The sequence below is a fragment of the Emys orbicularis genome, chromosome 13 (genome assembly GCF_028017835.1).
Source record: "Emys orbicularis isolate rEmyOrb1 chromosome 13, rEmyOrb1.hap1, whole genome shotgun sequence".
NCBI lineage: Eukaryota > Metazoa > Chordata > Testudines > Emydidae > Emys > Emys orbicularis.
Window position 1 is genome coordinate 35,104,646 of NC_088695.1, and position 60,948 is coordinate 35,165,593.

At 49.1% G+C, this 60,948-nt stretch overlaps 1 protein-coding gene across 1 annotated transcript; it reads left to right on the top strand.

Moving 5' to 3' along the window:
• The first annotated feature begins 28,231 nt into the window (after positions 1–28,231).
• EVPL (envoplakin) lies at positions 28,232–58,263 on the top strand. Its single transcript, XM_065415856.1, has 21 exons — positions 28,232–28,309; positions 28,700–28,854; positions 30,623–30,746; positions 31,962–32,087; positions 33,247–33,285; positions 34,112–34,273; positions 34,670–34,777; positions 36,858–36,953; positions 39,410–39,535; positions 41,340–41,486; positions 42,181–42,335; positions 44,220–44,317; positions 45,327–45,508; positions 46,099–46,277; positions 47,138–47,276; positions 48,460–48,653; positions 50,602–50,752; positions 51,608–51,691; positions 51,779–51,889; positions 53,863–53,955; positions 54,811–58,263. The coding sequence occupies exons 1-21, from the start codon at positions 28,232–28,234 to the stop codon at positions 58,261–58,263; spliced, it is 6,000 nt and encodes a 1,999-aa protein (XP_065271928.1).
• Positions 58,264–60,948: the final 2,685 nt, after the last annotated feature.

The window sequence follows — 60,948 nt, forward strand, 5'->3', positions numbered from 1 at the left end:
TAAAAATCTTAATGGTGCATCTGCCTCTTGGAGGCATCTTCATCTCTACTAGATCCCTTTTGAGACAGGGTGATTAATAATGGAAAGCTCCAGAAGAGGCCAATGGAAATCATTATAGATCTGGAACAGCATCCATAAAAAGAGATTTAAAAGCTTTAGGGCTTCTTAGAGAAGAGAGGAATGAGGTGACGCAGGTATATGAATGGATAGCATAGAGACTCTCATTTAGGAGGCTTCATTTTACTTTTTCTCAACAGAATAACAAGGGGAATATTGCTGAATTTAAGGTAGATTTTAAAAACTGGTTTAAAAAAAATGAAGTTTTTTACACAATTATTAACCTGGGGAGCTCTTCATAATTCACGGAGAGAAAGCTCCTTACAATTAAAAAACTAGGCATGAATAATAGCTACTGTAACTGCTTGGGTTCCCCCCTGGACAGATTATGGTATTGTCTTGTTGCAGGAGTGTTGCACCTTTCACTGAAGACTCTTGTGATGGTCAGGCTTGGAGGTGAGATATGAGGCTAGGTGGGTCATTGTTCTGATATGGTATGGAAAATCCCTATCTGAATATTCTAGGGGCAAAGAACAGAGCCTCTTGAACAGGATATAATTTGGAAGGTGAGTGTTCCATGTATGAAAACCTTTATTGCTCTGATTCCTCTTCAGGTTCTCCTATTTGCTGGGGCCTGATCTGACATGGTCACTAGTTGTGATGAATAAGGTGTTGAGACTGTTTTGTCTTCTGTTGCCCAAGAGATGGGTGTAGAAGTTAGTTCAGCTTCGTTAACCCCCGAAGTTCATTTTTGCACCTAGAAGTCCAGGCCAAACCAATTCCTCAGTTTGTTTAAAAGGAAGGAAGTGGGTTTTTGTGTGGAGAACAGTTGCCAGCTGGTTCAACTTGTGTACTTCTCTCCAAGAATGCAGAGAACCCTGTCACATTTCACCTACAGCTGAAAAGAGCTCCGATGGTGCAACAGAGCTACTTGCCTATGATTCTGATCCCCAGCAGTTGATCCAACATGTGTATTGTTTATCCAGCTTACTGGACAAGCCTTTATTAGCTTTCATGCTTGTGTGCTGATGTCTAGAGGACACAGTACTCTTCACCAGCCTTACTGGACTGGCAAGGAGTCTAAACTGCCAGCTATGTTTTGAATTATGCTCCAAACTGAAATCTTGATTTTTATCTAATGATGTGGCAACTTCCAAGTTTTAGTCTTGAGATCTGATATTGACTCCATGTAGTCGTCCCTGTCTTATATCGGCTGTTTTTAAGAGTAGTAGCAACTGGCACTATGCTTTCACGTAAGAACCTGCTTTGGGGGAATGCATGCGACCCTAGCACAAGTTATTGTCGCAGCCTTAGAATAGCAGGTGGTTTTCTACACCCAGTGTCAGCCTGTGGAACGGTGTTGCAGTCCTCAGGGATGTTGCCTGTTCCACTCTCATCATCAGAAGCCTGAGGAAAATTAAAGGTGAGAAGACAATCTACTAATAAAGGGAAATCAGTGGAATCTACGCAGATGACCTCAAGGGCGAACCCAAATTCCTTACTCTGCTGAGACTGAACCTTTTCCCTTGGCTTATACCTTCGTCAAGGTCTGTTAGGAGAGTTAACCATGCTTGAATGGTGAGGGCCCTTCTGATTGGGGAGGCAAATGCTGCTGAGTTAAGGGAAAGTGGGTGGGTCAGCTTTTGTGGCCTGCATCATGCGGGAGGTCAGACTAGATGACCATATTGGTCCCTTCTGACCTTAAAGTCTATGAGTCTATAATAAAAGCCTGCGGGTTCCTGCGTAGCAATGATACTTGAAATCTACTGGAGGGAATGGAAGAACAATTGTTCCTCCAAAGGAATTCTAGACTGCTGCTTTGAGTGCTATGTTCTTCACTTCCTCTTTCCCTTGTGCTTTGTTTCAGCTGCATGGAACAGTCAGTGGTGGTTTGAAATGATTAGTCTCTTCCCCTCCCTCTCATTGTGTTCTATTGAGGAAATAGAGCTGGTACTAGTGAGCACTGCTGACTGCAGGAGCACAACTCCAGCCCACCTGATGAAAGGCTGGTTAGAAATTGACATGATGAGACAGCTACTGCTCATGAATGGACTACCTTAACTTGCTCCTGCTAACCATCTGTACCCCTCCCTCCCCATTTACAGTCAGATTTCCATGTGGAGCAGCTTATCTCCACCTAATATAATTCCTTCTGAGGCAATGGAGAACTCTGCTCTGGAAGGACACCACCGGCAGCAAAGGTCTGTACATTCTTGCAAAGAATCACCGTCCCTAATTAGAGCTGGCTCGGGATTTTTTTTTTTTTTACTAAATGCTTTTGTTGGAAAATGTTGATTTTAATTTTTTTTTTTTTTATAAAAAATTGAAACATTATTTTGACAATTTTCCATAGGAAGGTTTCTCAGGTCCAGGATGGAATTTCTGGAGTGGGAGACACAAACCCACACCCCAGAGTAGCCAATAGCCCAGGGATTAGGCCACCCACATGGGATGTGAAAGACCCAGGTTCAAGTCTTGAATCAGGCAGAGCCTATTGGCTATTGTCGGGTGTTTCACCAAAAAAAAAGTCTGGTGTTCAAACGTCAAAGCCTCAAAGCTTTTCATGAAAGAGAATTCTTGTTTTCCAGCCAGCCCTAGTTCAAAGTCTCCTCTGCAAAGTGTTTTTCTTTGCTGCCTCACCTAGAACCAAAACAGTAGAAAATATGCAGAGGGAGAGGTACTGTGGAACAGGTTTGTGATACAGCCTCTCCCGTGCACAAACCTCTCCTTTCATGTTTGTGTCATTGGACTAAGAACAGGTTCAGCAAAACATTGTGTGTGTTTTTTGTTTTGTTTTTTAAGTGTGCCTGCCTCCAACAGAGATTTTTGTGTTCCGCTTTCCTGTCCTGATGCAAAGCTATCCCAATTGTTGGCTGATTACTAGCTATTAATATTGCGGTACCATCTAGAAGCCATAGTCATGGACCAGGACCGCATTGGGCTAGGTGCTCTACACAGCCAGAAAAAAGACCCATAGTGCTTGTAGTCAAAATAGCGGTGTCTTGGTTCTTCACCAGTGTAGAATCAATGCTCCAATCTGCCTACCCTCTTTGTGGCGTTTCAGATACCAATGATATTAAAGCACAAGTGCAGTATCAGTTTGACTGTTATGGGGCTGGTAGTCTTGCCTGTCCTTCTCTACCGTGCTCCTAAATGTTTCTCCAAACTTGTGTAAATTGATCCTTTGCTGGTCACGTAAACCAGGGTGAAGGTTTTCTAAGTCCCTGCTTTCTCTCGCGGGATTGACATAATTCACTATAATCCAGAAATGGATCTTAAGAACAGAAGGGCAGGTTCCAAATTCAATATTTGTTGCAAAATGTGCAAGTGTCTTTGGGTATAACACTAATTCTTCTGATGGGAGTTGTATCCAATTTGCTCCAATTCCACTGATTTAAGGTTGCATCATACTATAAAAGGTATATTTCTGTTTTCAAAGAAGAATGTCCTGTGGTCTCTAGACAATAGAATTCACGGTCACAATCCACATTTAGACACCCATGTTGAGAATAGTCACTGAGAGGATGACTCACTTTGCAGATAAGCATGCTCATAGTTCTCCTTGCAGGGCAGGTAGAGGTATCCTTGTACAGATGGTGAAACTGAGACAGACTGTCACTTGCCCAGGGCCAAACAGTGAGAATTAGAACTCAGGGGTTCCTGGCTCCCAACCCCATGGTCAATCTGGGAAGCAGACACCCGTTGGTGGTGGTGACTATTTAAAGCCTAGGAGATGATCTACTAAGGGTAGATGTGTATGTCTTGAATGTTTGCATTCTGCTCTGAGAAGAGGGTGATCGGGGGGCTTAATTTTCCCAGGCAAAGCCATGAATTAACCAGAAACAAGTGAAGTCTGGGGTGAGGGTGACTGAACACCAGTTCTGGGAGGCAGGGGATGAATTACTGTCTATTTCTCTGCCATTGAGATATGATGCAATCATTAGCACTTCAGCAGCAGCCATTTAAAAATCAAGCCCTGAACCTCATTGTCCCTCCATTTCCCCATTTGGAAAATGGGAAGGCTACGGAGTTCCTCCTAAGGTTCCACTGTTTGGAAAGCACTTGGAGGGTCTCGGATGAAAGGCACTGGAAGTGCACATGTACAGGACATGCATCCCTGTGTGACTCATGTTATTAACTCTAGGCATCCTGAGTTTAAGTGTTAAAAATGTCACATTAGTCATCCTTCTCTGACCTGTGCCCAGCAGTGCAGGAAATGGAGAAGGAGCCCTGAGGGAGACACCCAGGGGAGTATTTTTTCCTCTGTATTATCTGTGCCCACAGGAACTCAGCTGTTAAAAGTTAACAAATCTCAGTAAATACTCACTAACTTCCCCTCCCATTAAACCACTTTTGGACTCCAGCCCCTGAGCCCAGTGTGCACATGGATGTAATTAACCCTCCCTCTGCTGCCTCTGAGGGCCAGTGAGAGTCACCTGCTCTCACACGTTTGTCCATTGGCAGTTCTCCCAGGCAGTGAGGAGGGAGGGGAGCAGGTGGAGGGCCTCAGAGGCAAGGAATTAACTGATACTGGACTGCATTCAATGATGGGCTTGTTACCATAGTTACCATTGATTGTCACGAAGGAACATGCGGTGCCATTGTCTCTGCACTTTGATCTGTCATGTTTGTTATATACATTTTACACTCTAACTTCAAAACCATCCTTAACAGGGGCCTGTTTAGCCATGATAGCACCATGCCCTCCCTTCCTTAAACTGCTGCCCTTTATATTAGGCTGTAAACTATTCAAGTCAGGCCCACATTTCTTCTCTTGGGAAAGGCTGATCCCCACTGGGTTACTCCATGGAGCCACATTTCCAGAACTTCCTAGTCATTGTGCGTGCCTTTGTGTGTGTCTCATGATTGGGCAAAGCAACAGGGCTACCCAGTAGCTCCTGTATTTTTGTTGTCTTTGCAGCAAAATCTACCTCGGGGTGAGAATACATCTTGCTTTCTGATGGCCATATGTCAGTACCTGATTAATCTACTGTCCGTCTTTCCACAGCGAGGAACTGGCTGCAGGCTGGTTTTATTCCTTCTTGGCCTACTGCAGGCTTGACATAACATCCTCAAAGAATGCTTAGGCCAGCCTCCTCTATGGAGAAGGCAGTGTGTCCTAGTGGACAGCACAACAGACTGGGATTTGAGACCTGGCTTCTATTCATATCTCTGCCACTGACCTGCTTGGTGACCTTGGGCAAGTCACGTCCCCCCCCATGCCTCTGTTTCCCCATTTTTAAAATGGAGCTAATGCTACTGACCTTTGTAAAGTGCTTTGAGATCTCCTGATGAAAAGCGCTAGATAAATAGTAATACCTAGCTCTTGTCTGTTATCAGAAAGCATTGGGTCTACAAAAGGATATTGATTTCATAGACTGTCTCAGAATAATCCTAATGCCAACTTCCTCCTTTGAAGTGCACTTTTCATTTTTGTTTTACTTCATTTGCCTTCCATTGCACAGGAATGTTGCACTAACCGGCTTGAGGCATGCATGGACACCTGGCCTAAAGGTTTAATTCTCTCTCCCGTTGTATGGTTAATTGGCTTAGGTCACACCTTGATTGGAGCAGATCTCTTTACCAAGTTCATGGGACAGTTCACATAAGCAAGCTGGTTAACTAATGCCAAGCCAAGAGGCACCATCTAACACTATTTAAATAGGGGCAAGTTTTCCAAAGTGTTTTGAGATCCTTTGCTGCAAGCTACTGTAGATGTACAACATATTACTGGATTCATTCAGCACTACTGCAGCCTCCTAACTGAGGGCAAAAAGTGTGGCTTCTTGCAATCTGATGGGGGAATAATAATCAGGCTATGGCACAAGGAGCTATGGAGAATTCAGGTGGATGTCCTGGCTACAGGCTCAACGGCTTAGGATGGGAGGAGAGTGAGGGAAGCTGTAATGAGTAAACGGCGGGGGGTGCATGAAATGTGCTGGAAAAAGAATGTGGAAGGGCTCTGATGCCTATAGGCATTAGAGGTAGGCTGCCTAAAAGGCTGGATTGTGCCACTGATAGATGGGGTGTTGGAAAGAATTTTGTTGTGTGAAGAAGCAAGATTTGGTAGTTCCACTGAACAGGTTTTGGAGTAAAAGAGCTATAGCCAGTCTGTATCTAGTGTCACACACTCTGCATCCACAGACGGCTTTGTTGATTTTGTTTTTATACCTTGTCTTTTCAAGTGCAAGTTTAGAAAGGGAGGATCTGAGGCTGGCTGAATCCTGTTCTCTTGTCATAACCTGCAGTGCTGGCCAGTCTGTCAGACTCAAATCATTTTTTGAAAGGGGGAGGGATGCAAGGGCACACCCAACAGAAGACCCATCTGCAGCCAATACCGACAAGCGAAGCGCCCAGCAGATGAGCCACAGGGCCTTAAAAGAACACCGCTTGAATGGATTCTGCTTCTTTTGGAGTCTGGAAAAGACTCTTCAGGGTCCAAGAGTTTGATCCAGCTTGCAATAAAGCTTGACTTCATTGCTGTGTAGGGTCAAGCTCCATTGAAGTCAATAGAAGCCTTTCTTGGGGGTTAGATTGAGCCTGCCAAAGTGCAGCTAGACGTGGCGGGAAGTTCAGTCTTCCAAGTCTGCCTTTATCTTCAATTAATTGTACTGAGACATTGAACTTCACCAGAGGAACTACTGTCTTTGAAGAAGGCTAGTTCAATTTCCAGGCTGAATCCATCCCTGGAGGTCTGTCTTGCAACCATGTAAAACTCTGCTGTGTCCTCAGTCCAGCATTTGATCAGCTTGAGAGAAATCAAAGCACTGCGCTCAGTCACTTTCATGCTGCTCAGAGCACCGAATAAATCAATCCTGCAATCTCCTAGTCTTTATGTCCCGTAGGGCTGCTGCTTCTCGACTTTCCAATCGTTAAAGGGGGGGAAAGAAATGACTTGAGCATTTGGAGACTTTAAATTGCATAATGATGGCAGGACGGAGAAAAAGAATAGGTGTCCTGTTTTCTTACTGGTGCAGCAATTTTAATAGATTGGCCGTTTTTAGAGCTAGTTTGTAAGGGTTCCTGTTGGGTTGAATGAAAACAGCACCGCGGGGACAAAAAGGGAGGAGAAATGACAGGCACTGCAGGCAGATGCTGTGCTCCAGGGTTGGCATCTGTTTAACTTTGCAAAGCTGGCAGAAATGGGGACACCAGCACCTGGGTGATTTGGGAGCTTTTGAGAGTTTTAGCCCAAGTGCCATAGAAATTCAGCAGGATTCTAGCGCCTCAGTAACTCCAGTGCTTTTGAAAAGTGTCCCCGTTGTAAACAGGTGTCCTGTAGATTAGACAACGGGTCTGATTGCATCGGCCTCTGCCGGGGTAACTCCATTGCCCTCGCTGGTGTTGCTTCTGATTTGCAATGTGGGGAGGAGGACCATGCCCTGGTGCTATAGTGGCTGGTCAGGTTCACTACTCCAATCACCTCATTTTTCCCCAACAACCGTTGGCCGGTTCTGCTTTGTCAGCTCTTTTTCCCAGCACCTGTGCTACTGTCCCTGGGATGCACTGAACTCCTGAACCACCCCCTGCCCCTTTGGGGTGAAAGGACTAGAAACGGTTACCTTACTCCTGGTGAGTAGCCCTTAATTCTATGAAGAGTCCTACTGAAGTCATTGAGACTGCTCATGGAGTAAGATGCTACTCAATGCGAGTCAAATTATCTGGTCACCAAAATGTCTGAGATTTCAACTTTTGGTTTAAAATCTAGGATGGAGAAGAAAGTCAGTCTTGAACGCTCATGGGGACAGGAATAAGATTTCCTGGCTAGCTCTGCTGTGTGTACGCAGAACACTAGGGGTATGTCTACACTATGAAATTAGGTCAAATTTATAGAAGCCAGTTTTATAGAAATCGGTTTTATACAGTCTATTGTGTGTGTCCCCACATAAAATGCTCTAAGTGCATGAAGTCGGCGGACCGCATCCACAGTACTGAGGCTAGTGTCGACTTCCGGAGCGTTGCACTGTGGGTAGCTATCCCTCAGTTCCCGCAGTCTCCGCCGCCCATTGGAATTCTGGGTTGAGATCCCAATGCCTGATGATGCAAAAACAGTGTACTTCTGGATACATGTCGTCAGGCCCCTCTCCCTCCGTCAGAGCAACGGCAGACAATCGATTCGCGCCTTTTTACCTGGGTTACCTGTGCAGACAACATACCACGGCAAGCATGGAGCCCGCTCAGCTCACCGTCACCATATGCCATCTGGGTGCCGGCAGACGTGGTACTGCATTGCTACACAGCAGCAGCTCCTTGCCTTTTGGCAGTAGATGGTGTATTACGACTGGTATCCATCGTCGTCGTATTCCTCAGTGAGTTCGATCAGAGGCACCTGGGCAGACATGTTTTGTCTCCTGGAGACTCAGTCCTGCCGGCAGTCCTATTGAACTGTCTTGACGATGATGGCTAGCAGTCGTAGTACAGCCTCTTCTGCCAAGCACCCAGAAGATGCCGATGACTATCAGTCATGCTGCACCGTCTGCTGCCAGCTTAAGATGTAAAAAATAGATGGACCAGATTTGTTCTGTATTCATTTGCTTCCCCCTCCCTCCGTGAAATCAACGGCCTGCTAAACCCAGGGTTTTGAGTTCAATCTTTGGGGGGGGACCATTCTGTGTGACAGTTGTTTGTGTTTCTCCCTGATGAACAGCCACCTTTGTTGATTTTAATTCCCTGTACCTGTAAGCCATGTCGTCACTCGCCCCTCCCTCCCTCCATCAGACAATAGTTTCGCGCCTTTTTTTCAGCCCAGATGCCATAGCACTGGGATCATGGAGCCCGCTCAGATCACTGTGGCAATTATGAGCACTATGAACACCACGCGCATTGTCCTGGAGTATATGCAGAGCCAGGACATGCCAAAGCAAAACCAGGCGAGGAGGCGATTGCAGCGTGGCGACGAGAGTGATGAGGAAATTGACATGGACATAGACCTCTCACAAAGTACAGGCCCCAGCAATGTGCAAATCTTGGTGTTACTGGGGCAGGTTCATGCCGATTCTGGGCTCGGGAAAGAAGCACAGACTGGTGGGACCGCATCGTGTTGCAGGTGTGGGACGATTCCCAGTGGCTGCGAAACTTTCGCATGCGTAAGGGCACTTTCATGGAACTTTGACTTGCTTTCCCCTGCCCTGAAGCGCCAGAATACCAGGATGAGAGCAGCCCTCACAGTTGAGAAGCGAGTGGCGATAGCCCTGTGGAAGCTTGCAACGCCAGACAGCTACCGGTCAGTCGGGAATCAATTTGGAGTGGGCAAATCTACTGTGGGGGCTGCTGTGATCCAAGTAGCCAATGCAATCAAAGATCTGCTGATATCAAGGGTAGTGACTCTGGGAAACGTGCAGGTCATAGTGGATGGCTTTGCTGCAATGGGATTTCAAAACTATGGTGGGGCGATAGACGGAACCCATATCCCTGTCTTGTCACCGGAGCACCAAGCCACCGAGTACATAAACCGCAAGGGGTACTTTTCAATGCTGCTACAAGCCCTGGCGGATCACAAGGGACATTTCACTAACATCAACGTGGGATGGTCGGGAAAGGTACATGATGCTCGTGTCTTCAGGAACTCTGGTTTGTTTCAAAAGCTGGAGGAAGGGACTTTCTTCCCGGACCAGAAAATAACCATTGGGGATATTGAAATGCCTATCCTTATCCTTGGGGACCCAGCCTACCCCTTAATGCCATGGCTCATGAAGCCGTACACAGGCAGCCTGGACAGTAGTCAGGACCTGTTCAACTATAGGCTGAGCAAGTGCCGAATGGTGGTGGAATGTGCATTTGGACGTTTAAAAGCACGCTGGCGCAGTTTACTGACTCGGATAGACCTCAGCGAAGCCAATATTCCAATTGTTATTGCTACTTGCTGTGCACTCCACAATATCTGTGAGAGTAAGGGGGAGATGTTTATGGCGGGGTGGGAGGTTGAGGCAAATTGCCTGGCCGCTGATTACGCGCAGCCAGACACCAGGGCGGTTAGAAGAGTACAGCAGGGCGCGGTGCGCATCAGAGAAGCTTTGAAAACGAGTTTTGTGACTGGCCAGGCTACGGTGTGAAACTTGTTTGTTTCTCCTTGATGAACCCTCTGTGGGCCCCCCCCCCCCCCCCCCCCGGTTCACTCTACTTCCCTGTAAACTAACCACCCTCCCCTCCCCCCTTCGAGCACCGCTTGCAGAGGCAATAAAGTCATTGTTACTTTACATTAATGCATTCTTTATTAATTCATCACACAACTAGGGGGATAACTGCCAAGGTAGCCCGGGAGGGGTGGGGGAGGAGGGAAGGAAAAGGACACACTGCAGTTTAAAACTTTAAAACTTTAACACTTATTGAAGGCCAGCCTTCTGATGCTCGGGCAATCATATGGGGTGGAGTGACTGGATGGCCGGAGGCCCCCCCACCGCATTCTTGGGCGTCTGGGTGAGGAGGCTATGGAACTTGGGGAGGAGGGCTGTTGGTTACACAGGGGCTGTAGCAGCGGTCTCTGCTCCTGCTGCCTTTCCTGCAGCTCAACCATATGCTGGAGCATATCAGTTTGATGCTCCAGCAGCTGGAGCATTGACTCTTGCCTTCTGTCAGCAAGCTGACGCCACCTATCCTCTTCAACCTGCCACTTGCTCTCTTCAGCCCGCGATTCAGCCCGCCACCTCTCCTCTCGTTCATATTGTGCTTTTTTGCACTCTGACATTGACTGCCTCCATGCATTCTGCTGTGCTCTGTCAGTGTTGGAGGACATCTGGAGCTCTGAAAACATATCATCCCGAGTCCGCCGTTTTCTCCTAATCTTCACTAGCCTCTGTGAAGGAGAAACATTTGCAGCTGGTGGAGGAGAAGGGAGAGGTGGTTAAAAAAGACACATTTTAGAGAACAATGGGTACACTCTTTCACGTTAAATTTTGCTGTTCACAGCACATGTGCTTTCGTTACAAGGTCGCATTTTTCCTCTTATATTGAGGGCCTGCCAGTTTGGTGTGAGAGATCACTCACGCAGTGCCAGGCAACAGATTTCGGCTTGCAGGCAGCCATGGTAAGCCACAGTCTTTTGGCTTTTTTAACCTTCTTAACATGTGGGAATGGTTTCAAACAGTAGCGCCCTCATTTCCCATACCAGGCACCCATTGGGTTGGCCATTTAAAATGGGTTTGCAATGTAAAAGGAGGGGCTGCGGTTTCCGGGTTAACGTGCAGCACAAACCCAACTACCCCCCCCCCCCGCCCCAATTCTCTGGGATGATCACTTCACCCCTACCGCGTGGCTAACAGCGGGGAACATTTCTGTTCAGCCGAGCAGGAACGGGCACCTCTGAATGTCCCCTTAATAAAATCACCCCATCTCAACCAGGTGACTGTGAATATCACTCTCCTGAGGATAACAAAGAGAGATAAGGAATGGATGTTGTCTGCATGCCAGCAAACACCGGGACCATACGCTGCCATGCTTTGTTATGCAATGATTCCAGACTATGTGCTACTGGCCTGGCGTGGTAAAGTGTCCTACCATGGCGGATGGGATAAGGCAGCCCTCCCCAGAAACCTTTTGCAAAGGCTTTGGGAGTACATGAAGGAGAGCTTTCTGGAGATGTCCCTGGAGGATTTCCACTCCATCCCCATACACGTTAACAGACTTTTCCAATAGCTGTACTGGCCGCGATTGCCAGGGCAAATTAATCATTAAACACGCTTGCTTTTAAACCATGTGTAATATTTACAAAGGTACACTCACCAGAGGTCCCTTGTGTTCCCTCAGGGTCTGGGAGCACGCCTTGGGTGAGTTCGGGGGTTACTGGTTCCAGGTCCAGGGTGATAAACATATCCTGGCTGTTGGGGAAACCGGTTTCTCCGCTTCCTTGCTGTGAGCTATCTTCATTGTCTTCATCATCATCATCTTCCTCGTACCCTGAACCCGCTTCCCTGTTGCGTGATTCTCCATTGATGGAGTCAAAGCACACGGTTGGGGTAGTGGTGGCTGCACCCCCTAGCATGGCATGCAGCTCCGCGTAGAAGCGGCATGTTTGCGGCTCTGCCCCGGACCTTCCGTTTGCCTATCTGGCTTTGTGGTAGGCTTGCCTTAGCTCCTTAATTTTCACGCAGCACTGCTGTGCGTCCCTGTTATGGCCTCTGTCCTTCATGGCCTTTGAGACTTTTTCTAATATTTTGCCATTTCGTTTACTGCTACGGAGTTCAGCTAGCACTGATTCATCTCCCCATATGGCGAGCAGATTCCGTACCTCCCGTTCTGTCCATGATGGAGCTCTTTTGCGATCCTGGGACTCCATCATGGTTACCTGTGCTGATGAGCTCTGCGTGATCACCTGTGCTCTCCACGCTGGGCAAACAGGAAATGAAATTCAAAAGTTCGCGGGGCTTTTCCTGTCTACCTGGTCAGGGCGTCTGAGTTGAGAGTGCTGTCCAGAGCGGTCACAATGAAGCACTGTGGGATAGCTCCAGGAGGCCAATAACGTCAAATTCCGTCCACACTACCCCAAATCCGACCCGCAAAGGCCGATTTTTAGCGCTAATCCCCTCGTCAGGGGTGGAGTAAAGAAACTGGTTTAAAGGGCCCTTTAAGTAAAAAAAAAAAAAAAAAAAAAAAAAAAGGGCTTCGTCGTGTGGACGTGTCCAGGCTTAATTCGATTTAACGCTGCTAAATTCGACCTAAACTTGTAGTGTAGACCAGGCCTAGATGTATTAACTATTGCTATTCCCTGGCATTGGCCACTGTCAGAAGACAGGATACTGGGCTAGATCAATGGACCTTTTGGTCTGACCCAGTATGGCCATTCTTATGTTCTAATAGAGATTGCTGGGTGTAGCTTATATCACTAACTGTGTAAAGCACTTAGAGATTCATTACCCTTGAAGGCCCAATAAAAATGCAAGTAGTATAGCTCCATCATTAAGAAAACCTCTGCAGGCACTTCCCGGTTGAGGGCAGCAGTACCAATTCCAGCAAATTCAGAGAGCCAATACGCTCCCTGATACTTCTGAGGTATCAACGTGGTCTGGAAGAGCCAGTGCAGTGCTTATTTTAGGAATGTTTCAGCGTATCTGAATACCAAGCAACTTGCAATATAACCAGCAAACTAACCCTCCATAGAAGTGAGCTGTTCCCAGCTCGAGTCCGGGATTGGTTTTGTGTCTGTGATGGTGTGAGACTCTCCACTGCGGCACCCCCTGCTGGATGTCCCAGGGATCAGCTCTGCTAGCCAGTGTGCTCTGTTCTGGTGGTATCTCGCCACTGTAACTTCTGCTCCAGGGACCCATGTCATTCCCAGGACTTCAGTGTCCTCTTCATGACACAGCCCTCCAGCTGTGGTGTACTCTGTGCTTCCCCCCTTCCAGGGGAGTTTCGCATTTCCTTAGTCCAGCTACTTCCTCAGTAGTAAAGGGGGAGGGGGGGAGGAGACCCAGGCCTGCCCACTACTCCGGGTCCCGGCCCAGTGACCCTGTAGATGGCCACTGCTTGCAGCGCCCCCTCTGACTCCTCAGTAGCTTTCCCTGGGCCACTTCCCCACGGCCCCAGCACCCTCTTTGCCCTTGCCTCAGGGCCTCAGCCTGCAGATCTCTGCAGCCCACCAGGAGCTGCCTTTAGCTCCCCAGGTCTCTGGCAGCAGCACTGCTCTGTCCAGGGTGTTTGTTGTCTTCAGCCTGCAAGGCAGCCAGTGACTGAAGCTGCTCTGTTCTGCAGCCCTTCTTATATGGGTCAGCCCAGCCCTGATTGGCTGCTCCTCGCAGCCCCTCTCTGATTGACAGCCTCCTCAGGGGCTCTCTTAACCCCTTAGAGCCCAGTGTGGGGCAGGCACCCCATCACACTCTGCTACCGAGAGATGGCAGGACTTTGCCATGTTTGGGCAGGATATGCTGGTACCAATTTGCTGAGTCTATCTCCATCAGTGCCCTCCCTGCTATACTTATTAAAGGTTCACCCACTTCCCAGTTGATTGCCATTTTCTGATGTCAAACCACCTTGCAGGGTTTGGCCCTGGACTCCCTGAGCCTGAACCGATTCTGCTGCCTGATGTCAAACATCCCCAACAGTGCTATCACGCTGTCTATAGGAGGGGAAAAGATGCTGCAGGAAAGCGTTGGCTGGAAGGCACTTGGAGCTCAGTGTCTGCCTGCTGCCTTGTGCCCACACCCAGCAGTGGAGCTGGTGTGTTTACAAGGCCTGTTTGCAACACTTGTGCGGAGTTACGGTAGGTCAGGGCCTGTTGAACCAGTGCAGCCTACAACGGTTTCTGCCCACTGCACAGGAAGTTACAGGTACTACAGCTATACCAGTTCAGCCAGTTGTCCTAACCCCACCCACAGTACTGTGCCTTGGAAATAATCTCCCCCTCCCTGAGAACTGGGCTTCAGCCCTTCTGGAATGCACTGGTACACCTGCAGCTGGAAGGCATCCTGGGGGTGTGGCTCTGCCATGGTGGAAGTGTAACCATAAAAACAGGGCCAGGAGAACCCAGGCCCTCAGCCCTTATGTGCAATCAAGGCACTCAGCCATTATGTACAGCAGCTTCCCTTGCTTGATTTTTTTAGACACCCCTGTGCACTTCGGTGGCAAGGGCAGGGCCGGCTCCAGGCACCAGCCGAGCTGGTGGTTGGGGCGGCAGCTTGTAGGAGGCGGCATTCCGCCCAATCCTAGGGCGGCACGGCCGCTTTTTTTTTTTGGTGGTGGTGGTCCACTCTGGCCACCCTGTAGGGGGCAGTGGCGCGGAGGACGGGAGCGCCCTGCAGCAAGCCCAGCAGGGCAGCCTGCGTCCTTCCCTCCCAGCCGACCGGAGTGGTGCGGAGCCCTCCCAGCAGGGGGCACGGCGGGAGGGGCCACGTGGCAGCGCCCCGCTGAAGCCCTGGCCGCCCCCCTTCTCTCTCTCTCTCTCTCCCCCCGCTTCCTCCCCCTCCCCCCACTAGCCGGGGCACATCTGCAGCGCAGGGAGTCCCCCTGCACCCTGGCTCCGGCCGCGCCGCAGGTGTTTTTTTGTTTGTTTGTTTGTTTGGGGAGGCCAGAAAGCCAGAGCCGGCCCTGGGCAAGGGGGTAATTCACCTGTGGAAGAATGGGGCCAAGATCTGCTTGGCTCACAAGCCAAAAAACAAACTTGTGTTTCCTTCCTAAATACGGACCTTGTCACCTTCTGTTTGCACGGCATCTACCAGAATAGGATCCCAATGTGGCCTGGGCCTCTAGGCCTTACAAGAGCATAAAAATGTGCATTAACAATTCCTTGTCCCTGTCTGGTCTATGGCCGTATTACAAAACCACCGCAGCTGCCCAGAAAGGCCTACAACTTTATCAGCACTGATTGATACAGGTCAGGACCTGAGGTGCTTTGGCATAGTGATATAAGGTGCTGATCAGTAATCACGCTGCGCCCTAGGTGCTTGAATGAGATCCTCTGTATTCTGTCATGAGGTTCCAACTGCCTCCACCTACCAGGACAGGGGCTGCTGCAACCTCCCTCCCCCAGACTTCCTGTGGGGGAAGCTAAACCAATTAAAAGGACCGTTCCCAATACCGCAGACCTGGATCTTCCCCCTGCTCTCAGCCCTTTGCTTCCATAACCACTAAATATACCTGCAATTTTACCAAAGTCAAAACTAGATTTCACAGAACAGGGAAACTGCTGCACCAGCCACAGGTGAGAAGGCCAAAGACTAAAGATCTCTCATGAAAAGAACTGCTGCCACCTTTCTCCTCCAGGTCTCCCAACACTCCCTGCGGCAGATGAGGGATACTAGCCAAAGGAAAAATATTTATCTAGCCCTGAAGAGAAGGGTAAGTACGGCAGAAGGGGGCATAATTAAGAGGAAAATAGTGGTGGGTAGATAAGACTGAGGATGGGAGATTGGGGGGGGGGGGGGGTCTTGCTTTATCCCTGGTTCCATCATCGATTCACTGTGGGGAACTCATCAAATTCTCAAAGATAGATATAGATGATATGGAAATCAATAGGAGTTAGGGCCCTAAATACCTTTTGAGGAGCTGGGTCTAAGGGCCTGGTTCTACCAACCTTTGCTCTGACTGAGCCATACCGTCCTTTGAGAGTAGTTGGAGTCTCTATGGGGTTCAGTGGGAATTCAGTGTGAGCAAGAGACCGACTGACCCATACCAGAGGTGGGCAGAGGGCAAAGCAGAGGAACCTCCCTCTTTTCAGGTGTGCGCCACTCAAGGCCCAGGAACAATTTCAGGCCCGTCCTTCCATGTGCTCCCAGTGGTGTAAATCACCCACAGGGCGTGAGGAAGAGGATGCTTGGCCGTCTTCCCCCTGCACTGGCTTGCTGTGCCAGGGGAGCAAGTTGCTCCGTTCCAAGGGATCATGTTGCTCCGACGCAGGCCTGTGCACAGACAGCACCGTGTACCTTTTAACCTCTCGGCGCTTCACTTTTCACAGCTGAGACTGAGGGTAATACAAACCTCCCGGGGACGACGTGAGGCTGAATGGAGGCTAAGTGCTTAGCAATCCTTCACTACAGACAGCAAAATAATACCCTAGTGAGAAGTTCTTTGTAACCATGTGTATTGCGGTGGCTTCCAGAGGCCCCAATCGCCTTTCTTTGTCTTGAACTCTTTCCAAACGCCTGTGCAGTGGCTGTTCACACAGAATCCAGCCCCAGGATTTGTACATAAGAATGGCCATACTGGGTCAGACCAATGGTCCATCTAGCCCAGTGTCCTGTCTTCCGACAGTGGCCAGTGCCAGGTGCTTCAGAGGGACTGAACAGAACAGGCAATCAAGTGATCAATCCTCTGTGCCCCATTCCTGCTTCTGGCAAACAGAGGCTAGGGACACCATCCCTGCCCATCCTGGCTAATAGCCATTGATCCTCCATGAACTTATCTAGTTCTTTTTTGAACCTGTTATGTTCTTGGCCTTCACAACATCCTCTGGCAAAGAGTTCCACAGGTTGACTGTGCATTGTGTGAAGAAATACTTCCTTTTGTTTGTCTTAAACCTGCTGTATTAATACTCAGCATTCACTGGGGGCTCACAAAGGGAAAGGCTTCCTCTTTCAAGCAGTACAAGCGGAAATCTTGTTTGTTAACCAAAACATTACATCAATATCTTTACCAGTTGCCTCCTAGCTCAAAGGCAGCACCACTCTCTGGCTAACCATTCAGCACATGGCCAGGTCCCTATTCTTGCCGCTGAAAATGACTCCAGGAACTGCACACTAGAGCATGGTTTGCTGTTCTCTCCGATCAGTGCCACGCCCTAACCTAGCTGGCAAAGAGCGCTCGGCTGAGATGCTTGTAATTCTTTGCACCAATTCTGAGATTAGCCCTGTTTCTCTTTCTCCCCACACGCAGTGCATGGGACAGGCGCTTCCTGCCACTGGAGCGGAAAGGTGTTTATAGGGCCATTCTCTCGTTAAGAGGCTTACTTTAAAAGAGGGCTCAATCCAAGATTGGATCCAGCTGGGAAGAAAAAGTGCAGGGGCGTTTTGTTGAGTGTGTCGTGGAGAGAGACAGAAACATTTTAGTAACTTAAAGGCTAGCAGATCAGGAATTTCTACCTCTGCACTCCCAACTGTCATGTGACTGACTGATTAGAGGTGAAAATATTCTGGGAGGGGAGCAGCTGGAAAGCATGTCCAGCTACCTGACTATTTTTTTGTATTTCTGCCCCCTCTGTGCCTGTACAACTTTCAAAAAGTATTTTTGGTAGTACATATTTTCCCTCATTCCTCCTAGTTTTACCCCTTGAATAGCAAGGGGCCTGAGTCTCCACTGACTTGTATAAATTTTAACCCAAGATACCTGTGGAAAGTGGGTGCAAAATCCAGTCACATGGGACCGAACATGCTTTGCACCCTCTTTGTGCAATTGACAGCACAAGGTCCAAGATGGGAGAATCAGGCCCTAAATGCCTTAAAAATCTCCCCTTTTGGTGGATTTTCAGATTTCCTTCCATTTTTAAGACACACAATTTAGACTGTAAGCTTCTCAGATCAGGGATTGGCTCTTACGAGGTGTTTGTGCAGCACCTGGCCCAATAATATCTTATCATCCATAGGTCTCAAAGCACTTTACAAAGGAGGTCAGTATCATTAGCCCCATTTTACAGTTGGGGAAACTGCGGCACAGAGGTGACGTGACTTGTCCGAGGTCACCCAGCAGCCAAGTGGCAGAAATGGGAATAGAACGCAGCTTTCCCAAGTCCCAGTCCAGGGCTCTATTCACTAGGCATCACTGCCTCTAAATGGGATTTTTATCTGCATGGGGACCTCTAGGTGCCATTGTAATACAAATTATAAAAAGCTGGGGCCTTCTGTACCTCTGTGCAGAGTCTTTTGGGGAGTACAGAGCCTCCACAGTATACTTTGTTGCTCAAGGAAGGATTATGTTACCAAGGCCAATTTACACTAGCTCTGTCTAAGAACCAGGGGAGAAATCCTGGCCCTATTGAAGTCAATGGCAAAACTCTCATTGACTTCAGTGGGATCAGGATTGCATCCTATGGCTCCTCCTAAACCAATCTATAACCTCCTTTGACCTAGCGTTGAACATCATTTTAAAAACAACAACTTTTGGAACCATTTTAATCCCACATCCACACCCGCTGCCCCATCCATTTTATTAACTGGCTTAGCAGGAGCCATGTTTTAAATTGTATTACACGTGGCCTTTCAATGTGACAGTGAGCCCTGCACTAGACTAATACCGTGCCTGTCTGTTTTACTTATGGTGCTTCAGAAACACTGACTCCAGCTTCTCAACGTTCCTCGGAGTTGGGGTTGCCACCCGTTCTGGTTTTAAGGGGTGCTATTTAGCTGGTGCTGTATGCCCCATGATCGTTATTAAGAAGCAGCTGATCAGAGGAGAGTGTTTTCCAGCAATGAAGTAAAGGATCAGATGCTGTGATAGAAACGTATGATTTTGTAGCGTACATAACACATTGTGGGTGACGGCCCTTTAAAAGGGAGGCTTGGTCTATATATTCCCCTCTGGTCTTGCCTTGATAAGTAGTATGGCTGCTGTACCTGTGAGAGAAAGCAGGAGCATTACCCCCATTTTGAGAGGCTGGATTGCTTGTCCAAGTTCACCTAGTGAGTCTGTGGTAGAGCTGGGAACACAACTCAGAACCGCCTGCTTCCTTTTCCTTATGTAATTGAACTACATGATCGAAAGGTCCAAAGGCACCGGTATTGCTACCTAACTGGGAAGTTGCTTTCCCTTTCCTCCTTTCAATAGATGATGTTACTAATTGGTAGGGAAGATAATTACAAGCTTAGAACTGACATTTAATCAACTGTACCGGAGTGGCTGGATTCATCCTGTTTTAAACTAATGATGAGGCAGGATTCTTCCCCTCTACCTAAGAGAAACCCGTGTCTGACTGTGCCAGACAGCGTGTGTAGAAGAACATTCCTCTGAAAAGCAGGGCGGGGTTGCCAGCTCTCCCTCCAGGGCTCTGCTCTTTCCACAAACTGGTTTTTCTAGTCATTTTTAAAACCAGGCTCCATCCCTGCTTCTGGATCACCGGTTGCTTGGGGAGGAGCCACCTAGAAACTGCTCTTTTAACCTGCATCAGACCTTCCCAGCTGGAGCCTGTCATTCCATCTCAGCAGACTAGAGCAGAGAGGCTGTGCCCTGAAAAGCTTTGTGGACGCCAGGAAGGGAACTAAATTCCTGCCAAGATGTTCAAGGGAGTGGGCAAGGGCTCCCCAAGCAAACCGCCTCCAATCAAGCAAACCAAGTAAGTGAGACTCCTGGATCCTCTCCGAGCTCTGATGGGGTTAGAGCACGGATGGGAGAAAAGGTATCCAGGGAAGAGGTGGTCTCTGAATAAATGAGGATGTGCAGAATAGCGCAGAGGGAAGGTCTTCCTGCTGAGACCTGAACAACCAAGGTTCTCTTTGGGAATTGCCCAGAGACAACCAAAATCTCCCCTCCCTCCATCGGTTGTGCACTGATTGTCTCCCTGGCACTCCACCCCAGAGGTAGCTGCGTGGTTCCTGTCTGAACACCATCTAGTTTGTAAAGCTCTAGATACATGTGAGATTGCAGTGATTAGCCACCTGGAATGGGGAGGCATGACCTTAATTCAGGTAAGCGGATGGAAGGCTGTAGTGCAAGAGGCAGCATCTGGACATGGTTGTTGCCTGTTTCCAAGAGATGTTCTCAGGCAGACGAACTTCAGCTTATCAAGGTTTAGCTGGACTGTTAATAGCTCAGTGTAGCATTTTCAGTGTCTCCAGACTGTATATCCCAATCGGTAGGTGGCGGGTGCTGGGGTGATGCTGCCTTACGTGCTGAGATGGACCTAGAAGAGAACGTTAAAACCTTCAGGAAAGGAACCCAAACCAAAGGGTCCAGCTGGCACTAAGCTCAGAGTTCCCCTGCTCTTGGCAGAATGAAACAGGAGGTGGATGGGCTGGGCTGTAAATTCATCCTGGCTACAGGCATGTAATAGGGTGGCAGAGGTTGCTTCTTTGCGGACCACGCATGGATTAGGTCCTGGGGGCTGTAAGAGGCTGTTTCACTCTGAAGAGTGGTGTTGTGGTACTCAACCCTCACATCACACTGATAGATGAGACATAGAGGCAAAGAAACGTCCCTCCGGGGTCTTTAAGCTGGAAGCCAGAGGGCTTCTGATAGGGACAGGCTTCCCTGGGCATCCTTGATAGGGAGGCCTTGTAAAGAGAGCCGTTTCTCCTACTCGTACGGCAGACCCCACCTCAGGGTTATTTGCCACCCTTCCCCCTCTGTCATGTTTTCTCAGAATCCTATTCCAGATGCTGGGATTCGTTTTAAACACCGCTCCCAGCCTGGCCATTGTTAGTCTCTAAGGTGCCACAAGTACTCCTGTTATTTTCACAAAGCACAAGTTTGCCCAAGAAGGGGCCTGACCAGAAAAACTGATCTGCAGAGTGGAGGCGCTGAGAGCCAAGGTTAGCGGGTTGTCCCATCTACATGCCCATAACTACAGTGTTTAAAGCAGCTGTTAAATTTGGTTGTACCCTGATTCAGCTGGCCAGTGTGTATGGGCCCCAAATCTCCTATAACCAGGTTAAAGAAACAAGCACTTAACTAAATCCTACATTTGCAAATGTGCTGTCTCATGTTAGCCCCCTGCTCCATCGCTCGGCACCTACCGCAACAGCTCAAGGGCTTGTCTACACTGGCACTTTACAGTGCTGCAACTTTCTTGCTCGTGGGTGTGAAAAAACACCCCCCTGAGCGAGACAGTTGCAGCGCTGTAAAGTGCCAGTGCACCAGCACTGAGAGCTGTGCCCCCCGTGGAGGTGGGGTTTTTTGAGCGCTGAGAGAGCTCTCTCCCAGCACTCTGCCGTGACTACACAAGCCATGTTAAAGCGCTGCCGCAGCAGGGCTTTAACATTGCCGGTGTAGACTGGCCCTGAGTCTGAGGGGCCAAGCGCCCACAGCTAATAGTGAAGACAATGGAGGCTGCAGACTCTCCGCCCCGCTGTAGCTCAGGTTCCTTTGGGGCCTAGCTCTGCAGTAAGATCCCTACCCAGAGACCCCCAGCTTGAGTATTTTAGCCTAAATTTCTACAGTCTTTTTTTCCCCAACCTGTTTGTGAAGCAATTTGACCTTGGCCTTGTCCATGTCAGCCAGACCAGGCTGTACTGAAACCTCTGAAATGTGATTTAAACAATCCAAATACCTGTCAGCTGGGTACTTCTGCTGTTAAAGCTTTTCCAGACCTATTTTAATGTCTCATTTTGAGATTGCTCCTATATTCCCCGGTAAGAAACTCTGGGCCAAACGGTGCCCAGCTGCAACTCCGCTGAGGTAACGAGTCACGCCAAGGACTCTGTCCTGCCTCCTGTGCTGAGTGGGGTGGCGGGGCATGCAGCCATTCTCAGGACAGGCTCTCTCCTCCTCAGAAGATCAAGCCAGGCTGCTCAGGGGTTTATTTAAGGGCACCAGCCTATTGATAAATAATAATGCCTGGCACCTCCAAAGTGTTTTACAAACGTTAACTAATCCAGCCTCAGCCTGTGGGGTTGGTCAGTATCGTCCCTCTGTCTGAGATGAAGAAAGTAAGGGAGAGAGGTCAAATTGCTTGTCCTATGTCCTGGTGAGAGTTAAGTGGCTCCTGATTCCCAACCCTGTGCTTAGACTACTCAGAGCATCCAGGGGAGGCCTGGTGCTGTATATGCGACCAACCACATTCAAACACAGAAGGAGGTAGAATTGAATCTGGTCTGGTAGAGCTTGCTGCCATGGGTGCGGGGAATTGGTAGGTTTTTCAGGTGTCTACCAACATGTCCTGGGTGTTAACAGACTGATTTCCTGGGTATCTTGTTCCTCTGCCTCTCTGAAGTAGCCACATTTGAACAAGAAGAATGATATGGTACTAAGGCAGAACCTATGGAGGGTTTGCAGGATTGGGCTATCAATTGTAGCAGGATGCAGCAGGCAGAGGCCCATGCAGTGTGCAGGAGAATTAGATGGATGAGAGGCTCCTATTCATACCGAGATGCTAAGCACTGAGCAGGCTTGGGAGCTCTCCAGCGTCCATCCCTTCCTTTGATCCTAATTCAGAATGAAGCAGATTAGCAGAAGCTTTCACTTGGGACTACAAGAAAAATGGCCCATTATTAGGGGGAATTAATAGGAGAATTTGGGGGAGGGAAATAGGAATGGTGCTTGTAGCCCTATTAAAGTGCAGCAGGACAGATTAAAGTAAGAGCGGGGAAATGATCATGTTTGTGCTAGAAAGAAAAAGACACTATCTCATCGGGACAATTGGCCTCCTTAACAGAAGGGATGTGTCCTAGGGCATAAACCAAAGAATAATTAGAATAGTGCTTGATCCTTTGAAAGCATTAGTCCTTGCCATCCCATGTGAGGGGGGAATATTAGTATCCCCTCTCACTGATGAGGAAATAAACCTCTGCCATTTCTGCCAATAGGAACACTGGTGCATCCCTATTGCAGTCAACATGGTTGCACCTGAGTAAATTAGGTTAGACTCCAACCACATGAGATTAAATGACTTGTCCAGGACTACTCTTAGGTTCCTGCCTCCTAATATCCTGCTCCATTCGTTAGTCCAAGTCATGTCTCTCCAGGCTCAAACAGTCCATGCCTTAGCTCTTCAACATGAGGACCCTCGCTTCCAGACTTCCCTCCACCTGGGCCATAAATGCTGGGCTCTATATGGGGTGGGGGGCAAGACTGGTCCCAGGATAGTCGATCCTCCAGGCTTCATCTGTAGTCAGAAGATATTGACAAAATGGAAGCAGGGGCGAAGAGAGCACCTGGAACTGTCAGAGGGGCTGGAGGGACTGACTTCTGGGGAAAGGCTGAGTTATGCAGCGAATCAGTCAGCCAGGAGTGTATAGCAGTATAACATCCTGGGATCTGAAAGGGGTAATCACCACAGATGGAGCGGACTTGGCATTGCCTTTCTGTAAGATGTAATAGTTAGTAGAACAGTCTGTCAAGGGAAGGGCTGCATAGCAGGGGCTTATCTGCCCTGATGTCAGGCCTATGCACTGCTTCAGTGTCCCTTTCTTGGGGTCCCCGATCACAGCCCATATCCTACAAGTACTGGGTTTTGTGCTGTTAAAATAACAGGTCAGTGTCTATCCAGACTCTCTAGTTCATGCAGCCCCTTGTTGGGCTCAATAGTTCCTTTCCAAAAGCCAGGTCCTGCTGCCTGGTGTTGCCTAAAGCCTCTTCCCCTTAAGACATCTGTCTGCCCCGCTCCTCATGGCAGGTGACTCCAGCCAGCCCTTTCTCTCTGGCTGGGGTGGAGAGCCCCCTTCCCAGGTCCTCTCTCGCCCCAAATCCCCCACTGTAGCCTTCCTATTCCCTGCAAATCTGTGTTCCTATGATTGAGCAGGAGGTCTCTCTCATGGGATGCAGCACCTCTTCTCTGAAGATCAGGTGATTTCCCATCTACCACCTGATTCCGGGCCTCAAATGCCATCAACTGCAGAAGCAGTCTAGACCTGGCACAGGCGAGGCTGAGCCCCAAGGCCCTTGGCTTTGAGACATTAAACTGAAGACTATACAAAGTCCTCTCACGTACACTGTAGGGAATAGTTCTGCTATATGGGGGCAGGGGGCAGTTCGACTAGATGAATGGCTGGGTCTCTAATTTCCATTATTCTGGCTTGGTGGTCCCCCCAAGGAAGGATGGCTTTTGGATTTCTCCTCTCCTGTTTTCCTGAATGCACACAAGGAGATAATACTCCATGACCCCGAGAATAAAATGTCCCAGTGATTCGGCCAGCCCTCACAGTCCATGAGCAAATTATAGCTTCTAATGAAAGGTAAACTTCAAATCTGGATGGGAACTTCTCTCTAGTTTGGGGTAGTGGGGTGGCATTCAGGCATATGGTGTTGGTTTGGCCCATTGTATCGAGACAGGGGTCAGTACAAATTCTGGATCCAAATCCAGACTCTCCCAAAGCTCAAGGCTGTTCAGCTGTGGGAGCTTAGTCCAGGCCCATCTTGAGGGCTATTATTCAGAAGGACAGTGGTGACTTTCCCCTGCCCATATCAGCTGGCTCAGAAATGCAAAAGCGGAACTTGGAACAAATGAATTCATTCACTGCGCTGTCTCGGCATGCAGCAAGGCAGTGAGTCATGGTCCCCTCCCTGAGCAGAGAGCCAGGGCAGGAATCCTGGGTGGTGCTCAAGTGTTTGCTCTCGGAGCGCCTCCTCATTCCAGAGAAGGGGAGCTGCCAGGGGTGTCAGTGAAGAGTGAGGATCTTGTGTAATGGACTGAAAAATGAAAAAACAGCCTGGTAGGTACATGTACTGACTAAGCAGGAAACAGGGACAGGCTCCTGGCTGGTTGCTCTTTTAAAGTCCCCCTCAGCCCCTACTGTCTAGCCAGGTGCACAGGACAGGCCCACGGCTGCACCTTCCACAATTTATCCCAGGGTTCTGCAATTCATCCCGCGAATCTCACTACCACAGACACGCTGTGCATGTATTCTCTGTGTACGTGTGTATCACATGATGGTGAGATCCGCGTGACAAAGTGCACTTCCCACCTGGGAAGCAGGGCTGAGCTACACAGAGAATAACACCACTTTACAGCTTTCCAAGCGCTTTGCACACACAGTCTTCACAATCCCCCGGTGAGCCAGCTCAGGCTCATTTTCCCCCTTTTACAGAAGGGGAAACTGAGGCTGTGAGGTGCCATGACTCTTGCCCAAAACCACTGAGGGAATCAGGAGCTGCTGATTCTCAGGCCGATGCTGAAAACCGTGGACTATGCCACACTCTTGAGAAATAAAAAGAAGGGGTGAAGCAAACAGATTGAGTGAGAAATGAGAAAGTTGGTGTGAATTGAGCATGAGCTAGAAAGGCATCTCGGAGTGGCCACATAGCTGTAGCTCTGTGGAGCACTTAAATGAAAGTGTGGGGCCCCTCCCAGGCAGCTTTCTTGTTCTAATCCTGTATTCATTGATTTATAGTTTCAGTAATGACGGGCGTGTCTGAGCATATGAATGAGTGTGCGCCTCTGGCTGATTGTGTGAGTGCGTATCTGTCGCTGTATGTGGGTAGGTGTCTAATGCATGTTAGTGCATGTGCTTCTCAGACAGATCCACATCTTTGACTGCTGCAATTTATGTTTCTGTGTATTGGCGTGGGTGCACGTCTGAATGAATCTAGTTAGCTGGAAGTATGTTTCTATTATGTTTTTGTGTCACCTTTGGGCCGAATGCAGCTCTGGTGTAAGTAGGTACAGCTCCCACAAAAGAATCATAGAATATCAGGGTTGAAAGGGACCTCAGGAGGTCATCTAGTCCAACCCCCTGCTCAAAGCAGGACCAATCCCCAACTAAATCATCCCAGCCAGGGCTTTGTCAAGCCTAGCCTTAAAAACCTCTAAGGAAGGAGATTCCACCACCTCTCTAGGTAACCCATTCCAGTGCTTCACCACCCTCCTAGTGAAAAAGTTTTTCCTAATATCCAACCTAAACCTCCCCCACTGCAACTTGAGACCATTACTCCTTGTTCTGTCATCTGCTACCACTGAGAACAGCCTAGCTCCATCCTCTTTGGAATCCCCTTTCAGTTAGTTGAAAGCAGCTATCAAATACCCCCTCATTCTTCTCTTCTGCAGACTAAACAATCCCAGTTCCCTCAGCCTCTCCTCATAAGTCATGTGCTCCAGCCCCTCAATCATTTTTGTTGCCCTCTGCTGGCCTCTTTCCAATTTTTCCACATCCTTCTTGTAGTGTGGAGCCCAAAACTGGACACAGTACTCTAGATGAGGCCTCACCAATGTCGAATAGAGGGGAATGATCACGTCCCTCGATCTGCTGACAATGCCCCTACTTATACAGCCCAAAATGCCATTAGCTTTCTTGGCAACAAGGGCACACTGTTGACTCATAGCCAGCTTCTCGTCCGCTGTAACCCGTAGGTCCTTTTCTGCAGAACTGCTGCCTAGCCACTCGGTCCCTAGTCTGTAGCAGTGCATGGGATTCTTCCGTCCTCAGTGCAGGACTCTGCACTTGTCCTTGTTGAACCTCATCAGATTTCTTTTGGCCCAATCCTCTAATTTGTCTAGGTGCCTCTGTATCCTATCCCTGCCCTCCAGCGTATCTACCAATCCTCCCAGTTTAGTGTCCTCTGCAAACTTACTGAGGGTGCAGTCCACACCATCCTCTAGATCATTAATGAAGATATTGAACAAAACCGACTCTTGGGGCACTCCGCTTGATACCGGCTGCCAACTAGACACGTTTTTGGTCCAGATTCATTGGTGAGGTGTATTACATGTTGGGTGTAAGTTAGCCAGTAAACAGATGTAACTAGCCAAGAAAGGTAACTTACACCTATAGAGCCGAACTTTCCCCATGCTCCTCATTTGTGTGTCTCCCCACCCTCACCCCTATACAAGGCTTTATGCAGATTGTGCCATCCCCAGCCCTTAAGAAGCAGCCCCCTAATTTGACTTGTGCAGTCCTCTTAGTTGTTTTTCCAACTACACCAACCATTCCATTTCTTTGAGTGAAAGTTAAGTTCATTTTCAGCACCCACGGAGTGCCAGATCACTGCTGCTTATGGTACTGGAGTCCTATTTTCTGACCAGTAAGCTGACATATAATTGACCATTCGCATCACTGCCAATTTTGGCCCTGTGTGTGTACAGCTAGTAGTACATAAGTGCACAAAGATGCATGTGTGTCTCTGAACAAAGCTTGTGTTTGTATGTCTGACACGTGAATCTTGTATGTTTCTGTAAGTGCATATCTGCGTATTCACGGTGCAGCTCTCTGCCTGTCGGTGGCACCATCTCTACCCTGGAGGTGAAGCAGGTGTTCACCTAGGGCAGAAACTATCAGAAGCAGCAAAATATTCAGTAACTGTGGATGGCTGCAGGGCTGGGAGGGACAGGTATTTATTGGCTTGCCAAGGGCAGCAGAGCCAGCTCTGCCTGGATGGGTACCATACAGTACCATGTGAGGGCGCTGTATAATGCAAAGGCAACAATGCCTGAATGCATTCCCAGGGATTTCACATTAAATGTTATGGGATAGGGAACGTGAAAGTAATAAATGGAAATCGGACGGCAGTGAAATCTGCTTATCATGAGCGACAATCTGAAGGAAGCCCAGCAGGGAGGTCTGGCTATAGACACAAGGGACCAGGTTCACTACTGCATGACTCCAGTTATACACCGGTGGAACTGCACTGAAAACAGCTGGGTTCCATCAGCTGGAGTGATGCAGTGGCGAATCGTGCACAAGGATCCAAAAGGTGGCATTACCACAGCTGGTGACGTGACGTGTAGGAGATTGCAACTGCCCTAGCAAGAATCCAGGGAAATGGCAGGGGCCTTGCTTGTCCCAGCAGAGCGAATTTATGGCATTGTTAACTCTCCGATTCCGAGAGTCTGAATCTCACCGCACCAAGAGCTGCTGTAAAACACACCAGCAGCACTTTGTGTGCAAAAAGCACTCAAAAGAGACAGCGGAGGAGGAAAATGGAACAAGACGGTTCGTGCGCAATGTTGAACTAAACCTGGGACTGCATGGACCGCTCCCCTTTGCTGCCTTGTAGACCTCAGTTTCCTGGCGCCTGCGAGAACCAGATGGTAACGGGCCTGATGAACCAACATCCATGTGGCTGTTTAGAAGGGCTCCAGGTAGTGAGTGAGACCCACCTCTGCGAGGGTGGTTTGCTTTTATCCATCTGCTTGTTTCTACTTCCCTTCAGGTCCTCGGCCAATGACCTGGCCATGCTCGTCTCCCGCATGCAGAAGAATGCCGACCAGGTGGAAAAGGACATTCTGGAAACACAGTCCAAGCTCAAGCAGGTAACTGCTGGGCAAAGAGCAGGGGGTGGCAATGTGGGCATGAGACAAAGGTGCTGGTGGGGAAGTAAGGACATCAGCATTTGGCCATGTGTAGCGAGCCAGCGAGATGCCACAAAATGCAGTACCAATGACAGTTGTGCAGGTGCTTGCATTATGCATCAGTCATGGCATCTAGGCAATGCCTTCATGGATGACTTGAGCCTGGATCACTTACAGATAAGAGGGACCTAGATGATAGGGTAGACTCACTAGGTGAGCCTGTGAAAACCAGGCGTTCGGAGAGATTACACCTTTATATCAATGTATGTTCTGACCTAGATCTCTCGATTGCAAACTAATCCTGGGATCTGGCCTGTGGGGGGCTTTGTGGCTGTTCTTTTTGGATGACAGGACATAAGTAACTACCAGAAGAACAAGGCTTTCGAGTTCCAGCAGGAGAACGCGAAAAACCTGAAGGAAGCCGAGACCCTGCTGAAGGACCTCTTCCTGGATGTGGATAAAGCAAAGAGGTTGAAGCATCCCCAAGCCATCGAAATAGAAAAAGAGTGAGTGGAGAATGCATGTCTCACGCTGCTCTCCTCTGGCTGGGCACAAGGCAGGGATGACCGGGAGTCTGAAGTATTCTTAATTGAGTGACTTAGTGAGCTGAGCAAAGCAGTCAGGGTCCAGTCCTACCTCTGACAATTATTAAGATTTATTATTTCTATTGCAGTAGCACCTGAGAACTCCAGTCACTGACCAGGATCCCACTGTGCTAGGCGCTGTACAAACTCAGAACCAAAAGGACAGTCCCTGCCCCAAAGCCCTTATGTGACTCTGTGACTTTGGTCACTTATCCTCTCTGCCTTAGTTTCCCCATTGATAAACTGTGAATAATACCTCTCCCCCCACCCCCGCGGGATTTTGCAAGGACTGAATAGTAAATGTTTATGAAGGTCTTTGAACATGGAAAGTTTTGTATAAGCTCCAAGCATTGTTGCTGTCTCATGCGGTACCTGAAGGTTCTTGTTGTTCTCCAATGCAACAGGTTTCGATTAAACGTTGGTGGAACAAAACATAAAATATCATGAGGCACATTCCCAAAAGTGCCACCTGATAGCCACACCTATGTTGTGTGCAGGGACACAGGTATTTAGACATCCGAATCTCCCTGTGTGCGCACAAACGGGCCATGTGAACACACTGCTACTGCGGTAATTGCATGTGCAAATGTGAGTGTATGTGAACAAATAGCATCTAAAAGGGAACATTTCTGAGCCTCCAGTATCCAGACATACAGCAAACCAGCTACAAAGCTGAAAAATGACCACCTGGCATACCATATTGTGTTAGTAGTAATACCTCATAGCACTGTTCATTCATAGTTCTCCAAGCACTTTGTGAAGGATCATTATCTCCATTTTACAAGGGGAGGCACAGGGAGGCAAAGTGACTTGCCAAAAGTTACCCTGAAAAGTCAGTGGCAGAGCCAGGAATAGAAACCAGGTCTCCTGAGTTCCAGACAAGTGCACTGGCCACTAAGGCTATGTCTACACTGACTATCTTACAGTTGTGCCGCTACAGCAGTGCCGCGGTAAGGTACGCAGTGTAGCCGCACTCGTTTGGCGGGAGAGCTCTCACCGACAAAATAAAACCACCCCCAATGAGGGGCAGTGGCTTTGTCGGTGGGAGAGAGTGTCTCCCACTGACACAGCGCTGTCCACACCAACGAAAGTGCAGTGTAGACATAGCTACCCTGCTTCCCCCAAAAAAACCAATACAGCCAGTGGGAGAGCTGTTTCCCTACTGCAGCACAGAGCTGAGCCCTGGCAAAGAGCACCGTGGGTTAAAGCTATATAGTATAGCAGCAAAACAGCTTGAAGCACCATCGCTTATGTGAATAATAATTTTTATTGCTTTCCTCTCCCCGTCGCCCTCTCCCCTCTCTAGAATGAACATCTGAAAGGAAAAATACTCTTTACTCCTTACATTTCGGAGTGATTTAATTTTCCCTCTCGGGAGGGAATAAAGTGCCCCTACTGAGCTCTGCGCAAGCATCAGTGCCTGTGCTCCATTCCCATGCCCCCCTCGGGCTTAGCTCAGGAGAGAAACCCCCTAGCCAGAGAGCATCTCGGCATGTGCCACACGCCACAAGGGTGGTTGGCAGATCAAGAGGGGAAAGCAGAACATGCTGGGTTCTCTGGGGGAAATCCTGGCTCCACAAAACTCCCTTTGAGTCCCGTGGGGCCAGGATTTTGCCCTGCATTCGGTTGTAGTCACCACAGAGAATTGGCAATGAGATGTGCATCTCTTTCCTCCCTCCCTCACGTACAGCATCAAGCAGCTCCATGACCGTGTGACACACCAATGTGCCGAATATCGAGACCTCTATGAAAAATGTAACGTTCCTGAAGGGGGCTCCAAGCTGGACTGGGCCAAAATTCTAGACCAGAAGCAGGTAAAAGCAGCAGTTCCAGCTGCTTTTTGCGGCAGAAGCATGCTCTGGGAACATCAGTGCCAGCACTCGTATATCAGCAAGCAAAACAAGGCCGTTAACGTGTCTGAGATTCTATACACACCTACCAACCGCTGCCCTCTCCCTTCAGATTAGCCATAGCTGTCAAGTCTGACTCCCTCTGGGGGTGGGGAATGGTATTGGTGGTTTTTTCTAACATCCCATGTGCTGGGAGATATTTTTCCATTCTGATGAGTATTCATTGGTGATTTACCGTGCTGATCCTGTTAGTGGGGTAAACAGGCTGCCTCTATAACTAGCATGTGCGTGATGCCCTCGGTGCATATTGTGGCCTTTGCTATATTGCGACGTCTGGGTGTGTGTAGCACACGCGCTTGAGTTAACTTAGACTAATTTGAAAATGTCCTAGTAGCAGATGGCACTCGCCTTTCATCACCCCCAAGCCCTGTTTGTAGGATGAAGCACAACCATATCCGTTCAGGTTCATAGCCCCAGGGCTTTGGAGCGGAGCCCGGAGCTGAAGCGTGGAGCGGCTCCGGAGCAGTGGAGCTGCAGGTTTTTGCCTGGAGCTGGAGCAGAGCCGGAGCACAGCTCCAAAGCCCTGCATAGCCCAGAAGAACCAGTTCCTGTCTCTTTGGGTATGTCTACACTGCAATTGGACATCCGCGGCTGGTTCGTGCCAGTTGACTTGGGCTAAGGGGTTTGGGCGAAGGGGCTGTTTAACTGCGGTGTAGACACTGGGGTTCGGGCTCCAGCCCAAGCTCTGGGACCCTCCCACCTTGCAGGCTCCAGCCTGAGCCAGAATAGCTACGCTGCAGCTAAACAGCCCCTTAGCCCAAGCCCCACGCGCCAGAGTCAGCTGGCACAGGCCAGCTGTGGGTTTTTAACTGCTGTGTTGACCCACCCACTGTTGGGCAACGGGGCATGAATATCTTCTCTTTGCCCTCTATGCATGTGGACAAATAGTTGAAAGGGATAAAAGTAACCAGACATGCTTAGAAATTGGCCATATGTTCTCTTCCCATTTGAAGGGAGGAGTGAGGGTACTGGCCAGTTTCCTATTCCCAGCACCAAACTGCAGTGGAAAGTTCCCAATGGAACCTTTTGCACTAGCCTCTGGCAGTAGGAAATTAGGGAGGGATGCGTTCTGTCCCATAGAGAAAACACACGCTCACCACACGGCTCGTTTGTGTGCAGAAGCAAGTCAGCGCGGGACAATATGGCCCCACCGTGCCAGAGCTGGAGAAGCAAATAGCAGAGCACAACATCCTCCAGAAAGAGATAGAAGCCTACGGCCTCCAGATCAAGAACCTCCAGAGCCTGGTAAGGTACCCTCCCTCCATCTCCTATCCCATCTCCACTCATGACGCTGGGAGCCCTACGCCCAGTCCTGGTGGGAATCCCAGGGATCCGCCGTCTCCATTGTCATTGTCGGCTCCATTCTGTACCACGCTAACACGTGGTACACTTCATTCTTGCATTCACGGCCGCGCACAGGGCTATTGATCATGTCTTTACTGCACAAGTTAGTGTATGGCACTGACTACTCTCCCACAGCCCTGCTGGGCCTAGTGCAAAACCTGGGGTGGATTTTTTGGGGCCAGTCTGGTTCAAAATCCTTGCCTGGAACCTGGAGTGGGTCTCACCAAAATATTGCTCCAGATTATTTGAATTGTCAAGGGGCCATCATGTGTTGAATGTCACGATGAAGAGGGATTTTTTTTTTTTTTTTGAAGCTTTGTTTATTGTTGGCCTTCAGAAGTTCAAGCCTCTCTTCAGTCAACTTTTTGGCCTTTGTTGTCTCTTCTGAGCCCTGTGAGCCCATGAATAGGCACCCCTGGTTGAGAGATAACACCGCTCCATTACCAGAGATTCCTATGGAAGCAATGGGTCCTGGTAACTGTGTGCAGGATCATAGGACACATTTGCTGGGGAGGTAACCAGCATTACTGTATTTTGTGAGAGAGGGGTGCGGTCTGTTGTTTTGAGCACAGGCCTGGGAGCCAGAAATGCCTGTCTGTGTGACTTTGAGCAAATCACTTCATGCCTCAGCTTCCCCATTAGTGAAGTATGAATAACAGTACCCTGCTGAGACAAGGTTTAATTAAGGCCTATAAAGTGGAGTAGAAGTGCTGATGGTCAGCATCTGCTAACCGGTAGCCAAACGCTGAAGCGGATTGACCCAGACAGTGGCATGATCCATGTAGCATCTGGGTTTGCTCCATTTGTCCTGAACAGCAGATAACGCGGCCGAGAGTAGGCCTGGAACAGCTCTACAAGGAGAGCTAGAAGGAGGTTTTCATTTGGCGGAAGCAGCAAGAAAGCTGCCTCAGCTGGAAGCCAGTCTGTGTACTCTGCACAATGGCTCTGGGACAGTTTTTGAGCAGTTTGCAAATGCATGTGCAAATGTTTATCAAACCCACACATTTACTGACTGCACTGTTTTCCCTCTTCCTTTGACGGGTGCTGGATAACACCACAGAATGCAGCGGATTTAAAGAGCCAGTACAAGGACTTGCTGGTAAGAGTCTTGCTCAGTGTGATGTGCCTTGCAAGATGTGTTGCTTTGTGTCAGCGTTAGGGGAATCGGCTTGGGCTGGTTCTCTGGATATTCCAAGTGGTGGGTGGGTCAGTGCCATGTCAGTGACCCACTTCCCATGGGCAGGGAGGGAATGCAGCAGAGCCTGGGGGCAGAAGCCACTTTGTGTAGCTTCTTAACATCACAGGCCCTGATTTTCCCCTCTCTCTGGGGCAAATCAAGAGCGGCGTCATTGGATTCAGATGCACTAGGCCAGTGCACATGAGGAGAATCAAGCCCGTTGTCTTGTTTGTGACCCCACAATCCATTTCTCTGGAGAGGATTAAATTGCCACAAGCAGGGGATTATGGGTATGGTTTGGGAATCTGGAGGACCAAACCCCCGGATCCAAACACCCCTAGACCTTGGGGTGTTCAAAATCCAGATCCAAAGTTTGCAGCATAAGCCTGTCTCTGATTAGGAGCCCAAATGGGGAATAAGCAGCTGGGGGAGCGGAATTTGCAACTGTCCTCCCTAGTTAAAACCAAGGAAGGACAAACAGGGCAAATATACCCCACGGTGGGAACATTTCTCAGCCTCCCCTGAGGCGTCAACATGGCTTCAGATTCTGGTTTGACAAAAACATCCTGTTTGAAAAGAATGAGGGAAGAGGGAATGAAAATTACATCAGATAAGAACTGGGGAGGGGCAGATGTTTGAAAAGGCCTCTGGGGATCTGTTAACAGATGAACAATAACCAAGGGGGGAAGGGACTGGACCCTTCTCAGTCCAGATGCTGACGTCTCCTCTCTTTGATATGAATTGGCAGAAAGCCTCCATCTGGCGAGGGCAGAGCCTGGGCAGTCTGTACAACCACCTGCAAGGCTGCACCAAGGAGCTGGGTTACCTCACGGACCAGCAGAACAAAATCCTGAAGCAGGACTGGAGCGACCAAATGGCTGACCTGCCAGGCATGCGCCGGGAGTACGAGGTAAATGCTCTGCAGGCCTCTCTGCGTCCAGGAGACGGCGTGTCTCTATTTAGCAAAATCCTCCTCATTTCAGGTTGGAGGAGGACTCTCTCTAGCTGACCTCTCCAGCTAATTAGCTACTAACCCAAAAGCAACACCACGTCAGAGAACCTGGGAATGAAAATGTACTTAGGACAAACATGCCTCTGCTTTGTCTCAGCCAGCCCCAGGCGTGGCTGTCTCCAGCCTCCTGACGGCTTTTACACATCGCTTGTTCTTCTCTTTCCCCTGCATGCTTGTGCTTTCATGTGAGCCAGGTGACCGCTATTTCGCACCCTGGCTGCCATTTCTCTGCCACGCTGACTCGGGCAGCCTGACTGTGACCCAGGCATTTATATCCCTTTGCTTCTCCCGCAGAACTTCAAGACTAATGAGCTGCTTAACCAGGAGGAGTATGTGAACCAGCTCCAGGATGACGGAGACAGGATGATTGAACTGAAGCACCCAGCTGTGGAGCCCATACAGGTAGGGGACCCAGGTTGGAGCCTGCTTTCCTTCCCCCACCCTGCCATACCAAGCTGGCCTCCAGGACACTGGCTCCAAAGTCATGCACCAAGGAGCTAGGTATTTCAGAGAGAGTCCCTTTGATACAAGACCCACTGAAGGAAGAGCTGATTTTGCAGAGCATGTTCTCCCTGCCCCAGACAAAGGTCTGTCTACACAACAAAAGCTGTGCACGGGCTAGCCAGCCTGAGCTAGCCTGAATCCAGCTACTGCAGCTTCAGCCTGGGTAGTATAAGCCCAGCAAAGAGTCTGGGTACGAGTTCGGCTCGCTAGCCTGCTCTGAAGCCCACGCTGCGCTGTCCTCACTGCTATTGTTACCCATGCTAGCTGAATTCAGGCTAGCTCAGGGAGGCTAGCCCATGCACCATTGTTGCTGTATAGACAGACCCTAGATCAGATTCCTGCTTGTTGAGGCCCTTTCAAGTGAGCACTTGATGAAGGGAACTAACCTGTGTGCAAAGTGAATGTAACTTACACCAGCTTGTCAGGATCAAATTTGCCCCCGGGGTAAGCAGGCTCAGCCCCCATTGTTTTCAGTGGGAGTTACCCTTGCTTACACAAGGGTCTGAATTTGATCCCTACAGGGTACCAAGTTGATTTAACTTGCCGTGAAGTCAAAGGGAGCTGCACCTGCTTACACCAGGGCTGATTTTAGCCCTGTTAGCATGAGTTAAATCATGTGAGGAGCTGCTTTATTATCCACCCCTTCTATCTGTCACTCTACCTGCTACACACCTTCTGTCTGTCTCCTCAGCATGTCAGTTACACCAGTATTGCACTCCCACTGAATAACCAGTCAGTGCAAGTCACCCTTCAGTGCCACTTCCACACACACATGCTCTCTGACCAGCTCACATTTGCTGTGTAAATTGCACCACCACTGCTGATTTGGGGCCCCAAAAATTCTCCTGGCTGCATTGGGCCCTACGTTTTCCAGCACTCTGAAAGATCAAACGCAGCAGAAAGTCAATCTGTTTAAAAGGCTAAATCGGGGATAGTCAGCCTTCAGTCATGAATGCTGTCTCAGCAGCTGCTCCCTTCCAGAGCAAGGGAAGGGAACAGACCTGTTGCACCAGTATGGTATGGTCTGGGGGTTGGTTTTGTTTCTTATGGAGCAGGTTTTTCCTGTGGCTGTGCGACTGAGAACACAGTTCTGGCTGTCTCCTGGAAGAGTCTCGTTATAAAAGCTGGATCTGCTGCAATCTAAGGGTTGAGTTTTTCTGCATAAGAGAGACAGTCTGTAAAAAACAAGTCCATCTTGAAAAGGTGAAAAGGCCTTATTTTCTATGGTGTGGATACCAGGTAACCGAATCTGGGTTTCAGCCTCCCCCATCTGAACCCAATCAAGGCCATAAGAGAAGAGGAAGTCCTTTCCCTGCTCCATGAATCAGGGAAACAAGAGTTGCTAGACTGGTTGAAGTGGGGTCACAAGGTCCTCTTGACCTATCACCCTTCCATTAGAGCTGCCATCTTCCCCTCATGGAAATCCCTTTTCCTCCCTCCATGTGTATCATTCAGCACTTGCATCACAGCATCTCCTCCAGGGCTGAGAGTATTGACAGACTGTTCCAAACCAACGGGAATCTGAGAGCAATACACACTGCTTGCATCCCATTGGAAATCATATAAATCTGATGCTCGCAGCCTTCAACCAGTCCTGAGAGAAGCAATGCCCTCAAGCACTAGAGATGACGCTCATTTGAAGGGCCGTATTTTTTCAGAGATGATCTCAGTGCTGCAGATACGGTTATGCACCTGCAATTAAATATGGGTGCAAATCTGCATCCACAATACCGGAGTCAGAGTTGAGGCCCTTTTAGAAACGGGGGCCTAAAAATGTAAGGTGGATGTTCACTGTCTCTTGCAGGATCATGCTATGGTTCTGAATGTTCTTTCCCTGCCGTCTCTCTTAGGGCTCAGCAGCAGTTGCTAGCTGCTGCTGTGATCTCTGGGACTTGAGGAGATGCAGAGAGGAAACACACGAGTTGGGGGAGTTAAGACTAGAAAGACACATGTTAGAACTGCTTCTGTCCCACTGCAGGCTCACCAGGAAGCCTTGAGGAACGAGTGGCAGAATTTCCTCAACCTCTGCATCTGCCAGGAGAGTCAGCTGAAGAGCATGGAGAGCTACAAGAAGGTAAAATGAGTCCAGCAGAGGAAACACAGACTTGCCACAGGGAACTTTTTGCAAGGGTGGGTGCAAAATTTGTCATCTGGTGGGGATCACACTCCGCCCCAGGGGCAAGCAGGCTCAGCCCCCATTGGCCCTGGACTCCAAGTCATGCCGTGAGTCTGCTGGATGATGGGAAAGTATGGGGAGCCCTGGCTTCCATCTGGTCTGGGTCAAAGTTTGACATCCCACTGGAATGCGCTGCTGAGGATATGCAGAGGTGTGAGCCACTGTGTTACCTCTCTGCCTCAGCAAGAGAGATTTGCTGGAGATCAGCCCCCTTCCACACCAGCCTGTCTGCCTCACCAGCCAACTCCTCAAACTCTCCCTGCCCAAACCTCGCCTAGCAGCACAGGCACCGACTTTCAGCTTTCTCCAGGGGTGCCCCACCCCTGCTCCGCCCCCAGGCCCCACCCCCATTCTGCCCCGCCCTCGCTCCACCCCTCCTCCGAGGCCTCTCCCCCACCTTGCCCTCACTCCACCTCTTCCCACCCCCACTCCTCTCCTTCCCCCTCCAGCACCTCCTGCCCGCTGCCGAACAGCTGATCGGCAGCGGGTGGGAGGCGCTGGGGGTGGGGGAGGAGCTGATCAGCGAGACCTGCCAAACAGCTGATGAGTGGGTGCTGAGCACCCACTATTTTTTTTTTCCCTGTAGGCACTCCAGCCCCAGAGCACCCCTCGAGCCTGTGCCTAGCAGGCAACAATTGGGGAAGTCCAGCCCCCGAGCTCATCAGGGATATTTCTCTGCAATGCACAGCCCCTGTCACTGTGCACTCACAGAAGAAATTAAGTTCGCTGGTCTTTTAAAGAGTCAGCACATTACAGTTTATTAAGTTAAGTGAAGTCAATACACCCTTCCTTTCCAACACAGCACTCAACTGGTTTGTAGTAAATGTAAAATAAGTTTATTAAACAAAAGTCATAGGTTACTTTAAGTGATACCAAGTATAAGGAGCAAAGCTAGAAAGGGAACAAACAATAGCTAAAAATGTGCTTTCTAAGGCAAAGACCCAGCTTAACAACATACAGACTTTGCTCAAGGTAGTTTATTCACCAGTCTTCTTTTTCCAGTAATAGCTGGCTAGCTTTTTAGCCAGGATCCCCACAGAGTCCACGGCGCCTCATCTCCTCAGGCGAAGGATAATCCAAAATCTTTGTCTGTCCTTATAGCTCAAAATCTGCCTTTGTTTCAAGACTCAAATTGATTCAGTCTCCTGGGGCGGGGGGACAATTCCATTTTGATTACAGTGTCCCCTGGTGTGTTCCAATGTGATGTTTTCGGCTGCAATTTTACAATGTAAATGTTCTCCTGCAAGCTTTGATTAAAAAAAAATGAATAGCCCGTTGAATTTGGCCACACCTGGTTTGAGGTGTTGGCCTCTTTCCTTTGCCTTGAGAAAACCAATTTATCTAACCCCCACACCCCCCGGACATGCCTGGTTTAAACAGCTTTTAGTCACAGTCTTAAAAGCAAAATATCAGTGAGTGGCCATAATTCCACATGCAGCATTGGCACGTACATTTCACAATGATATTATTGACTGTGTGTTGTTAGTTTTTAGAGATACCTCACAAGGCATATTTTGTGCAAATATCATTGCAGAGGTGTGTAGGGTGTGAATACAGAGGTGCCTAGCGTCCCGCCCACCTGTGCTCCACTAGTATCTGCTGAAGGATCCGTACCCGTAGGTTTGGCTTCGGAAAGGAGTCTTCACTGTTGATTTAAGCTTTGTTGATGGAGCCAGGTAGTTAGGATTACAAGGAGGTGGCTGATTAGACTATACTGAAGGTGGGTAATATGTAGGCCCGATATTTCTGTGATCGGGGAGAGGTTGATTAGAGTTAGGGTAGTAATGGACAAGTCATTAATTTGAATTGTTAATTGGAGTGGCTAGAGGGATTCCATATGTGCTGTCAGTGCCGAAGCCTGAGCATAAAGTGGCTTGACTTTGTATGAAATGTCGTCATGATCTCGCAAAGATCTCACAGTCGCTCACTATGTTCAAAAGTGGCAGCGCAGGCTCTTCAGCCATGTCACCACAATGGACAAAAACTGCCCAGCACTCAATGCTCTCAAACTCTCCATCGATGCAGGAAGGGGTGCACGCCTTGACCCAACGCCACCTGTAGGGTCACGCCAGAGATTCACGGATTTGCAGGGAACTTCACGACATGGTACCTGGTGCAACACTATCAATCAGGGTCACTCTGGCTGGTGTAGCAGCCCTCAGGAGATGATGCATGTTCAACAAGGATGACGAGGTCAGCAGATCAGGGTTATTTAGCTGTCCTAATTAAGTTAAATGGAGTTATGGGTTAGGCTCGGGTTTGAGGATCGACAGTAGGACTTACTTAATGAGTACAGAGGTGCTGATGCTCAGCCTTCATGGATCTTCTGACCATCCTTTGGCTTGTGTCTTCAGTTCCAGGAGGATGCTGACGCTGTGAGCCAGACACTGAAGAAGCTGAACTTGGACCTGGATACAAAATACAGCAAGTTCAACAAAGACAGTCCCGGAGTGGTGTCTGATTTACTGCACCAGCTGGAGGTGAGGACCTCTGGGGGGGCTAATACAGACCAGCAGCGTCTTGTGTCTCACTCGCAGACTGGACGCTATGACACCTTTCTAGGATTACCGTCAAATGAGGATCGCCAAGTATAAATTGTGAGCAAAGCCCCCCACTCTCCAAAAAAAGGATTGTCATGGGCTGTATATTAATGAGTTAAATACCTGGGGCAACGTTCTGCCCTCAGTCACTCTCATGCAGCCCCTGAACTGAAGCCATTAGGGTGCTAGAGAGCGCCCTGGCTGACCTGGTGGGAAGCGGTCCTTGTGGAGGGGTTGTGACAGTAGGTAGTTTGTAGAGAGACTCCCCATAGGAGGAAAGCACCAGAATCCCCATCAGAGGATGAGAAAAGGGGGTGAAGATGCCTTTAGACGACTCTGTGCATTAACAGGAAGGGCCATGGAGAGCTCACTGAACATGCCCTGCCTGCCTTGGGTCATTCTTGTCCAGCTGGCAGTGAGCAGCCCTGTCTTTTTTGCTATCCCTTCCATCCCATGTGACGCTGTTCAGTCGGATAAGAGGGGGGAAGATGGGCCAGTTTCTGAACAATGGGCTGCTGTGGGGGTATGAGAAGCCCTCATAACTAGAGCTGATTTTTTTACAGAACTTTTTTTTTTTTTATCAGAAAATGCCAATTTGTCAAACTCAAAACTTTTCACGAAAACACCAATTTAAATGAAATGTTCCTCGGCAAGGTTTCTCAGGTCCAGGCTGGAATTTCTGGTCAAAACCAGAGAGCGAGCACAACACCCCCTGAATAGCCAATAACCCAGTGGTCAGGACACTCACCCACGTTCAAGTCCTGAATAAAACAGTGCAGGGACTTGAACTTGTGACTCTCGCATCCCCAGGGAGTGCCCCCCCCCCCTCGGCTATTTAGGGGTCACTTTCCTAAGGTCTCAGGTTTCTTCCAATGCAGAATAATAACAAATTCTAAAACCTCAAAAGTTATTGCAAAATGGAATTCTTCTTTTCTGGCCAGCCCTACGCATACCCCCCTTGTACATTACAGGGCAAAATGTATGTGAGGAGAGAGAGAGAGAGTTTGAAAACAAGAGGATGAGCGAGAAGAATGGAGAGAAAAAATGGGAGGGAGAGAGGAGAAAAGGGACAAATTATTAATCATAATATCATTACATGAGTATAGTGCCTTTCACCACATATAGAGTGACCAGATAGCAAGCGTGAAAAATCAGGACAGGGGATGGGGAGTAATAGGCACCTATATAAGAAGCCGCCCCAAATATCAGGACTGTCCCTATAAAATTGAGACATCTGGTCACCCTAACCCCACACCATCCAGGGCTCTTTGCAGAGTGGGTACGCGGATTGCTCCTGCTACTGAAATGCAGCCGTTTCTAGGGCTGAATGTGGCAGCCATTCTGCGCCCGTTTTCAGAAGAGTAATTTCTTCAGCTGATTCCCCAAAGGGAGATTTCAGGAGGCAGGATATAATCACCCACACTGGAATTTGGCCAGGCCACCCTTGTAAGCATAGAACTGGCCTGAGCTGAAGGAGAGCGGGAAAAAGAGTAGAGGAGAAAAACAAAGAAGGGAGCAAAAGAGAAATGGGTTTGGCGAATAGGTGGAAGCTCTTGTTGTGCTTCTGAATCTGTTCTGGTACAGCTCTCTCCCCACAGCCTTTCTGCTCTGCGATTGAATAACCCCAAGTACCCACCACCTCTAGGTCCCAAATATGAGACTCTTGATGCCATGCTGTCTCTAGGCTGCATTATTCACCCAAGTGCCGGCCTGGTAGGAATCTCTGCTGCTTCTCTTTATTTAGAATGAGGAGAAGACCGTGAAACAAGCCGAAAAAAGCATCACTGAGCTGAAGAAGAGGAGCCCGGAGATCAGCCCTCTGAAACTGCGCAGAACCTGCCCCTCCCAACCACTTGCCCTGGACACCCTCTGTGACTGGGCCTCTGGTGACGTAAGGGAATGTTCTTACCCTTTGGAGAGGAGTGGTATTGGATTCCTCTTTGGGACGTATTCCCAGGGTTGTGTGCTTTTGAATTTCCAATGTGCCCCTCACTGTGGCACTAGGAACCATTCCCCTTAGTTTGTCTTCATTGGAAAAAATGGCCTGTAGTTTAAAACCAAACATACCCATTGTCCCAGGTCCATCAAAGCAATTGAGAAATGCCTATTGACAACACTGGCAACTTTTGTCTTCCTTGTGCCATGGGTTGGCTTCGTTTGCTGCTCCCCTTCTTAGCCCCAGAGTTGATGATCCTTTTTTAAATGTAGAGAGCCTATTCAGAGGATCATGAGCCAATTGCTAACCTGAACCACCCTCCTACCTGGCAGGAAACATAGGCCCACCTGCTGATGCATTTCCAATGAGGAATACATACCTCAGTGCCCAGGTATCTGCTCTGTCATGGACGTGTGTATCTTCACACCAACTAACCACACTGGTCTCCCAGGGGATAATGTGGGGCAGCTGAGTTTCCTAGATGAGACAGGAGCATCTTGAGGACAGTCAGACCACAAATCCCCGATGAATGCAACATGTTTGGTCTGGTTAGGAGACTTCGGAAAGTCTCCTCTGTTACCCGGGAGCCCTGAAAATGCAGCTCGGGAGTCGGAGCTAGGGAATCAAATCCTCTCTCTGATCCTTCCAGGTGCAGCTCAGCCGAGGTGAGAAGTACACTCTGAAAGACAACAGCAACCCAGAGACCTGGGTGGTGCAGAGCAGCACTGCGGTGACCAAGACCGCTCCTGCTGCTTGCTTCTTCATCCCTCCTCCAGACCCAGAGGCCATCGGCCGAGTTAACAAGTGAGTATGCAGTGGAGTGTGAACAGAGAGCAGTTTGAATACACTCTAGCTCCAGTCTTTATATGTATTCATTTAGGAATTAACTTTACTGTGCTTCAGCAAAGACATAGAAAAGAAACTCTAGGCCAGTGTTTTTCAACCACTGTTCCGCGGCACACTAGTGTGCCGCGAGATGTTGCCTGGTGTGCCGTGGGAAAAAAATATTAAACCATGCTTGAATGTCGGAACTGGTTACTAAAATTTTTGAATCCCACCACTGATGTTAAGGACTATAAATAGCTCAGAATATCAGCTTTGTGTTCAGCCAAACAGGCCCAGGTTGCGCACTGAATAAAGTATTTTATAATTTTTCATATTTCTGTTTACTTACTATTTCATAATAAAGTAATTATAAAATACTTTCTTTGTGTTTATTTGATTCCTATTCAAGAGAATTACTTTATATATAGTCAATATAGGCACAGAGTTAAATTTTTTAACATTTTCTAATGGTGGTGTGCCTCGTGATTTTTTTCATGAAACAAGTGTGCCTTTGCCCAAAAAAAGGTTGAAAAACACTGCTCTAGGCCACCTACTTTTTCTCCCTGTCAGTGCAGGATTTGTTCCCTATTATATGTTATTCTAGTGCTTTGTCCAGTTCTAAATGCCCCCAAGCAATGGAGTTTCTACCACTTCCCTTGAGGCAAATATTCCACAGTCCACAAACCTCACAGTCAAGAAGTTTTCATGACATTCAGCCTAAATTTCTCTGTCTTGCATCTTGTCTCAATACACAAGCTGCACCAATTTGACTAAATAGGCTTAGAATCTGATTTAGTTAAATCCTCACTGCTCCCTTGTGTGGACATTTCTAAATCAGTGTAAGAGTGCCTTATATTGATTAAGCTTAAGTTAATTCCTTACCCACTTAAACTAAGCCAATATGAAGCTAAATCAATACTCTTAAGCCAATTTAAGAGTGTTCACACAAGGGGACTGCACTGATTTAACTAACTCAGTTTCTAAACAGATTTCATTAAGTCAGTGCAACTTGTGAGTTTAGACAATACCCAACGCCCATTTTCAGAAGAGATTTAGGCACTTTTAAAAATGGTACCCACAGCCTTTATTTCATTCCTCCCAATTACCTACCACTAGAACCACCTTAAATAATTCCTGTCCCTCCTTGGTGCTTGTGAATTTCACGTGCAGTAAAAAATGTTTGATTTTAAAATTTTGCAACACACTGTCTTGCATTATGTATCTTGATAACGCCACACAATGACTGCCCCCCAGTGCCCTGTAAGATGTATTTCCCCTCTAGCAACTTGTTTTACTGATACCTTCAGGGACATTTACTACCCTTCCTATGCCCCAGACTGTAAACCAGTCACTCGTTTGTATTGCTTTCCAGTAGCATGGTCCTCGGACGAGGCTTGCAGTGTAGTCATTACTGTTCTGAAGGATACCCCTTTGAGGCCATCTACACAAGACTAGGGATGACTGTTCTCAAGCACTGTGTTTAGTAACAGGAATTAGTCCACGGCCTTCAAAAGTCCCTGCAAATTGCTCTTTGCAAAGTCACTTTTCAACAATCCCTGGTTTTTGCTCCCATTCCCAGTTCTCCCCTGAAGTCAAATTGTTCTTACGAATCAGAGTTGTGCCATTTCCAGATGTCAGGGGAGTAACAGTGTCAGCACTGGGAGCAGTTAGAGTTCCAGTTAAACGTGCTCGAAGGTAATTAAGCGACACCTTCCCTGGATCGGGTAACCGCACTGTGCTCAGGTGAGGCCCGTCTCTGGTTTAGGAACTCCCAGACAGGTGTGTAAGCAGGCTTTATGCAGGCTAGTTTCTATTCCTATTGACTCCTGTGCTGGGAGTGATGCTCCCTTCTTTCGCTTGTAGGCTGGAAGGTGAATTGAACACAGTGAAGCAGAAGAGAGCGACAGTTCAGAACTCCCTGAAAAGCAGCCAGAAGGAGCCAGTTAAGTCCAGCCAGCAGGGTATGTCAGGTTATTAACTGCTCTCTAGCTTAACATAAAAAGCTACCCCGCAAAGTGAGATCACTGGTCTCATTTTGTTTGACTTTATTGAAACTTGCCGAGTTGGCAAAAGCTAGCAACTCAGTGAATGCTGTAGGCTCAGCTTTTAAGCTTGGATGTCTCAGCAGGATGCCTACCTGTGGGCACTCATGGGCATGCCGAAGCACAAGTACGCGTCATCACGTGGATGCAGTCAGTCTAGTGCTTAGAGGAGAGGACTGGATATTGGGATCTCTGAGTTCTAGTCCTGGCCCTGCCACAGACTCTCTGGGTGACTCACGGCAAGTCACTTTGCCTCTGTGCTGCTCTTTGAAAATCTCTTGAGACCTCACCACACAAGGGAGACGTGTGGCCTCCACAGCGTCTGCCGAGTGTTTTGAGATCCTTGGGTGGAAGGTGCTGCAGAAGGGCTGAGTCCCGGTACTGAGGCCTTGCATGACCAACCCGTCCCAAGCTCTTGATGTGTCCGCATTTGAAAGTTGGCTTCCCCAGCTCTTTTCCATCAGCAAACTCCGTCGGCTAACTGCCAGGGCGACTGATGGATAAGAAGGCTGCAGAAGGACAACTCATGCAGCAAAAAAACAAACACGGTCAACAACTCTCTTACCCAAACAAGTTACTTCACTGGCCGTGGAGCAGCCCTTTGTGGATCTGAGCCATCAGCCCCCTGCAGCGCTGAGTTCTCTGCATGTAGGAGGCACTGCGAGGGGGAGTGGAAAGCTCTGACCCAGACTCACAGTCCTGGTCTCATAATCTGTGTCCAAACACACATGATGGATTAAATACAGCGCACCTCACTCCAGCATAATCCGTTTGAAGCAGATGCGTACAGGTGGTGTCTCAATGAAAGGGTAGCTGAGGGCCAAGGGGCAGGGCCTGTATATCAGAGATCTAGGGAGAAAGGTTAAGATACCCAGAGTGTGATGCAGATGGGACAGTGCACTGATTCGATATCAATTTGTCATTCCAGCACCAATTAGAAGTCCCGCCGTTGCCCAGGACGACCCCCAAGCTGACCAGCTCCTCTCTAAGCTGAATAAGATTGGCGGGGACTTGGTCCAAGTGGAGAAGGAGATTTTTAGCCGGGTGAGGTCCCCAGTAAGCCACAGTGCCCCGACAGAGGACCTTCACAAAAGGATCAAGGACCAGGAGGTGAGGGCTGAGGAGCACAGAGAACGGGTTGATCGTGGTAGTTGGCTCCAATAGTTGGAGCAGAATTGAACTGACAGAAAACATGTAGGCGTTAGCCCCTGCCGCTCCAAAGAGAAAAGGAGAGAGCTTTGCTGCTGCTGCAGAGACATCTGCTGGCTTCAGCGCTCAGAAAGAGGCCTGCTGGAGGTAGTTACAGTGCAGGTCTGACTCAGGGGAAAATACGGGCACTTCCTCTGCTGAACTAGTGATGTTTCCTGTACTTTAGGAATGGTCCTTATGGGAGGTGACCTGAGAAGACACATGCGCTCTTGGCATAAACCCTGCGGTTCTCTCCCCTCCTTTGGGCTTAGTTCTGGTTCAGTGTCTGTTCAGTGCTGATTATGTTGTCTGCTGCAGGTCTTTGTCCTGCCCTGGGTGGACTCAAACTGTTGGTTTTCTCCCCTTTCTGGCTATGCTCCACTCTGTGCCGTGGATACGTGTTCCCAGCCTGGCTCAGCCAAGGCACCCCGGCAGATCCCACTGTATCGCATCGGCTTAACACTGAGCTTCTGTGTGTTCAGTGACTCTGGGAATTTCTGTTGCTGTGTTAGGAAACCACAAAGAGACTTCAGGGCATTGGGGCAGATAAAGAAGCCATGCAGAAGGAGTGTGAGGCCTTCCTGTCCAAGAAATCCACCAGCACCGCCGCCTCTCAGCTCCCCGTGACTCTGAACAACGTCAAGAACAAGTATAATGACGTCAAGATGCTGTCCAGCCTGTATGATGAGAAGTAAGTGGAGACCGTAACCCTAGATTGGTAAGAGCAAAGTTGTAAGCACCTGCTCAGCGAGGTCTTACAAAGTTCTGCTCACAAATGTGTTTGGTTTTGTGCTGAGCAATTTAGGAGGAACCTCATTTTTGACTCTTCTGTACAAATACATAAATAAATGGTCTTTGTTTTTTCAATCAAAACCATGTGAAATGTTGCACTTTGAATTTGAAATCTTTTTTTTTTTTTAATTCAGATGGCCTCATTTTCACTGGAAAAACAGGCCTATTTCCAGGTGGAAAATGCATAAAATATGATGAAATTTTCTGCACAATGGGGCCATTTTTAAGTTTCTAATAAAATACAATCCCCCCCCCCATTTTTATTGTTGTTTTATCTGTATTTTTAGAGACCCCAAATGAGATGAAAACCACATTGCTCTGAGCACTCTACAGTGACCTGGTAACAATCAGGATACAGATTTCTGGCAAACTGGGATTACCACCTGGTTTGAATATGTGCGGGGGCTCAGCCGATGTTTCCATTTTGTAAAAACACAGCAAGGTGAATCAGCTGCTGTAGTTTGAAATTTCTCCTAGAACAACCCAATGGGCAGGTGGACACAACTGCCAACCTCTCCTAGGGCTCGTTATCCTGTTCTTCTGTCTTGAAGGCTGCTCTCGGGAGCCAAATGGGGCTGGGTGTCAAGGGCAGGGTGTGTTTTCAAGGCCAACTTCTTAATGGTCTGCAGTGTGCAATGAGCGACAGACAAATCCCCTGCAGCTAGTCAGAAGCCTGGCTCCAGGGCAGACTCTGAGAGGTGAGGGGAGTGATGTGTGTCCTCTGTAGCTAGTCACGTTCCACCATCTCCGCCTCCTCAGAGCCAAGGCTTCCCTGAACCTGGAGAACCAGATAGAGATCACGGACGAGATCATCAGCAGCTTTGAGTCCAAGCTGGCTCAGGACAGCACCATCCCAGCCTCTCCCAACGCCCTGCAGGATCGTGCCAATGAGCTGCAGGTGAGGGAGCCTTTGGCTTCTCAACAGCAATGAGAACGATACGGGCATAGTAAGAGATGGAGTCGGGTAACCTGGGCTCTGTTTATCCCATTGTTAGGGTGCCTAAGAGACTTGGATGGCCACGCCTCTCCCAGTAGGCCCTGACTCCTTCATTTAGACCAGCATTGCTCTACCTTTTTGGGCTGCTGACCCCTTGTTTGAAGTCAAAAATTTTCACAACCTCCTGACATTTCTATAGCTGTAAGGGTAAAAACAGGATCAAGGCTAGCAGTGCTAGGCCTGTATAATTGACCTGCGTGTGTGTGTTTGGGGAAGCTGGCAGTGGCAGAAAATACTGACATTGAAGGGTCAGGGTATGTGGGGAGTGAGATTTTCAATACCTCACGACCCTCCTGATGGCCTTTTGGGACACACACACCCCCTCCCAGGGGGCACAACCCGCCACCCGAGAAACACTTCTCTAAATGAGCTTCCATAGTGTCTGCAGACTAAATCACTTTCACCAGTTCAGAAACTGCTGTTTATTGGTAGGTGGATAAAATGTTACATCTGTCACAGTCACTGAGCAGCGTCTGTAAGAACCGACTCCCACCCCAGAGATCTAAACCACCTGTCTGTTCCTCACCAAACACTCCCCTAGTTGATCTGCCCCAGCACCCCACAATCAACTGCTCTTCTGCACACCCCTTCTCCATCTACCTGTGTCCCAGCCCCAGTCTCTCTGCCCAACAATTAATTCCCCCTTTACCCACCAGGACTCTCTCTTTTTTTTTTTTTTTTTTTTTTTTTTTTCCAATGCCGCCTCTAGCTCTCTTGACCCCACCCCCTCCAGCCCCTTTCTCTCTTTCCCCATCTCTCCAACTGATTCCCCAAGTCTTCCCCCAACATCTGTCCCTCCCACGTCTCTGCGTCAAAGAGCCACCCTCGCACTCAGCAACGTTTGCATTCTACCACCCCCGTGAACCCAGAGTGGATTTGTTCTGTATCAATTTCCCCGTCACTACTGATGATAAAGATGTTGGGGTGGAAAGAGAAGCTCCCTCCATTCTCTTCTGCCCCACTGAGCCAGTGACTCCCTCTCTGGGACACCAACAGTCTTACAGGGCCAGGGCCAGGGCCAGGTGCTGGGTAGGTGGTGTGAGCGGAACCACCGACACGCATCCACCATCTTCTTCCTTCCCAGAGGCTGAAGCGGGATCAGGTCACCCAGCAGGACTGTGTGCTGAAGCTGAACCGCAGCCTCAAGGACGCTGAGCACAACTGCAGCGCTGTGCAGAACAACTTCCAGGAGTACTGCCCGGACCTCCCCCGGCAGAAGCGGGAGGTCCAGCTCCTCAACGACCGCTACCACGCTGTGGCCGACCAGCTGGATCACCGGTGAGCAGCCCAGCCTCCATTACGTGGGATCGGGGTGGGGGCTGGGATTTGGGGCAGGACAGCCAGGAGAGAATTGGGTCCGTCCACCAAGCCCAAATGTACCTGAGTCATTTGAATTGAAGGGCCAGCTTTAGGATTTGGGACCCTCTGGGGAGATCTTCTGGACTCCCCTTTGTCCCAGGACCCCAGACCAGTTCCCCCAGGCCAGTGTAGCTTGGGATCCAGCATGCCCAGCTGTGGCATGCTGTGCAGCAATTTTATGTACAGCGTAGGCTTTGCCTCTAGTGCGACAACTGGGGAGAGCGCTGTTTGCTCCTGCCCGCCCCTCTCCCAGTTGCCACTTGCCCCTGTAGATGTGCAGGTAATTGCAGAGTTAACACAATCTGCCTCCTGACTTTAAAACTTCCCCTCTCCGTAATTCAGTCTGTCGTGTACTCCTTGTACACGGGAAGTTTGCAGGGCTGCTACTAACAGGTCAAGCTCCTTTCCCAGATATGGGCTGGTTACAGAGCTTCCCTTTTATAGAGCAGGGCTGGCCAAACTGTGGCTCATGAGCCACATGCGGCTCTTTTACCATTAAAGTGCGGCTTGCAAGCCCCCTTTATCCCCCCCATTCTCCACCTACTAGACTGACGGGGGAGGGAGTGAGCTCGGGACCTCTGCCTTGCAGTGGGGTGGTGGAGTAGGAGCTTCTGTCCAGCAGGGAACAGGGGCTCAGGGATCAGCCCTGCAGGGCACACCTGCTGGGGCTCAGGACTTCAGCAGGACTGGGACTGAAGCCCCAAGCTCAAGCTCCTGGCAGGCAGGGCCGGCTCCAGGTTTTTTGCCGCCCCAAGCAAAAAACAAACAAACAAAAAAGGCGGAGTGCCACCGCCGAAGGGAAAAAAAACAAAAAAACCCTGGAGTGCCGCCCCTTGAAAAGTGCCGCCCCAAGCACATGCTTGGAACGCTGGTGCCTAGAGCCAGCCCTGCTGGCAGGTGCGCTCCGGCTCTCGAACTTCTGAAGATTGTCGTATGCGGCTTGGAGGGCCAGTAAGTTTGGCCACCCCGATATAGAGAGAGACACACACAGATGTGTTCTCTATAAAAACATGAACTGCCCGGCCAGCGACAGCTGGTATATGCTCAGGTGAAGTATGCAGTGTCGTTAGCCATGTCGGTCCCAGGATATTAGAGAGACAAGGTGGTGAGGTAACATCTGTTATTGGGCCAACTTCTGTTGGTGAGAGAGACAAGCTTTCTAGCAACACAGATTAGGGCTGGGAAAAATACTCCCAGCATCACAGCAAAATGCAAGGTGGAACAGGGGTTAGTGGGTCAGAGATTGTTGTAATTAACCATAAATCCAGTGTCTCTGTTCAGCCATGATTTTTAGTGTCTGGCAGGGTAATGAATTTAAGCTCCCACGCTCACTTTTTTAAAGTGAAACCAGACAGTCACTATGCTCCCAAATGAACTCAAAGAGGAAAATGATAAAAGACAAAAGACCCTGTCACCTGTGGGTGAACAGCTTTTGCAAAGCAATCTCCCTCTATTGGTCCTCATTCTCAAAGGAAACCTGCACAACACTTACAATATGTGCTAAACAATCTGTTCCCCTTTGCATTTTGCTGTGAGGCTGGGCGTACCTTTCCCAGCCCTGAAGAAGAGCTCTGTGTGTCTTTCCCCAGTAAAATGTATTTCCTCCCCCCCCCATTGCCTCTCAGGTAAGGTATGTTACATATGTCGCCACCTAGGGTTGAACATAATACAGTTTAGCATTCATTACACACTCTACTAGAGAGAACTGTGCTCCTCCCAGCCAAGCCTTCCTGCTTACTGGCCTACTATAACCACCCCTTTAATTACCCTGGTTTTCACCTGGTGACATTCTCAGTGTCCCTTTAGTAATTTGCACATGAGAACCCTCTTTCCCCTTAAACCTCCCCCTGCTCCCCCACCTATCCAGGGAAAAGACCCTCCGGAACACCAACCTCACCTACCAGCAGTTCCAAAACTCCAACGAGAACATGATGTTCTGGATGAACAACCTGCCCAAGCACCAGGTCAAGACCACGGATGGGCTGAGCCAGATCAATTACAAGCTGCAGGCACAGAAGGTGAGCCTCCTGCCAGGCCTCGGGGGGTGGGGGGGGGCACAGACGTGGGGAGGGGAAAGGAGTGTCCCTGGTTTCACCTGGAACCTACGTGGAGTGGTAACTGCCGCTCTGCTTCTCTTTCCCTGCTTCACCTGTGGCAGTGAAGTGACTAGCGCAGAAAAAGCAGGACCTTGCCTGATGCAGAGGGCAGCTTGCAACAAGTGGAGAGCAGGATAGGGAATGCAGGGGGGCCAGATCCTGCATCTACGAGCATGCTGCTACATGGCCTTCAAAGCCCAGGTGGCCCTCACGGAGCATCTCCTGCCAGCTGCCCCCTCCCATTCATACCGGGAATTGGCTGCTAATCTCTATAGCTGCCAACATCCTCGACTGACACAGTACTATGCTGGGGAGAGAGATGGCCTCTCAAACGAGACCCTCTGAGCAAACACCAAGAGCTGGTAGGCTGTCGCCCCTCCATGACGTACCTGAGCTCTATCAGTCAAGGAGAAAAGAGACCAGGTGGCTCCAGGATTCTGCTCTCTTATCCAGGCACACAAGGCCAGAGCTCAGTCACCTCCATTATTTGACATTACCCCCATCCCCATAGCTTAGAGCCCTACAGATTCCATTGCTGAGAGATGGGTCAGTTTGTGCCATTAACCAGACAGAAATGCCAGACTGCAGCTGTGTCATGCTCTCTTTGCCAAGAGCATTTCCCCATTCCCTTGGTGGAGTCTTTGTTCCCTTCTGATGGGAACCCCTGGAGAAGCAGCTTCTTTCCCTCCCTGACTGCCTTCTGTTTGATAGCATCCTGTCCTTACTGAGAGCTTTGTTGAGATGCAAGTACTCAGGTCCTGTCTCCTTCTCCCATAGAGGCTGGTGGAGGAAATCCAGGGCAAGGAGGCTGAGAAGAACGCAGTGGTCAAACTATCCCAGACCGTGCAGTCTGCTCTCAACGTACGTTTGGGTTTTGCCATGTGGTTCTGCCATCTAGTCTTGCCCAGCAGAGACCCAATCTGACCTCTTTGTCTTCACTTGTAATAGGACTATGAGCTTCAGGCAGGCAAATACTGCTCTTCTCTGGACCCCACCCTGAGTGCTTCCGCTGCCAAAAGACTGCGCGTCACCCCACTGCAAGAGAGCATCCAGGCCCAGGTGAGACCTTGAGACAAAGGCCTGGTGTTAGGAGGTGTGGTTTCACCTGCTTACACCTTGTCTGAAATCAACCTTGGGGAGGTATTGATTGTTTCCCCAATTCCTCCCCCCCCCCCTTTCTGACTGCAGCCAGTGATAGGGTTGCCAGGTTTCCGGTTTTCTACGAGAACGGCCTGTCGAAAAGGGACCCTGGCGGCTCCGGTCAGCACCACTGACTGGGCTGTTAAGTCTAGTTGGCGGTGCAGCGGGGCTTAAGGCAGGCTCCGTGCCTGCCGGGCTCCGCACGGCTCCCAGAAGCAGCGGCATGTCCCCCCTCCGGCTCCTATGCAGGCAGCCAGGAGGCTCTGCATGCTGCCGCTGCCCCAAGCGCCGGTTCCACAGCTCCCATTGGCTGGGAACCACAGCCAACGGGAGCTGCGGGGGTGGCGCCTGCGGACGGGGCAGCACACAGAGCCGCCTGGCCACACCTCCGCATAGGAGTCGGAAGGAGGACATGCCACTGCTTCCGGGAGCCGCCTGAGGTAAGCACCACCCAGAGCCTGCACCCCTGATCCACTCCCACACCCCAACTCCCTGTCCCAGCCCTGATTCCCCCTCGGTCCCAGCCCGGAGCACCCTCCTGCATCCCAAACCCCTCATCCCTAGTCCCACCCTGGAGCCCTCACCCCCTCCGTGCCCCAATCCACTGCCCCAGCCCTGATCCCACTCCCATACTCCAAACCCCTCATTTCTGGCCCCATTCCGGAGTCCACACTCCAAGCCAGAGCCCTCACCCCCTCCCACACCCCAACCCCCTGAGCCAACCTGGTGAAAATGAGCAAGTGAGGGTGGGGAGAGCGAGCGACAGAGGGAGGGGGATGGAGTGAGCGGGGGTGGGGCCTTGGAGGAGGGGCAGGGCAGGGGGCAGGGCAAGGGTGTTCAGTTTTGTGTGAGTAGAAAGTTGGCAACCCTACAGTCATTGTCCTACTCCTGAAGCATAAGCAGTGCTGCTGGTCTGTCTGATTCTGATAGCACTGGACAAAGCAGTATATGAAATATCAGAATAGAGATAATTACTTTGCCTTGGTATTGCTGATGGTGTCTTCCTTACCATACGGTCAATGAAGCTACATGTTAAAAGGACAGAGGTGTTGGGTTGCATGGGCCATTTGCTGCTGCTAGAATAGCTGATGCGGTCCTGTGAACACTTTTTTTTCCTGGCTTGCACCAGTGCAGCGTTTATGTAGTTTACACTTCCACAACGTCAAGAAGAACTACAAATCAGAACTATTTAGCCCTCTTTCTAAGGCTTGGCAAATGATTTGGCAAGTGAATCCAAACCAAATTCATGTAGATGGTTCTGGTTCCACACAGAAAAATCTCAACCTCTTCTTTTGAGTGGGCTCAGAGCAGCTCCTCAGACCATCCACCCAGCCCTAGAGCAGCCTCTGAATGAAAAGTAACCGTTCACTTTTGGGGGTTCTGAATATTGCTGCTGAGGGCTGCGTTTGTCTTCCAGTTCCAAGCTTTTGGCTTGAGCATGGCCAGGCTGCTATTGATGGGTTCAGCTGGTGCTTGCGTGTTTATAAGCCTGGCACCAGCCAAGAACGTTACTTGGGCCCACTGTGACCAGTAAGTGTTAATGCTTTGTAGCTGGCCATATGGGAGAGTATCATGTAGGACTTAGACTGTGAGACAGAGTCGGGACTCCCGTGTTCTATTCCCAGTTCTGCCACTGACTTGTTGCATGCCCCAGGGCTAGTCTCTTAACCACCCCATGCCTCAGTTTCAGCTATAAAATCAGGGGTGATGATAACATCACAGAGGTATCGTATAGGTCAGTTAAAGGTTGTAAAGTGCTTTGAGAGCCTCGCGTTACAACTACTGCATGAGGATGCATAGGGCTGGAGGGTAAAGATGCGGGAGGAATACAGTATGTCTAACAAGCCAAGTCACAGGCGACTTCCCAAATCATTCTTGCTGTTTCTGTTTAGGAGAATGATGTGACAAAACTCTACACGGAGACAGCAGCAGAAAACAAGCAGCAGCTCAGCCAGCTGGAGTTTGCCAAGAAGGTGGTAGAGAAGGTATCTGCAAACTGTTCTAACCTTTTTTCTAGTGAACATGCCCTACCTGCAAGGTGGGAAAGAAGTTATTTATCAGTGTGATGCAGCAGAATTGTTCAGGGTCCTGTGTCAAGCTGAGATCTCACCAGATTTCAAAGTCAAGCAGGGTTTGGATGTGGATGGAAACCTTGTGGGGGGCTGGGGGGGGGACGGCCGACTGGGACTCATTGTGCTAGAGGCAGTAGTCCTGGTGAACCAGTAGATGGCACTGTTCCCACTGAGTCGGCAGGGAACTCTGCCTCAGCATGGCATGTGGGGCATTGCACTGCTGACCAAAGACGCCATCTTTCCAGTGAAATATAAAACCGAGGCCCTGCCCATGTGTGGCCACTGAGTGTATTAACAAATGTTTGTTTTCAATGGGAAAAAGGGGATCCAGAATTAAGATTAACTAGTGTTCACAGCTCTGTCTAACCAATGCTTAGATACTAGGAATTTCAGAGAGAGAGAACCACCCAACAGCCTGTATCAGCATGGTAGGAATTTAGCATTTCCTCTTGCTGGACAACCCTAAAGATACAAATACCCTAAGGATCATACTAGTTTATAACTCCAATATTGCTCGATTCACTTGGGAGAACAGTACCCCAACCACATCCATTTTTGCCGATTGTGTTTAATCAAAGGCTAAGTGATTCTTGTCAGTTAGAAAGTACCTAGAGTTCTATACCAGTTTTGTCTGCTATCACCTATTCCCGTTCTCCAACTGGCCAGCATTGTAAGACTTGAGGATTCAGGGAAAGGGCCACTGATGCCATGCTCTGAGTGACATTAACTCCTTGTCTTTCTAAAGAACTTCTTGCTTTCTCCTTGCAGAAGGAAGTAAAAGAGGAGATGCAGGCAGAACATGAGCAAATGCAACAGTCAGAAAATCTGGCTCAGTCAACAAGAGAATCAAAGGCACTGAAACTGCAGCTGGAGGAGGAAAGGAGCAAAGTGGCCAAGGTTCAGCAGGAGCTGGAAGAACACAGAAACAGGATTCTGCTGCTGAAGACTCAAAGGCCCATTGAAAGAGTGGAAGAAAAGGAGGTGGTCGAATACTACCGAGACCCAAAACTGGAGAGCGACTTGGCTAAGATGACGCATCAGATTAAGGATGAGAGCAGAAAAAGGGACAGCCTGCAGGCGGATATTGAAATGATGAACAAGAAGCTTATCCAGATGGAGAAAGAGAGGAAGGTGGTTGAGGCCCAGCTGCTTACCAAAGAGGTCACTAAAATCGAGAGGGATCCAAACCTGGATAACCAAGCGGCTAGCCTCCGTGCGGAAATCAAGCGTCTCAGAGAACAGAGCTCCACTGCTTCCCCTGAACTTGAACGGCTCAGGAAAGAGGTGTACGTTCTGGAGCAGAAGCAGCCCAACATCCGAGAGAAAGTGGTAGTGAAAGAGTTGATCAAGCTGGAAAAGGACCCGGAGATGCTGAAGGCTGTCAGGACATTGCAGATGCAAATTGACAAAGAAACCTTCAACAGAAAATCTGTGGAGGACATGACAATCAAACTGAACAGTAGGATCGAGGAGCTGGAAAGGCTGATTGAAGTAGCAGAACCCAAAATCATTGTCAAGGAGGTGAGGAAGGTGGTACAGGACCCAGAACTGCTGAAAGAGTCTTCCAAGCTTAGAACTCTCATTGAAGAAGAGAGGAACAAGAACCTGATGTTAACAGGAGAGCTGGCAGAGCTGCAAAGCAAATACATCATTGCAGAGAGGCAAAAACCTAAGGTAGAGGTTAAAGAAAGAGTCAATGAGATTTTTGTGGTAGATCCAGAGACAGAGAAGGAAATCACTCGCCTGAAGAAGGAGCTCCAAGAAGTTACTAGTAAAAGGACAAAGATTGACAAGGAGGTGGAAGAGGCCTTGTCTGAGCTGAACATCCTCAGGTCTCAGAAACCAACTGTGGAGTATAAGGAGGTGATCCAGGAAGTGGTGAAACTTGAGAAGAGCCCAGAGATTCTTAGAGAAATTGACAGGCTGAAGGAACAGCTCAACGAGTTGGTGAACACAAATGGCAGGTCCCAGGAGCAGCTCATCCGGCTGCAGGGCGAAAGGGATGAATGGAAAAGGGAAAGGTCCAAGGTTGAAACCAAGCTGGTCAACAAGGAAGTTGTCCGATACGAGAATGACCCACTCTTGGAAAAAGAAGCTGATCGCCTCCGCCAAGAGGTGCGCAATGTGTCTCAAAAAAGGAGAGCAGCTGAGGACACCATCTATGACCTGCAGAACAAGTACATGCTGCTGGAGAGGAGGAAGCCCGAAGAAAAGGTGGTGGTCCAGGAGGTGATTCTCACCCAAAAGGATCCAAAGCTCAGGGATGAGCACAACAGGCTGAGCCGGAGTTTGGACGAGGAAGTGAGCAACAGGCGTCGTGTAGAACGGGAGGTACAGCAGCTTCAGTCTGTGGTGGAAGAGAAAGAGAAGCTGCTTAACTTCCAGGAAGATCGAAACAAGAGGCTTGCGTTGGAAAAGGAGCTGCGTCAAATAACCATGAGAATAAAGGAAATCGAGGAAAGTCCCACACCGGTGCAAGAGAAGATCATCATGGAAGAAGTGGTCAAGTTAGAGAAGGATCCGGTGCTCGAGCAGGCTGCTAGTGGACTGCGTCTGGAGCTGGACAATGAAAAGATGCAAGTTCTGAACCTGCAGAGGGAGTGCAAGAACCTGCAGGTCCAGACTGACATTCTGCAGAAAACAAAATCGCAGGAGAAGACCATCTACAAGGAGGTTATCAGAGTGGAGAAAGACAAAGTTCTAGAAAATGAACGTGCACGGATTTGGGAGCTGCTGAGCAGAGAGAGAACTGCCCGGCAAAATGCAGAAGAGGACATACGACGACTCAAGGAGAAAATAGAGAGAGCCGAAGGCATGAAAAGGACCTGGTCCCGTGAGGAGGCTGATCTCCAGAAAGCACAAAACCTGGCAATCCAAGAGAGAGCCAACCTGGAGAGTGAGCTCAGGGAGCTGGAAAGGCAGAAGCAGCAGAAAGTCCTCGTCCTCCGAGAGGAGTCCAAGCTCCTCAGCCAAAAGACAGAGAATGACAGGCAAAAAAAGATGCAGCGTGAGCAAGAACTTTCCCTCCTGGAGGCAGCTATCCTAAGGGAGAAGGACCAGATCTACGAAAAAGAGAGGTCCATCCGGGGACTCCAGTCTGGGGTCAACCGGGAAGAAATGAACCACGAGACCGAGATGAGAGAGACTAATCTCTCCACTAAGATCTCCATTTTGGACCCAGAGACGGGGAAGGATATGTCTCCTTATGAGGCCTACAAAAGAGGAATCATAGACAGAAACCAATACATCCAGCTGCAAGAACTAGAGTGCGACTGGGAGGAAATCACTACCTTGGGCCCCAACGGGGATGTTTCTGTCCTGCTCGACAGGAAGAGTGGGAAACAATACTCCATCGAAGATGCCCTGAGGTTTAGGAAGATTACGAAAGAGGAGTACCAGCTGTACAGGGATGGCAAGATCCCAATCTCGGAGTTTGCTCTGCTGGTAGCAGGGGAATCCAAGCCTCCCTCCTCTTTGTCCATTGGCTCCATCATCTCCAAGTCTCCACTTCCGTCTCCGACGATGCAGCAGCAGACCCAAAGCTTCTTTCCTCCGAGCTTGCAGAAAAGCTTCTGCGATGACAGCTTCCCCATTGCCGGAGTGTTCGACACCGCCACCGACACCAAGTGCAACATAAGAACTGCTGTCACCAAGAAGATGGTGGATCCCATGACTGCTCAAAAGCTGTTGGAGGCCCAGGCTGCAACAGGGGGGATCGTAGACCTCATCACACGGGATCGGTATTCTGTCCACAAAGCCATAGACAGAAGGCTGATCGACAACACCTATATGCAGAGGTTGCTGAACGCCCAGAAAGCTTTCACAGGTGTAGAGGACCCTGTGACCAAGAGGAGGCTGTCTGTCGGGGAGGCAGTTCAGAAAGGATGGATGACCAAGGACAGTGCCTTCCCCTACCTACAGGTCCAACACCTGACTGGGGGGCTCATTGATCCCAAGAAAACCGGTCGCATCCCAGTGTTGGAAGCAGCCCAGACAGGCATGATTAGCGACGACCTGGCTAGGATGCTCCAGGATGAGCCCAACTACGAGAAGGATCTTGTTGACCCAGTCACCAAGGAAAAGATGAATTACAAGGAAGCCATGACTCGTTGCCGGAAAGATCCTCTGAGCGGCCTGCTGCTGCTCCCAGCCACCTCCGAGGGATTTCAGTCTCATCGCCCTGAGCGCTATTCTCCCATGTTATCACGATTCAGGCACTAAGACAAGCTCCATGTCCCCTCCAATTCCACCATGATCTTAAGCCACGGTGGTACTCTCAGATGAACAGACTGCCTAGCATGTCTGTCTGCGTACTATTCTAGCGAGCTAATCTTGCTTCCCCATAACTGGGGCAACAGAGGAAGACAAGGCATTCATCGGGGTGAAAGGGTTCTAGCACGGGCGTCTGTGCCTGGTTTGGACAGTAAAGGGGATTTTGATTCAACAGATATGCTTGTGGTAGTTTAAACTGTGTGACTTCCTGTCACCTTGAAGTGGGGGGAGGGTGTCAAGGGGCTAATGTGCTCCCAAGTTTGTTCATTCTTATGCATGCAATAAAACTAGAAGGTGTCTCTCCGCTGCTGTGTTATCTTTGAAAATGGAGGATGTCCCCACTCACCCTTCAGTGTAGGTCTAAACATGCCCTGTCTTAAGCACCAGGGCCCAGATCCTCAAAGGTATGTGGGCATCCAACTCCCCTGGGCATTTAGGTGCCTAATACCTTTGAGGAGCTGGCCCTATATACCTTAGCACTATAGACCCAGCGTAACGTTTCCAGAAGTGGCTACGTGAATTAGACACGGAGGAGTGAACGTCAATGGGTTTTGGGCCAAGTGCCTTTTTACAATGCTCAGCCCCGGCTGAAATGAAAGGATCACGTCTTCTGCATTTCATGATTCGGAACCAAATCAAAGTGCTTGTACCCGGCCCTAATGGGTGCGGGAGACTGCCAGGTTTTCTAGGAGATGGCAATACGGCCAGGGGATTGATCGTTCTTAGCTAAGCTCCTTCTCTTCCTCCCCCACCACTCATGCACAGCCTCTCCCTGGCGACTGTATTGTATCTAGTTCTTACAAAAATAATTTGAAACTATCAACTAATTTCAACCAATGGGAACTGCAGATCATTCTGCCTTTTCCAAAGGCCAAGCAACAGCTGGATGGGAGGAAAAGTGGCCTAGCATGCAGAACCAGGGTCTGGAAGCCAGGTGAAGAGCTGCTGATTGGCCAACAGCATTCTATTAATGCATGTTTTAAACTTCTCTAATCATCTGTGGGTTGGAATCAGATGCTTGTCAGTACTCACAGGTTTTACTAATTTCCTGTGATGGTTGCCTGGGTCTTTTGAACAGGGGGCAGACAGACATTCAGCTCATGAACTAAGGCAGTTTATTGGTACACCAAAGAAAACAAGACGTACACTAGAATCTCAATGTTTCTAGCCTTACATGCTTTCAGTCAGGTTCCTGGTCTAGTGCCTGTCAGCGCTAGCTCCCACAAGCTCCTGTTCTAACCTGCAGGAGCTAACTGGCTTTTATAGCCCTGCAGATTCCCAGCAGGCTTGAAGCCAGCCAATCACAGAGTAGCTCGCTCTCTAAAGCTGCCTCAGGTAGCCTTCTTCTGTCTTCCAGCAGCTGTATAACAACTCTAGGGTATTTCTCCAGAGTTTGCAACTCATGAAGCTATGGTTCTCCTCTGCAGACAGTGTAACGGTACTGCAACCTTTGAGCTTTCCTAGACAGGTGAGTCAACCTTCCTTTCAGTTAATCATCTGTCGGAAAGGGCTAAAAAAACTGCAACACCATTCACCCCTATGCTGCTCCCTTTCCCAGCTCACTAAGGGGACATGGTACTGCTCTAAAAATGTTAAATAATTGCTCCTCAGTGCTGATGAAAGTTTGGGGAATACAGTGTAATTAAATGTTTGAGTTTTGTAACTTAAGTGCATACTTAATTGCTCTGTATAACTTTCCCTCTGACTTACTGTCAGGAGTAATAGGATGGGAAAAATGGTTTAGAGGCAGGAAGCTGATCTGTCTCTGGTGTAGTATGTTCACCTTGCAGTCCCCTTAGAAGGACTAGGTATGAATCGCGCTACTGACTTCAGTGCACTTTCCTGACCAAAGATGCTCAGAATCGGCAATGAACAGTTCATGCACCACACCTCATGGTCCTGGAATTTCAGCAGTGAGCGTCACACCAGTATTTCAATCTGTTCCACAGGGCCAGGGGTTCCCTCCAGCTAAAGATTTGGCAACAGTCTGAACTGGCCCAGGAATGAATATCTTATTTAGCAGATTTTGCCTCTCTTCTTTCTCATGGAATTTCTGTGAGCAGGTCATAAGTTTCTCAGATTTGCTTTTCAGAGGGTAATGGACACACATCGTTACTCTAGGAATTGGTCATTCATGTTTGAAATTCAAGGTGTGTTGCTTGATTGGGATGGGTCAGATAAGTCACAAGGTATTGTCTCTCCTCCAGGACTGGATGAGAACACAGGTACTACTCCCCATGTACTACTTAAAAACAAACCCAGCATTGTCCAATCAAATTGATTTAAAAATTGGAATAAATAGCTGCAAAGAGTTCTTTTGGCACGATTCATCTATATCTAGGAAATACTTTGCCTCTCCAAGTGCTTAGCACTTAGAATATAAAATGTCACTAAAATACAACCTTGCACCAACAATTTTTGCAACAGTCTTAGCTGCTGCTTTCCTAGGAGAACGGCATTGAGGATGGGGCACTGGAACAATTTGTATAGTGGGGGTGCTGAGAGCCATTGAACCAAACTGTAAACCCTGGATATGATGGAAACCACTTCAAGCCAGGGGGTGCTAGTTCCAATCCCTATGAATGAGAATTTAGCAGTGTTCTCATTCCTTAGGAATGAGAAAATCTGAAAGTA

Excerpts from the sequence above, each read along its gene's own strand:
- EVPL (XM_065415856.1), top strand. The coding sequence starts at position 28,232 with ATGCTCGTCTCCCGCATGCAGAAGAATGCCGACCAGGTGGAAAAGGAC. Across the intron at positions 34,778-36,857 it reads CAGCTGTGGAGCCCATACAG|GCTCACCAGGAAGCCTTGAG; the intron begins GTAGGGGACCCA and ends GTCCCACTGCAG. Across the intron at positions 45,509-46,098 it reads AAAGGATCAAGGACCAGGAG|GAAACCACAAAGAGACTTCA; the intron begins GTGAGGGCTGAG and ends TTGCTGTGTTAG.